The sequence below is a fragment of the Chenopodium album genome, chromosome 4, assembly GCF_948465745.1.
Source record: "Chenopodium album chromosome 4, dcCheAlbu1.1, whole genome shotgun sequence".
Classification (NCBI taxonomy): Eukaryota; Viridiplantae; Streptophyta; class Magnoliopsida; order Caryophyllales; family Amaranthaceae; genus Chenopodium; species Chenopodium album.
The window spans coordinates 33,598,449-33,670,537 of NC_137837.1; the positions used below are offsets into that span (position 1 = coordinate 33,598,449).

A 72,089-nucleotide genomic window follows, 5' to 3' on the forward strand; every position below is an offset into this window, starting at 1 on the left:
AGTGGGGTTCAAGCTAGTGGGATTTTAAAGGCTTGAAACTATTCCCTACAGTTTTTTCTGTAGACACCCATTTGTGTCTCCCCAAAACCAAACCCAGTGATGAGTGCCTTTCACGTCGAGTCATAATCGAATGAAACGAAAGTGTGGAAAAGTCTAGTGTTGCGGAAATTTTTATTTCTTTTCTCTTCTCCCTGATTTTGAAAACTTTATTTTAAGAAAACAGATAATCCAGTTTGGTTGGTCCATGATATGGGTCCAATAGTGGTGTAGTTGGATGGGGTTTGCAAAGACCTTTCTAACGATATATTATAAGCCCAATTCCGATGAATATTGAGGAAGTTATGGCCAATTTACTAAACTGGGCCCGGTTTGAGCTTTATGTACGGCCCAATGATCTAGGGGAGGGCCTAATATGATTTATCATTCCTAATGCAATTAGGAATGGTTTTAGTCTTCTAGAGTCTTCTAGAAGGTTCTTTTCATTCCTAATTCAATTAGGACTTTTCAGAGTTTTAATCAAGATCAAATAGCATTTTCGAAGAAATTATATTATTTTATCTTCCAGTACGGTAAACTTATCATATTTTCGAAAACACGTTGGAATTAAGACTGGCGTCCAACCCCAGGCCTTGGCGCCTGGAATCAGCCTTGGCGCCAGGCGCTAGCCATTGGCGCCTGGCGCTAACCACCGGTGCCTGGCGCCAGCTAGCCAGGGTTGGCGCCAATCCTGTTTTGCGATCTTCAGACTCTGTTTTGTTAAATTATCTTTTTTGGCTTATTTTTTCTCTATAAATATCGTATCAAAAACTCCGTTTTCATTCACCAACTCTCTTCATTCGCAATTTTTCATTCACCAATTCTCCTCATTCTTAAGTATTCATCTACAATCTTTCATTCACCAATTTTCACGAATTCTCATCAACAATAAGTTTTAATTAGTTTTCATTAACAATCAAGTATTCTTTAGCATTCTATTATTTCTTGCTTTTTCATACAAAATTCCGCATTCACAAGATCTAGAAACACCTAGCCATATTCGAAGTTGCCTTCGCCCTAGACGTGAAAAGTTTTAATTTCTGAGGGTTTGGTCTTAAATCTCTGTTTCAATTATTTAATTTGATTGCTTTGTTTATTATTTTCCATGAAGTTAATAACGTGTGTATTTTGTTATTAGAAAGAGGTACGAGGCATCCAAGTAAGTACTTTTGTTGATTTATTGTTATTTTGATGTAGAAATCATGTTTATATTGTTATTATGATATTCCTAGTATCATGTCTAGGGTAATTTTAATATTAAAAATGATTGTTGTGATGCCTTTTATGTTCTTCCTAATATTTATGATTGTTAGTATCATGTTAGGGTTAAAGATTTGATTTTTATTGTTTAGTGACATGCTAGGGTTTGTTATTAATCTTGTTAGTATCATGCCTAGGATCTTGCTATATTTATTATGCTTTAACATGATTATGAATATTATTATTGTTATGATTATAATTTTATTATTCATGATTTTGATTATTTATTATGTTGCTTGATTATATTATTTATTGCTTGATCACACCTTTTATGCATGTTTAAAGGGAATTTGGTGCTTGTAATTACGCTTAATAAGATAAATAATAATCTTGTTAGGGTTAATATGATTATAATTCAAGTGATCGCCAATAATAGATTTATTTGTGCATTATATTCAACCAACATAGATTAAACAGGTTTAGGGTTAATCTATTGATTATATGTTAGTTAGAAAGCGCACATGAATACGAGCAGAATAAAGTAGAAGCCTATTATTAGAGCAGGTTCAATCTCTTTTAGGTTGGATTTGTACCTTCATCCCCGAACCCTTATTTGGTTCATGACCTTATGGAGTTGACGATCTCTTAGATCGTTAAGCGGTGTAACCTTCATCCTATGAACGGTTTACAAGTTTCTTAAAATCTTATTGGCGACTCTTTTACTCTATCTTCTTCCCTTTTGGACGCCAGCGTACTTTAGTGTATGACCACAGTGGGGTTCAAGCTAGTGGAATGTTAAAGGCTTGAAACTATTCCCTACAGTTTTTTCTGTAGACACCCATTTGTGTCTCCCCAAAACCAAACCCGGTGATGAGTGCCTTTCACGTCGAGTCATAATCGAATGAAATAAAAGTGTGGAAAGGTCTAGTGTTGCAGAAAGTTTTATTTCTTTTCTCTTCTCCCTGATTTTGAAAACATTATCTTATGAAAACAGCTAATCCAGTTTGGTTGGTCCATGATATGGGTCCAATAGTGGTGTATTTGGATGGGGTTTGCAAAGATCTTTCCAACGATATATTATAAGCCCAATTCCGATGAATATTGAGGAAGTTATGGCCAATTTACTAAATTGGGCCCGGTTTGAGCTTTATGTACGGCCCAATGATCTAGGGGAGGGCCTAATATGATTTATCATTCCTAATGCAATTAGGAATGGTTTTAGTCTTCTAGAGTCTTCTAGGAGGTTCTTTTCATTCCTTATTCAATTAGGACTTTTCAGAGTTTTAATCAAGATCAAATAGCATTTTCGAAGAAATTATATTATTTTATCTTCCAGTACGGTAAACTTATCAGATTTTCGAAAACGCGTTGGAATTAAGACTGGCGTCCAACCCCAGGCCTTGGCGCCTGGAACCAGGCTTGGCGCCAGGCGCTAGCCATTGGCGCTTGGCGCTAACCACTGGTGCCTGGCGCCAGCTAGCCAGGGTTGGCGCCAATCCTGTTTTGCGATCTTCAGACTCTGTTTTGTTAAATTATCTTTTTTGGCTGATTTTTTCTCAATAAATATCGTATCAAAAACTCCGTTTTCATTCACCAACTCTCTTCATTCGCAATTTTTCATTCACCAATTCTCCTCATTCTTAAGTATTCATCTACAATCTTTCATTCACCAATTTTCACGAATTCTCATCAACAATAAGTTTTAATTAGTTTTCATTAACAATCATGTATTCTTTAGCATTCTATTCTTTCTTGCTTTTTCATACAAAATTCCGCATTCCCAAGATCTAGAAACACCTAGCCATATTCGAATTTGCCTTTGCCCTAGACGTGAAAAGTTTTAATTTCTGAGGGTTTGGTCCCAAATTTCTCTTTCAATTATTTAATTTGATTTCTTTGTTTATTATTTTCCTTGAAGTTACTAACGTGTGTATTTTGTTATTAGAAAGAGGTACGAGGCATCCAAGTAAGTACTTTTATTGATTTATTGTTATTTTGATGTAGAAATCATGTTTACATTGTTATTATGATATTCCTAGTATCATGTCTGGGGTAATTTTAATATTAAAAATGATTGTTGTGATGCCTTTTATGTTCTTCCTAATATTTATGATTGTTAGTATCATGTTAGGGTTAAAGATTTGATTTTTATTGTTTAGTGACATGCTAGGGTTTGTTATTAATCTTGTTAGTATCATGCCTAGGATCTTGCTATATTTATTATGCTTTAACATGATTATGAATATTATTATTGTTATGATTATAATTTTATTATTCATGATGTTGATTATTTATTATGTTGCTTGATTATATTATTTATTGCTTGATCATGCCTTTTATGCATGTTTAAAGGGAATTTGGTACTTGTAATCACGCTTAATAAGATAATTAATAATCTTGTTAGGGTTAATATGATTATAATTCAAGTGATCGCCAATAATAGATTTATTTGTGCATTATATTCAACCAACATAGATTAAACATGTTTAGGGTTAATTTATTGATTGTATGTTAGTTAGAAAGCGCACATGAATACGAGCAAAATAAAGTAGAGGCCTATTATTAGGGCAGGTTCAATCTCTTTTAGGTTGGAGTTGACGATCTCTTGGATCGTTAAGGGGTGTAACCTTCTTCCTATGAACGGTTTACAAGTTCCTTAAAAACTTGTTGGCGACTCTTTTGCTCTATCTTCTTCCCTTTTGGACGCCACAGTGGGGTTCAAGCTTGTGGGATTTATCAAAACTAGTAGATGGCAATGTAGTTAATTTGAAAGAATTTGCACGCTATTATTTTGATAAACCTCTTTCTGAATCTTTTCATATATATAGAAGAAGGGCGTTCTTATTTTGCATGCTCAATCAATATTGTCTTAGTAGTGGTAAAAGTAACGAGGGTCAATCAATTATAACCACTGTACTAGAACAAATTGAATCAGGGAGAAATCCAATGCCATTGATAGTTGGAGAGACTATGATTAGTCTAGATGAATTGAAAAGGGACCAAAAAGCGCCTCTTCGTGGCTCTCCAATTTTATTACAGGTAGAAAAATAATATTTTTAATTATAGAAATCAAAAAATATATTTTTGTATTGTAACAATAATTTATTTGCATTGCAAGTTTTTTTTTTACAGATGTGGCTAATGGAGAGGCTAGGGTTAATTAGCCCTCCGGACGACATTGAAAAATATACTCCCACTTGCTTCGTGAGAAGGAAGAAGCGCATCCCTAAAATTGGGCGCGATGGGTGGAGAAAAGTCTTTGAATCATGTGATTTTGCTATCAAGTGGGTCATCCCATGGAGGAAAATAGAAAGGATGGTTGGTGCTAACAAGCAACCTTTCTGTCGTCTCCCAAGCTTGTCTCGTGTAACATATTATTATCCCTGCAGGGTAAAGAGACAATATGGCTTACTTCAAAATATTCCTTCCGGGGATCTTTGTCCTCCCTATGAGTACCCCGTATCTCAAGAAATAGATAGATTTGACACTTACTGGAGCGCTAGACCTTTATGGGAAGTGATTACCCAAAAGATTCCCCCTTCTTTACCTAGTGATGTAAAGAAGTGGTTGCTGAAGAAGTCTTCAATTGATCAGGGTAGAACCGATGTGAAGAATCGTCTAGGTGACAGGGTGACATCAGCTAAAGAACGCTTAGGTGCAAGAATTGAATTCAAAACACCTACAATGCCTAGGAAGAAGAATACTATTTAAGACAAAGGTAAAAGAAAAGCTAACACCACGGACAAAAAGGCTTGGGTGGAAAAGAAGCATGGGGTGCTAGCTGAAGGGGAAACAATCTATTCCAAAATTGAATGTAGGTCCTCTAAAGGATGCCTACTAGCTAAAGTAATGGATGAAGAGGAGGAAACAGAAAAGAATTGGAAAAGAGCTAAAAAGGAGAAGAAAGATTAAAACATTGCTTAGCTTTAGATTTATTAGATTGTTAATTTGTATTTAAAGTTAATTTATTTCAGCCTTATTCAAATTCCATTAACAATGTAATTTTATTTTATTAATGAAATTTCAGCTTTCAATTAAATTGTTACTTTAAATTTATTTTATTAAAGCAATGAAAATCGAAAAAAGAATTAATTTTCCAGAAATTCTTTGAGTACGGAAGTCGAAAATTTTCCGAAAAACACCGAAATTCGCCCACATTTTATTTCCGAATTGGCGCCAGTAATTGTAGTTTGGCGCCAGCTATTGAGGTCTGGCGCCAGGCGCCAATACCATCAGCTGGCGCTAACGGCTTTTTGTTGACTTTTAGTTGATTCTGGAGCGCGGAGATGTCGAATAATAAAGTGGCCCCACCCATAAAGGGTTGCCTACGTATCCTTTCCTAAGGAATCAGGCCGAACGTAGCTCTCTTGAGCGTCCTACTCAAGTAATTATGGGTAGTATTTTTTAAGTTGGTCAAGATTGGTCATGTTTGAGAAATCATTGCCATCCATATCAGTTAATTTTGCTGCACCACCTGACAGGATTATTTTGACAATGTAGGGGTCAGACTAATCAGGTCTAAACTTTCCCCTTGGGTCTTAAACATTTTTCCTTAGTGCTTTTAATACCAAATCTCCTACTTTGATATTTCTTGTCTTGACCTTCTTATTAAAATGTCTAGCCATACGAGTTTGATAGCACTGAGTGTGATCTAGAGCTTCTAGTCGTTTTTCGTCGAGTAGGATCAATTTTTCATATCGTGCCCTAGTCCATTCAACTTCATCAAGTTTACTATCTAGCGCAATGCGTAGAGATGAAATTTCTAATTCGACAGGTTGTACGGCATCCATTCCGTATACCAAAGAAAATGTTGTATTTCCTGTTTACGTACGGATTGACGTGCGATAACCCCACAGTGCAAAGTGGAGCTTGTCAGGCCAATCCTTATAATTTTCTGTCATTTTCTCGATGATAGTCGTTAAATTCTTGTTGGCTGCCTCAACTGCTCCGTTTGCTTGAGGTTTATAAGGGGACGAATGATGATGTTGGATACCATATTTATGTAGCAATTCTTCACATTCGGCTTGAAAGTGAGTTCTATTGTCACTTGTCATTTCATGTGGGACTCCATATCGACAAATGATATTTCTCTCGATAAAGAGTGCTACATGTTTTGCAGTGAGTTTAGCGTATGATTGCGCTTCGACCCACTTTGTAAAGTAATCAATTGCTACTAGAATAAATTTGTTGCCTCCTTTCCCTGGAGGAGTGATTTTGCCAATTATGTCAATTCCCCATGTAGAGAATGGCCATGGTGATGTGTAGGTGTAGAGCAAAGATGGAGGAACATGTTGTAATTGGCGTAAATTTGACACTTAGGGCATCTTTTCACGTATTGATGACAGTCCCTATTCATGGTAGTCCAGTAATACCCTTCTCGCATTATTTTCTGGACTAACATTTTGCCATTTACATGAGTTCCACAGATTCCTTCGTGAACCATTCTCATTATTCTTTGTGCATCCACCTTTCCTACGCATAGGAGAGCTCGACCTTTAGGTACCCTTTTATGTAGCTCATTGTCTATGAGTACATATTGAGAAGCCAAAAGTCTCAATGCTCGCTTTGCTCTTTTATAAGCATGAGGAGGGTATTCTCCATTGGTGACATAGTTGAGTATGTCTGTGTACCATGGTTCTTCTTCTTGTTCTTCTTCTTCGTCTTGGACTGAGTCGTCATCTTCTATAGCCTGTATATATGCTGGTTTGTGCCTTTTCTCAATAGTTAGAGGCATTTGCTCGATTTCCGTGGGAATCCTGACCATTGAGGCCAATCTTGCCAAGGCATCTGCCAGAAAGTCTGACACCACAGATCCTTTAATAGCTTTTTGTGGCATAAACCGCACATCAAACTGGGCTAAGTTGACTATCCATCTTGAAATACGTCTATTGAGTGTTGATTTCTCGAACAAATATTTGAGTGGATCCAATCGGGATACTACAAAAATGGTATGCACCAACATGTAATGTCTCAACTTAGTTGTGGCCCACACCAAAGCGAGGCACAATTTCTCGAGTGGTGTATAGCGTGTTTCGTATTCGAGCATCTTCTTACTTAGGTAATAGATTGCATTCTCTTTGTTTTCTACCTCTTGTGCTAGCATGGCTCCCATCGTCTCTTTGGTAACAGTTAAATATAACCTAAGAGGTATTCCGGGAAGTGCTGGCGCTAATACGGGAGGATTTGCGAGATAGGCTTTGATCCTGTCAAAGGCTTTTTGACACTCATCATCCCATATCACTGGTACATTCTTTTTGAGCTTTTTGAAGATTGGTTCACATATTGTTGTCAGTTTTGATATGAACCTACTTATGTATTGTAACCGGCCAATAAATCCTCGAATCTGTTTCTCGGTCTTGGGCGGTGGCATCGACATGATTGCTTTAATCTTGGTTGGATCTATCTCTATTCCTCTAGAGCTTATGACATATCCCAAGAGTTTGCCTGAGGTGACTCCAAACGCACATTTTGATGGATTCAACCTCATATTATATTTTCTTAGCCTTTCGAAGAATTTCCTTAAGGCTACTTGATGGCCTGGATGGTCCTTTGATTTCACAATCATGTCGTCAACATATACTTCAACTTCTTTGTGCATCATGTCATGAAGTAAGGCAGTTGCTGCACGTTGGTAAGTAGCACCTGCGTTTTTCAACCCAAATGGCATTATCGTGTAGCAGTAAGTGCCCCATGGTGTGATAAAGGTCGTTTTCTCCATGTCTTCTTCTACCAGGAGAATCTGATTGTACCCTGCGTATCCGTCCATGAAGCGCGTGATTTGTCGTGTTGTCTACCAGAATATCGATGTGTGGCAAAGGGAAGTCGTCCTTTGGACTTGCCTTATTTAGATCTCGATAGTCAACACACATCCTTACCCTTCCGTCTTTCTTTGGAACTGGGACGACGTTGGCGACCCATTCGGGGTATTTGGATACCTTGATGAAACCTGCAGTTATTTGTTTTTGAACTTCTTCTTTTATTTTAAGTGCTACGTCGGGTTTCATTCGACGTAACTTTTGTTTTACAGGTTTCATTCCTGGGATTAATGGTATAGTGTGTTGGGCTATTTCTCTGTTAATGCCTGGCATATCTTCATATGACCAAGCGAATACATCGATAAATTCTTTAAGTAAGTTAATTAAATCGGTTCTTTCTTGCTTATTCAATGTTAGTCCGATTTTAACGTCTCTTTTATGAGTTGAATCATTTGAGATGTCAACTGTTTCAGTCTCTTCAATTACTGGTGTTTTCTTTTCAAGTGTTTCCATTGCTTTAATAATTTCTTTATCTTTTTCATCGTTAGATAAGCAATGTTCGTCATCTTGGGTTAGGGAAGAACACGAGAAATAAGGAGAATGAGAAGTATTATTATACTCTGAGATCATTACATCAAAGAGTGATATGTCCTCAGGGGCTGGATCACTTACTATCCTAGGAGAAGAAATAGGAAGGGGAGGAATCATTGCTAAAGACTTAGAAGATTCTAAAGGGAAAGACTCTGACTTAGACTCCGACTCAGACGAATCTTCGAACATCGGCCCTTGCCCTGTCGTGATCGATATCTTCCTTCCACTCGGAGTAGTCACTTTGATAGTCTTGCGCCACCCTTGCAGTGATCCTTCGGCTGGAGTAATTAGCTTCGAGGGGTCAAAGTTTTCGCTTTAAAGGACCGTTTGAATGAGTGAGGAATTATCTTCCTCACAAGCTGGCTCATTCTTTTCTCGCCCAAACAGTAATCCCATGACGTTAAAGTCGAAGCATGGGGGTGCTTTCTCCTTATGGACGGGAGTTGGGATTTCGTCAGTGAAGTAGCAATCCAAGAAAATCTCGAATCTTGGTTTTCGTAAGCCATTTACAATAAATGGTTCGGGAAATTCATAGCATGGATAGTCCTCTCCTTCTTTTAGAAACTGACCATTAAGCGTAAGAGGGTACTGATCCATTGGAATTGATTTCTTTTGAATGCGAGCGTCCCTTCGTGCTTTCAACTTGTCCTGGGCTCGCTTGAGATCTTTCCGAGTCGGTTCAAAACCAAGTCCGAAAGTATCTAGTTTAGGGAGGCCAGGTGACTCCATCGATTTTGCTATCCCCTTCTTCTTTCCTAAGGTCATCCCAGGGAAGTGTCCTTGTTTCTTCAGCATGGTATTGATAATCATGTTGGAATGGGGGTCATGGCAAAGAGATGTCCTTTCATCCTCTTGGATTAAGGAGACTTCTTCGTTAAAGCCCCATAGGTCTTCGTCATCTTCGTCGTGCTCCACATTGATAATTGGATTTTCTATGGATTTTATTCTCATCGGCGAAGCGTCAATAGTGATTGGAATTCCTCCAACTATGGCTTTCACTTGTTGGTGGAGAGATGAAGTGACGGCCTTTAGATCATGGAGCCAAGGGCGTCCTAACAACAGATTGAATGAGGCCTTGATGTCTAACACTTGAAAAGTAGTAGCATGTTCTATTGCTCCTGCCGTCACATTTAGGGTTATTTTGCCAAGAGCTTGACGACGAGTATTATCGTAAGCTCTTATACCTTGTGTGGATGGAGTTAAATCCTCATCTCTTATGCCGAGCATCCTCGCAGTCCTAAGGGGACATACATTGATAGCTGATCCATTGTCTACAAGAGTCATAGGAACATTCATCCTTTTGCAGACTACCGTGAGGTTTAACACCTTGTAGTGTTTGTCACCTTCTGGGGGTAAATCTTTATCAGAGAAGGTGATTAGATTAATCGGACTAGGGAGGTCACTTTTGAGGAAGTTAGCTAGTCCCTCAAGAGTGGTGTCAGAATCTATCCCGATTTTATCCAAGGCATTCATTGCAGCCAACCTATGTTCTCGAGATTTTGCCAGGAGTTTCCATACATTCATCTCAACTTTTGTCTTCTTAAACTGTTTAAGATGTCGTTGTCTTCGATGATAGGTATGGGAACTTGTTGTACAGTAGGCATAAGTTGTGTTGAAACGGGAGGTTGCATTCTCCCGGATCTTGTGAGGACGTCTATTGATGAATCTTCTTCAGCCCAAATGTCGTCTGTGGTGTATGATACAGGAGGTGAAGGTCCCACTATGTCCTTTAGGTAGATATCTTCTTCGTCATTGTCCCATACTCCATTAACAGTTATGTCCTCCTCTTGTTGAACTTGGATTAACTCCTTTTCATTAATCATTTTCTGCACCAAATCCTTGAATTTGAAGTAGTTTTCTATGGTGTGCCCCCCTGACTAATGGTACTGACAGTAATATCTATCCGTCCTTTTTAATGATTCAAATGGTCTCGGTTCGAGAGGTTTGACCTTGCCACTCTCGGAGAGCATTTCGAACATTTGTGCATATGGGATCCCAATTGGAGTGTAAACCCTATTGCTCTTCTTGGGTTTTTCGGTGACTTGTAAGGGAAAATACTTTGCCTCATAAGTTGTTTTCACTGGTGTGAATTCTCTCTTAGGTTCTTCCTTTGGACATGGAAGTTCATCATATTTCTTGTGAAGTTCGTTTACAACTTTGAGAGTTTCACTTAATAGTTGCGATGTCTCCCTCATAAACAGTGTGAGCAATTGTATGTCTTCCTTGTTTGCTGGTTCTGGAAGGTTATCTCCGACATTAAAAAAGATCTCTTCTTCTCCTTCTTCGAAATTGGTTGTTTTGACAGGCTTAATGAGATATGAGGGGTCAACTTTGCTTTCTCCATCGGAGATAGCCAAAGTATGAGCTAGAGGTGCATTGTCAATACTTGGCTTCTTACTGGCAGCGGGCAACGGCAGCTTGTTACTGTCAATTAGGTCTTGGATAGCTTCCTTGAGCTTCCAACAGCTTTCAGTAGAATGGCCCCTACCTTGGTGATATTTGCAATGTGCGTTGGGGTTCCAGCTAGCCGACCTCTTCTCAACTGGTGGATCCCCGAATGGTCCAATGGGAGTTATAAGACCTTTTGCATTTAATCGATCAAATGCGGTGTCATAAGTCATGCCAATAGGAGTGAAGTTCCTCCTGAATGGTTTCTTTTGTCCTTGGTTGTTCATGGCGAGGACTTCTCCTAGATTAAAGGTGCTGACATTATTTGAGTGGGCGGTTTTGGAAGAAGAAGGATTGTCGTTCTTCTTTCCTTTCCAGCCACTGTTGGAGTTATTGTTGGCAGCTTTAGATTTAACCAAGTCATCTTCAATATTGATCCCAATATCATAAACAGCCTTAAAGGTATGAAGGTTATTTTGATACTTAAGATGTTTTGAATATTTATCTTGGAGATTTTTAATGAACAGTCTTACGGACTCTTTTTCACTTGGTACCTCGATCATTTTAGCTGAGGTTTCTCTCCATTTGTTAAAGAAAGCAGTGAAGCCTTCATTCTGTTTCTGTTTGAGGATTTCAAGTTCTCTATGGTCAGTTTCGACTTGAATGTTGCATTTGTACCTATCAACGAAAGCGTTTGCTATGGATTCCCAGGTAGAGGTCTTTTCTTTTTCGAGAGAAAAGAACCATTGTTGGCAAACGGTCTCGAGAGATAGTGAGAACAGAGAAGGGAAGACCTTCTTATCGATACCCTTGATACTCATTATTGTTTCAAATGCTCTTAAATGGAAGTAAGGGTTGTCAATTGCCCTAAATTTTGGGATGTCGTTGGCGCTGAACTTCTGCGGAAGAAGATCTTTATCCACCGAAACCCCTTGGGATGTGAGTTCTTGAAACTTGTAGTCACTGGACAACTTGCTTAGGCTCTCTTGCATGAGGTCCATTTGTTGTTTTTTTACGGGATCATCGATCTTAAGTGCAAGAAGCTTCAGTGTCTCAGTTTATTAAGCTTTATGGTTTTTATTTTTTTATTTTTTTTTAAATAAAAAAATGTACATATTTTTAGGGAACTAACTATTATTATTTATTGGAGGATTAATATCCGACTTACCCCCCTTAAAAAAATGACGAAAAAAAAAACGCGCACACAAGACTCTCTTAATCATGGTCAAAACATGTGTATTGGTGTGTGCATTGAGTGTAAGTGACATGCTTGGACTATGGTGTAAGACCATGGGACTTAGTGCCTAAACTCGAACATTGATTCAATTAAGCATTATTGTCAGCAAAATTAACCGAATTAAACAGAAAACTGAATAATTAGACATTAGGTGATGACTCGACAAATAATCCGAACTGTCGGCCAAGCGACAGGACTGGCGTCGCATTATGGTGGTTGGCGCCAGACAATTTAGTAAATGTCTGGCGCTACACACTATAACGTGGCGCTACAGCTCAGACTTTGGCGCCAATATTGGAGCTTCGGTCTGGGACTGTTTTCGGTATTATTAGTCAACTAGGGTATGCCTAAAGTCGTACTAGGTCAATTTCGATTAAAAAAAAACTTTATTGACACAAATTAATTGATTAATTAGGAAAAGTTCTTTAAGTCATTAATTTTAGTCTCAGCACAAATCAACAAACGGTTAAGAGAAATATAGAATATATATGCACAACAAATAATGCACAATTAGTCAAGTAGGCACAATATGATGCAATGAGTTTGCAACCTAACTATGCTCTAGTTCTCTAAAGTTCGGGATATGGTTTAGTCAATAGAGGGTCCATGGTTAATTGTCCAGATGCACCGCGCGGAAGCCTAACCGTGAAGGGTAGGCGCGTGTGGATGGGACACCGCGAGTTTTAGAAAATACTCGCTTCCATGGTTTGGTGAATTCAACATCTCGGATGTACCCTTTGTTGCCAGGAGCGTTCAATCGGGTAGATTGAGCATGAATTCCCAGAGGGTTATGTCCATATGTAGAACACATATGGGTTTCAGAAAAGTGAGAAAAAATTCAATTAGGAAGTAGGATCGAGCAAACAATACGAAAAACCGGTCGAAATTAGAACGCATATTTCTAGCTCGGTATTGGGGGAAATTGGCGCCAGCAAACAGAGACTGGCGCTAACTTTTAACTGTAGCGTCTGGCGCCAATATTGGCGTCTGGCGCTACAGCTAAAAGTTTGGCGCCAAGCTCTGGCCCCTGACGCTACTTCCCACATGCCTCAGCAGCTTTCTGTGCTCTATAAAATCTTCCAGTTTCGCGCGGTGTTATTTCAGTCCTAGTTGTGAAAGACATTTCTCAAATTTCCTACGTGTAAAATCCTATGTTTTTGACTCATTACGGATGGTCTTTCCAATGAGAACCTTTTTATGCATATGACAATAATGTTAATCAAAATTACGCACATGAAATACTTAGAACTTTTCGAGTCTCATCCACTCATTCTAAACCATTGCCGAAACAAATTCAGGAATTAAAATAGAAATCCCCCCCCAGTGGAGTCGCCAAAAACTGTAGGGAATAGTTTCAAGCCTTTAAAATCCCACTAGCTTGAACCCCACTGTGATCATACACTAAAGTACGGTGGCGTCCAAAAGGGAAGAAGATAGAGCAAAAGAGTCGCCAACAAGTTTATAAGAAACTTGTAAACCGTTCATAGGATGAAGGTTACACCCCTTAACGATCCAAGAGATCGTCAACTCCATAAGGTCATGAACCAAATAAGGGTTCGGGGATGAAGGTACAAATCCAACCTAAAAGAGATAGAACCTGCCCTAATAATAGGCCTCTACTTTATTCTGCTCGTATTCATGTGCGCTTTCTGACTAACATACAATCAATAGAATTAACCCTAAACCTGTTTAATCTATGTTGGTTGAATATAATGCACAAATAAACTATTATTGGCGATCACTTGCATTATAATCATATTAACTCTAACAAGATTATTAATTATCTTATTAAGCGTGATTACAAGTACCAAATTCCCTTTAAACATACATAAAAGGCGTGATCAAGCAATAAATATAATATCAAGCAACAATAATAATAATCAACATCATGAATAATAAAAATCATAATCATCATAAAATAATAATAATAATTATAATCGTGATAACCATAAAAATAATCATAATAATAACAATATTCATGTTAAAGCATAATAATAATAGCAAGATCCTAGTCATGATACTAACAAGATTAATAACAAACCCTAGCATGTCACTAAACAATAAAAATCAAATCTTTAACCCTAACATGATACTAACAATCATAAATATTAGGAAGAAAATAAAAGGCATCACAACAATCATATTTAATATTAAAATTAACCTAGACATGATACTAGGAATTTATTGTTGTCACCCTAAACATCAAATTAAGGAAAACATCCTAACATGATACTAGGAATCAAAATAACAATCAAAGCATGATTTCTATATCATAATAACAATAAAACCATTAAAGTACTTACTTGGATGCCTCGTACCTCTTTCTAATAACAAAATACACACGTTAGTAACTTCAAGTAAAATAATAAACAAAGCAATCAAATTAAATAATTGAAAGAGAGATTTGAGACCAAACCCTCAGAAATTAAACCTTTCACGTCTAGGGCGAAGGCAACTTCGATTATGGCTAGGTGTTTCTAGATCTTGTGAATGCGGAATTTTGTATGAAAAAGCAAGAAATAGTACAATGCTAAAGAATACTTGATTGTTAATGAAAGCTAATTAAAACTAATTGTTCATGAGAATTCGTGAAAATTGGTTAATGAAAGATTGTAGATGAATACTTAAGAATGAGGAGAATTGGTGAATGAAAACTTGCGAATGAAGAGAGTTGGTCCATGAAAACGGGGTTTTTGATACGATATTTATAGAGAAAATCAGCCAAAAAAGATAATTTAATAAAATAGAGTCTGAAGATCGCAAAACAGGATTGGCGCCAATGGCTAGCGCCTGGTGTCAAGCCTGGTTCCAGGCGCCAAGGCCTGGGGTTGGACGCCAGTCTTAATTCCAACGCGTTTTCGAAAATCTGATAAGTTTACCGTACTAGAAGATAAAATAATATAATTTCTTCGAAAATGCTATTTGATCTTGATTAAAACTCTGAAAAGTCCTAATTGAATTAGGAATGAAAAGAACCTTCTAGAAGACTCTAGAAGACTAAAACCATTCCTAATTGCATTAGGAATGATAAATCATATTAGGCCCTCCCCTAGATCATTGGGCCGTACATAAAGCTCAAACCGGGCCCGGTTTAATAAATTGGCCATAACTTCCTCAATATTCATCGGAATCGGGCTTATAATATATCGTTGGAAAGGTCTTTGCAAACCCCATCCAACTACACCATTATTGGATCCATATCATGGACCAACCAAACTGGATTAGCTGTTTTCTTAAAATAAAGTTTTCAATTATGACTCGACGTGAAAGGCACTCATCACCGGGTTTGGTTTTGGTGAGACACAAATGGGTGTCTACACCAACCCTATCCCTTCTCAACGGAAAGGGACTCTCTGGCAGCCTTTAAGTTGGACTGCGCTTCCTCTGAGTCAAGTGGGACGCAGTTGGAAGACGATGACGTCGAATCATAAGAATTCTCATTAGAGCTAGGGGATTGCCGGCTTTTGCCAGCAGTGTCCTCCCCCATCTCATCATCTGGCACTGATCCACACGGCCCGGGGTTCTCAAACTCCTTGCCGCACTCCTAAAAAACGAGTCATTTGGATTGCTGACGGTGCTAGGCGGGTCTCTGCTAACCTCAGAGACAGGCACCCTAATGGAGCTATCGTAATTGACAGTCTCACTGTCCGAATGGTAAAAGTTACCATCCGCTCTATATCTCCTTGTCGTTTTCTTTGTTCTAGCCATCATGTCCTGCAGAGGCCTAGACATTGTCGGATTTGGAGATGTACTTAAAGGAAAGTTCTCGAACGAGCATTCGGCACTCCTAGTTCTAGAATCAGCCGTCCCCGGTGACCGGCTGATCGCTATCCTAGGCTGTGTCGTGTGCGTTAGGAAAATTATTTCGATAAAGAAAAATGCAAAAAATAAGTGAAAAGAGATCAGGCGGTTACCTTAGAAGAAGGTAACGAGAGACGTCGGTCTTGAAAGTCAAAGTCCTTGAAAGTCTTAAGATTCAAGATTCCTTGAAGATTCACACAAATGTGAATCTAAAAGGAAGTCAAACCCTTATATTTATAGAAAGGGTAAACCCTAATTTTTTCCCTGCAAAAGATGATTTGAAAATCTGGCCAGTCGGATGTAGACACCTGTCATAGGTGTCATGTGCAATGCACGTGACCCATGTGAGGGGCAAATAATTTGGGTATTTTTATACCCGGCGAAGTGGCCCAATCTGAAGCCGCCACGTATCATAGGTAGAGGTGCCACCTGGACCTTTAAGATGGTCACATGTGGTAGGCAGCTATCCCTTCGTTCTAGGATGATTGATGATCCAGAATAGACCATTAGGAGGGCGACACGTGTCACCCTACGAAGCGCCCAAAAGCCTTCTGGGATCAGTGACACGTGTAACCCAGATATTGCTTCTGGAATGGCGGCCTTTAAGGGCCCAAACCTTGAGGCGCCGTTTTGCGGCGTGACCTAATCCCTAGTTCACCAGATCCTATAGAGGGCACACTTTTCCATAAGACCCTATACATAGGGACAATTCCCTCATTTATGACAGGATATACACTGAAGACGAGACAATACGTCACTTTCACATTTATTAAAGAGATGTCGTTTTCAAGAAACAGACAGCACCTTACCTGAGCTTGGAATCCGAGCAGATAACTTTAGTTCCGCACGTTTTACTCTGAATACTTACTAACTTAATCTTCGGAAGCGGACCACCGACCATCCGGCGGTCCGCTTGCTTTGCAGGTACAGGCCCCCTTTGCTGAACCCAGTCTTAGTGTTGTAACTCTCCCGAGGGACAAAAACCCCCGAAACAGGAATGGAGCCGCGTAACGGCTACTTTTTAGGCTTTAAATTCGAGTTTCTGCTTTCCCATTTTGTTACTTCTTCTTCTCCATTTTCATTTTCTCCTTTTCCTTCTGCTTTTTCTTCTCCATTTTGTCATCGTGTCACGGTGTTTTTTACCGTGCCGCGGTGGTTGCGCTGCTGCATTCTACGGTTTTTTTGAGCTTTTTGGAGCTCAAATATTCATTAAATTTGCTCAAATCTCTTGCTAAATTCCTCAAATTTGAATCTTTATAAGGATCGATGTAAGTTTCCTTGTCTTATGTCTCAAATCATGTTGTAAATTCCATATTTTCTTGAAACCCTAAAAAATTAAATTAGGGGTTTTTTATTTTGAGCTTCCATGTATAATTATTGCTATGAATTAACTTATATATGAATGTATGTTTCTTTGTGAGCAATTTGAGACAAAGTTTGTGTGATTAGGTGAAGAATTGCGCAAATCACCATTTTACGGTAATACTTGTGTGAAATGGTGTTCTTGTTCTTCATGTTATTTCTTTGCACTTGAAATAGTAATATACTGGTTGTAGATCTTGTAAAATATGCCATGATGTACCGATCTATTATTTTTTTGCAATTTCAAAACATGCTCTGTTTTCTGTATGTACTATATTGTCATGGAGAACATAGTATCATGCAATTAGGAGAACTGTTGTATGAGTTCGTCATGGAGAAACTAAGTACTAGAAATAGTTCCATTATTTTGCTAATTTTTAGACTTGAGGTAAAAATTTTGCGTATAATAGAAAATGCAACTTGAGGTAGCTTTTAAGCCGCTTTTGAATAAATAACTAAATAACTTAGGAAATGATGCTAAGTATTTAGATTTTTGTTTTTGTTGAATGTAATAGCATGCCTAGACAATGGGATCGCGATCTTTCTGCTCGTGGCGCGTCAGGCTTTTTGATGCCTTAGAGACTGAGCCCTGCCCATCTTCGGGTAGGGGTAGGTGGATTCAACCTCCGTGGAAATCAGACGAGTTGGTTTTCTATCGTGAGAACCATATTTCACACCGTCGACTTACCGGTGTAGTCGATGGAACGCTTAGCCATCATGGATCCTGAGCTGGAGATTTGATTCCCCAGCTATACAGGATTATCACGAGGGATCCTTTCACTAATGCTGTGTGGGAGTCTTCTGGTTTAGGAGATTTCTATTCAGCGGTCGTAGGATTTCGCAGCCCCCGGGGTTGTGCTTCGGTAGTTGTTCGTGCGTTGTTGAAGTATTTTTGGGATACTACCAACAATTTTCATTTTTCTTGGGGGGAGATGACATTGACCCCTCTGGATTTTAGCATGATCAGCGACTTATGATTCATCGAGTGGGCAGTACGACAAAATCCTGACCTCACTTGGGGGCCGGCTGAGGTAACAGATTTGTTAGGTTCAGTCGTTCAGCATATCAGGACTCGGCACCTGAGCAGCAAGTTCGGATCTTTATCTTGATTCTCATTTCCAGAACTCTTTCTCATGATAGGAGTTCACGTGCGCTCATTTGCAACCTTCCTTCTCTAGTCAAGATAGGCGAGATAGGATCCTATAGTTAGTCTAGCATTGGATATAATGACATACTCTCGTCGTTGCGTCATGGCTGAAGGCAGATGAATGACCAGGCCCCTGTCACTGTCTACAGTTTATGGAGAGTCGTAGAGGTGACGATCTTTCTTATTCTTGTCTTGTTTGGCACGACAATACCTGGTGTGGCGCGACATTTATTTTTATTTTCCGTGCCACGGTGTATGTTCCCGCTCCGCGGTGGCTGCTGTCGTGGCTGATATGTCCAATTATATAGTGTTTTACCCCCATCCTGTGGTCATAATTAGTAGTGTTTTTGGCTCTTTAGAGCCACTTTTATTACTAATTTGTGTTTTCTAGTGTTTTTTTTTTAGCTTTTCTTGAGTTTTGTAGGAAAATGCCCATTTGGAGCGTTTTCCGGGTTTTTCACGAAGTAACTACGAGCATTAGGAGGACACGACTATCTTTGAAGCCCAGGACCAGTTGAGAGCCGGTGATTAAGGGCTCGGTATGTGATACCGGGGCATATGGATTGAGTATCCAAGATCTAATGAGGAAATCCGGATTGGGCGGAAGAACCGAGCCCAATCTAAGTCCAAGCCTCGAAGAAGAAGCCGGGCCCGATCGGGCAAGCTTGCGCCCGATCGGGCAGGCGCGCACAAAGCAACAACACCAAGAAGGCGCGCCTAATTGGGTGAGCATAGAATCGATCGGGCAAGGCGCGCTTGGAAGGGCGAAGAAAAAAGGCGGGCTCGATGGGGCGGCCCTGCCCAATCGAGCGTATGTTTTTTAGAGGACCTGATTTGTTTTCAATTATGATTTGTTTTAGGGATTTTTAAGTAAGGTTTTTGTACGTAATTTTTTATTACCTTCGCTTTTAGATTTTCTCTCTCTACTTAGAATATTTTCTCTCTCTTAAATTCTCTCAACTTTGTTCTGAACTCCATTCCTTAATCTAGATTTCTTTTGGTAACAATTTCTTCTTTTTCAATTTTAGTTATTTTATTTAATTCTTTCATTATGTCTTGCTTCATTGTTTTTATTAGTTTAGATTTAATTATGTAAGAGTAGTTTTATTTCTAGGGTTTATGGGGATCTAATAAATAATATGAAGGGGTAATTTGTGATTGTTGATTATCAATGCTTGATTAATTTCTTATTGATTGATTTAATGCTATACAATTAGGTTTGGCCAGATTTAATTGTATGAGTTTAGCAATATTAATTCGAGATTTGACAGATGAGAATTGATGTTTAGGCTTAGTTTCAATAGGCGGGCAAATTTACAAATGGTTAAGTCGAGATTCAAAAGATGAGATTTAATACCGGTAAATTAACTCTGTAATTATAATACGTAGCGAAAGCCCTTTGTAATCTGATTAATTGATTCTTGATGATTGCTTATTATGATTTTCCTTTGAATATTGTTTATTAGTGAACCTATGCCCCAGGTTTTCCCTTCATTAATTTATATCCTTTTTATTCCCTTCCTACTCTTACTTTTTAGTATTTAACTACCTTTTTACAACAATTTGTTACTTGGTAATTTAGATTGCATTTAACTAATTAGGAGTAAATTGACTTGTTTCCTTGGTGTCAAACATTCTTCCCTATCTACATAGTTAGTGGATTTAGGTTTTATTTTTGATTTGGTGAATACGACTTGAGCCTGTCAAATTTTGGCGTTGTTGCCGGGGAAACGGTTTTATTTTTATTTTCTGATTTTTTTTTGTAGTCTAGATTATCCCCTCTTGTCTCAGTGAACTTTAGTTCTTTGAGGCAATTCTCATATTTTTCTTTTAGTTCCTTGTTTATGCCCAGGTGCTCCAAATCAGGTTACATTCCATTCGATCCTGAGATCGAGCGCTCGTTTCATAGGCAAAGGAACCTTTATAGATAAATTCTGGCGGGTTCTGAGGAAGACAACAATCGAAGAGACCCTCCCTCTGATTCTAGCAACGCAGAAATTCCTTCAAATTCTGAATCAGAGATGAAGGCCCAAAAGAAGCTTAGTGATTACTCGCATCCAAAGCTCACAGATTTCCCGCACCTTACTCCCACTTTGGCTGTAGATGGAGTTTAATTTTAGATCAAGTCCCAATTTATCACTATGAAAGAGAGGAAGCAATTCAGTGGAGCTAAGGGTAAAGATGCCAATCTTCACATTGCAGATTTCTTCCAGTATTGTTACACCATTAGACAAGCCGGGGTTACGCAGGACCAAATCAGGGAGATTCTTTTTCCCTTTTCATTATGTGGCAAAGCTAAATTATGGTTTAATGGTTTGAATAGAACTACAGTTGGTATTACTGACTGGGAAACTCTTACCCTGAATTTCTATAATAAATATTACCCTGCAGAGAGAACAGCAGAACTATTGAGTGTTATTCATAACTTTGCTCAAGAGGCCGACGAAACTTTATACGAGGCTTGGGAGAGATTCAAGGATCTACAGAGAGAATGCCCCCACCAAAATCTAGCACAGTGGCAATTGATCCAAGCTTTCTACAATGGACTTGGAAATTCATCTAGATCAGTTCTAGATTCTGCAGTTAGTGGGAGATTCATGAATTTAAATGTGGACGATGCAGGACAGGTTATTGAAGATATGTCAATACACAATTCCTAATACAGGAATCCGAGAGGGTTTGTAAATAAAGGAAAACATAATGTCGATTCCGTATCCTTTTTGCAAGCTCAATTAACGTTTATTTGTCAAAAATAAGATAACCTTACTACTACTCCTAACTCTGTAGCTAATGTTTCTGCTGTTTCTAACAATGAATCTTTTTGTGAAAATTAAGGAATTGTAAGACATTGGGAGCAAGATTTTAGGAGTTCCATGGAACAAGTTAATGTCTTCCAAACCTATAGGCAGAATAACCCATATTCCAACTCTTATAATCCTTGTTACCGGAACCATCCATATCTTTCGTACCGGAGTACTAATGTACAAAACCCTCCACCTCCACAACAACCACAATAGCAATCCCCACCACAGCAGAAATATTACCATCCAAATTCTGGCAAGAAAAGCCAAGCACAACCCTCATCATCTTCTTACCCTGCCATGACAGAAATTAGAGCAATGCTTAATAATATGCAAAAGCATATGGAGAGTAGGGATGCGCAAATTGATTGTATTTTAGCCCACAATAAAATCATGGATAATCAAATTGCACAACTTTAATCTACCCTATGACGAGGGGAAAACTAGGTCGTTATCTAATCTTCCCTCGGTCAAAATAAATTTATAAACACTTAAAAAACCCTAATAAGAGTATAGAGGCAAGTCAAGGGTCGAACCCAAAGGAACGGTAATGTTCAAGCACTTTCAATTATGCGCCTAAGCTAGGTCGAAGACGAAGGTAAGAGAGAATACTAACAACTAACAAAACAAGTAAGCAAGGAAATAAAACACTAGGAACGGGGATCAACAAGTAATCATGTCAGTTGCAACAACATGGGAAGAGCATGCCAATCAAAGGTTGTGAGGACTAGTGATAAGAGCAATCAATAGGAATCAAAGAGCTATCTCCTAATTTTTGAGCTAGGGTTCACTATGAATAACAAACTAAGAGAATCACAATCAAAACCAATTGATAATTGCAATTCCTAAATCTATTGTTCATGTCATTAGCAATTACAATGCAATCTAGCATAATTCTCAAGGCCAAATTGAATTACACACATGCAAACCTTCACTAATCACTTTAATCTCAACAATCAATCAACACAATCCCCAAATTAATCACAATTAATCAATCATACAAGTTTCACCCAATTCCTAGCCAAACAACTATTCAAGAATCATCATCTATCAACTAACAACTATGGAAATCAAGAATCAACAAAATACCAAGAACAATTACACTAATCAAGCACCAAACATCAAAATTAAACCAAACAAACATGAAATTAAACAAATAAATAAGGTGAGATAGAGTTAAGAATGCTCATTGATAATAGAGAAGATCTAGAACACAATTGTAACACTTGCATCTTCAATCCCTCAATCACCATTGAAATTCCTCACTTTCTCTCTCTAAAACTACTCCTAATCTAGCCTAATCTAGAGAGAGAAGCTCTCAACCTAAGAGAGAGAAAACTATTCTAAAACTAAAGAATTACATGAATAAAGAATAAAGGAAACCAAAAACTATATAAACAAAAGGAGAAAAGAAGCTTAAAATCGTAAAAGACTCAGAAACCCGCGCCCGCCTCAGGGGAACGGACACCCCGATAGCCGCACCCGCGGCCCAAGCCTGCGCCCGCGGGGCCAAGGCTCGCGCCCTCGGGGAGCCCTCGGGACAACCGCGGGTGCTTACTGCCCAAATACGGCAGTTTTGGAGCTGTAGCAATCCCGCTCCCGCGGGTACTATAGCCCGCGCCCGCGGCAGTTTTCCAGGACCAACTTTAGAAGGCTGTAACTTCTGATCTAAGACTCGTATGAAGGCGTGCGACCTATCATTGGAAATCTCTTCAAGTCTAGTTTCCAACCCAACTTTAATAACCCTAATCCGATCTGTAGAACTTGAGATATGACTAAAACAATGCACAAAGGTCCTATTTGATACTTTGCAATCCTTCGTTTTCCTTTGTTTCAAACTCAAATTCAATTCCGAAAAGTGCATATTGATCCTAGTGGGTGCTATTTTCAATTCCCATGGATATAGACCGCGACGTACCTAAAAAACAAGACAAAGAAACGGAGAAGCAAGAGAAATAGCCGAGAAATGAATAAAATGATAAGAAAGCCATTAAAAGCATGCATTTCTCTAAACAAACACAAAAACACGCGAATCGAGCATTATTCTCTAAAAACACGACATAAACGACTACAAAGGAGCATAGAAATATAAAGAAAACATAGCCTAAAGGTGCCATAAATGGCACAGATCAAATTCCCCCAAGCTAAACTTTTGCTCTTCCTCGAGCAAAACAAAATCCAACCCAAGCTAAAAATGATGAAATTATTCAAGCAAAGAAAGAAACGAGAAAACTAGAGAAGATGGGAATATACACTAACTCACTTTCGTAGGAATCACGGTCAATTTTAGCAACTAAAGACAAGCCATTTAAACCCCTAGATCTCCCTAGAGGACGATTGATGCTCTCGTAAGGGTATCCTAAAAGTTTACCCATAACTCTCATAATAATACAAACAAGGCAAAGCATGAAAAAGAAAACAAAATACAAGAAAAGGAAACATATGTTCGTGAAAGGACTTTTGCAAATGTACAAGCACAATGAATGCAAATCTTTCTAAACAAGTAAGGGAGTGCACGCTATAAGATACCTAAGGTTGATTTAAACATAAAAATACTAAGCATAGGAACTAGTTATCACACTCCACTTTCATCCCAAACGGTCTTACCGCGTTCCCCCTACTAATTTCATATCTCCCCATAGTGAGCATCTCATAGATTCCGCGAAGGAACCAGAAAAAGATCAAATTTTTGGGCTACTCGACATCTTGACATCGCATCCCCTTTCCTTAGGCAATGACCCATGATTCCCTCCCCCGAATAGTGACTCAACTTTCTTGGTCGAAAGGTCTTTTCCCAAGGTTGTAACATAAGGCATAAAGGGTGAAGGTAGGCTAAAATTTAAAATTTGAAGGTTTTCCTAAAAAGTGAAGCAAAAGGGTGATCAATCCTTAACAACACGATCAAGAAATCACCAAGCAAAAGCAACACCCCCAAGCTTATTTGAAGCTATACTCACAAGAAATATATACAAAAAGCGTAAACGCTTCTCCCCCAAGCTTAAATGAAGCATTGTCCTCAATGCTTTGATGGAGAAAAGAATACATCAAAATATTTTTGAATTTTCACTTTTTTCATTTTTTTTTTTTTTTTTTTACTTAAACTTGCAATGTCCTCGCCTTTTGCTAAATTCGGACGGCTTTTTCTATAATGAAATTTATTAGTCCATGCCTTTTATGATTAAGGACGGCTTTTACTCAAACACTTGCCATTATTCACAAAGAAGACTTAATCACAAACTAGCACTCATAAAAACAAAATTTCCAACTTATCCACCACAAACTCCATCATACGTGATCAATTTGCTTCACAAAAAACCAAGAATAGAAAGAAAATGAAACAAAAGGCCAAAGAACTAAAGATGTGGCTTGAAAAGAAGGTATAAGGCTCAAATGGTTGCAAGAAGGCAAATGGAAACCCAAAAACAAATATGAATCAAACTAACCTAAAAATGAAAAATACCACCCCGAAAAAGGTGCCTTTGTCCTCCCTAGATAGCTCGGTCTCGGGTTTAAGAATCATACATCAAGGTTTATAGATTAGGCTTGCAAAGTCAAGGACCCCATGCCGCTCATGCAAGAATATGATGAAAGCTTGAACAAATATAAATCTCACATGGTTGTAGCAAAAAACTCACTAAGGTTGTCAAATCAAAGATAGGGAGAAACTACCAAACATGCCACAAACAAATAGAATCTGGCTTCATGATCCCCCTAGTTCTAGATAACTACCTTAGCATGCTTTATCCTTGAATCAACCAAACGTAATCTCAAACCGTGCACACCACTACCATTTAGGAAGAAAAGCATTCAATTATACAAGTCCAAATGTTATTATGTCCAAAGCAAGAACAAAGCAAAACACATTGCAAATTTGCCTTGATAGAAACAAAAATCTTTTTTGAGTTTTTCAAAATATAAGAACATGGAAAAGCATATACAAAGGTGCATAGCGTATATGAATCAACATCCCATCAAACATGATAGAATACCCTCCCCCAAGCTTGAATGAGACTATACACTCAAACATAAATCAAATAATCCATGGGAGGGGAAAACAAGGAGATCAATCCAACCAACCAACATATGTCCAACATGGCATCAACCATTAGAGAAAGAGCAAGGAAGGATATTATCGGATTTTAGGTGGGTGTAAATACCCGCAAATGACCCAATTAGACCTTTCAAAGCTAAATTCTCAAGAATTGAACCTTGTTTCCATATGCTAGCAAAAATAGGTGTCAAGCTTCCTTGATTCTTGATCCAAATCGAAACACCAAAGTATATCAAGTCATGTACCTAGCAAAAGGAATACAAATATTTCCATGAGAGAAAATCTATTCTAAAAAGAAAAGAAAATGAAAGCAATAAAACACGGGTTACTTCCCGAGAAAGGCTTGCTTAAGGTCCAAGCTTGACCGCTCTAGAAAATAATATTTCAACACGCGCAAGAGCTTGTCAAATGCACTACTACACATTTCATATGATAGAAGGTAGGCAAATGACGGGATAAGAACGTGCAACAAGATCGTTGCACACAAGTGAGAAGGGAGATGCCAAAAGAAAGAAGAAGAGGGATCAAAAGGAAAAACAAGAAAATAAGAAGAAGAAGGGGGAATAAAAGAATGGAAAGAAAAAGAAAAAGGCAAATCCTCCTCACTAAAATATTTTTGGGTGGCAACATCACCCTTTTCCTCAACAATAGACGAATGAGGGACATTATGATCATCATAGACAAGGGAGTCCCTAATAGGCTTATCAACAAAGGAAGGGAGAAAAATAGGGCAATAGGGGATGTGGTCAAACCTTTGAGAAAAAGAGGTATGAGAAATAGGCAAAGGGTTCGCGACTCCCTCAACACAAGGTCTCACATCGCCAATGAGGGCAAGAAAATCAATCATAGAGTCCTCAAATGAAGTCCTCTCACAATCGACATCTCCCTCAAGCTCAAAAAATCCAAAGGAATCAACCTCATCCTTCTTTGCACCATAATAAACAACCTTTCCTTCCACAAACTCAAAACCCAAGTCCTCAAAACCGTGCATGAATGGATGCAAATATAGCTCAAAATCATCTCTCTCCCATGAAGCATCATCAATGAACTCACTTAGAAGGCTATGGGTTTTCATTTGACTCTCAATAAACACATGGGACATAACCCCAAACAAGTCCAAACACTCATGGATAGAAAAGTCGCATTCATACACTTGAGACTCATCATAATCAACCAAGGAAGAGGAGTTTAGATTCAAAAAATCATCATAATCATCATCACTCTCAACTCCCTTTCCTTCACTCCTTTGCTCAACAATAGGATCCTCACACACTCTTGGTTGTTCAAAATGATCATCATCATCATCCTCAACACACACATCAAATGGAGATTTTTCACAAACAAGCATCAAGGATGACAATTGGCTTTCTAACTCATTTTTTCTTCTCTTTCCCTCCTCAAGACGCTCCTCATTCTTTTTCATTATCTCTAATTGACCTCTCATAGATTGAAGAATCATCTCCTTACTAGTCCCAAGATCATCATTAAGCTCAATGTGCCTAATTTGAGACTCAAATATATCAACAAAAGATTCAAAAGATGTAGAAGGTTGAGGCTCAACAAGAGGAGAAGAAATACAACCAAGATTGGAAGAATTAACATTAAGATCATGAGCATATTCATCACAATGGGGAGTAGTGGCACAATCAAGGGCATGAGATTCATCAAGGGAACGAAGCACATCACAAGAAGGCATGGTAAATAATGAAGAATATTGAAACACACCATTAGCATCAACTTGAGCATGTACTTCATCGTCATGAACAAAAGGGGAAATGGAGTTGAAATCATGTGTTCTAGGTTCACTAATGGGATCATGTGACAAATCATGGGAAATCATGCTAACATTAGAAGAATCAAGGCATTGCACATCAATATTATGAACATGATTATCCCTATTATAAACATCCCTAGCAAACCAAACATAGAAATCCCAAGCATCATCAATTGACAATGCTCTAAATTCACCATTATGCACGCATTCAACTTCATCCGTAGTTTGCTCATTCAAACCAAAATAACAAATCTCACAAGCCTCCCAAAGACTACAACAATTATAGTCAAGAAATCCCTCTAGTCTATTAAAATATTCACAAAAAGGCTCATTGTCAAATTGAGGAAATGAGAGACATGCCATTTTTTTACAATGCAAACAAAAAGAAATAAAAGAAAAGTATACACAAAGACCTAGACTCAAGCAATCAAAAACGCTCAAACATAGACACCGTTCCCAGGCAACGGCGCCATTTTGACAAGGGGAAAACTAGGTCGTTATCTAATCTTCCCTCGGTCAAAATAAATTTATAAACACTTAACAAACCCTAATACGAGTATAGAGGCAAGTCAAGGGTCGAACCCAAAGGAACGGTAATGTTCAAGCACTTTCAATTATGCGCCTAAGCTAGGTCGAAGACGAAGGTAAGAGAGAATACTAACAACTAACAAAACAAGTAAGCAAGGAAATAAAACACTAGGAACGGGGATCAACAAGTAATCATGTCAATTGCAACAACATGGGAAGAGCATGCCAATCAAAGGTTGTGAGGACTAATGATAAGAGCAATCAATAGGAATCAAAGCGCTATCTCCTAATTGTTAAGCTAGGGTTCACTATGAATAACAAACTAAGAGAATCACAATCAAAACCAATTGATACTTGCAATTCCTAAATCTATTTTTCATGTCATTAGCAATTACAATGCAATCTAGCATAATTCTCAAGACCAAATTGAATTACACACATGCAAACCTTCACTAATCACTTTAATCTCAACAATCAATCAACACAATCCCCAAATTAATCACAATCAATCAATCATACAAGTTTCACCCAATTCCTAGCCAAACAACTATTCAAGAATCATCATCTATCAACTAACAACTATGGAAATCAAGAATCAACAAAATACCAAGAACAATTACACTAATCAAGCACCAAACATCAAAATTAAACCAAACAAACATGAAATTAAACAAAGAAATAAGGTGAGATAGAGTTAAGAATGCTCATTGATAATAGAGAAGATCTAGAACACAATTGTCACACTTGCATCTTCAATCTCTCAATCACCATTGAAATTCCTCACTTTCTCTCTCTAAAACTACTCCTAATCTAGCCTAATCTAGAGAGAGAAGATGTCAACCTAAGAGAGAGAAAACTATTCTAAAACTAAAGAATTACATGAATAAAGAATAAAGAAAACCAAAAACTATATAAACAAAAGGAGAAAAAAAGCTTAAAATCGTAAAAGACCCAGAAACCCGCGCCCGCAGAGAAATCGGCCGCGCCCGCGGAGGGGATCAGACACCCCGATAGCCGCACCCGCGGCCCAAGCCCGTGCCCGCGGGGCCAAGGCTTGCGCCCTCGGGGAGCCCTCGGGACAACCGCGGGTGCTTACTGCCCAAATATGGCAGTTTTGGAGCTGTAGCAATCCCGCTCCCGCGGGTACTATAGCCCGCGCCCGCGGCAGTTTTCCAGGACCAACTTTAGAAGGCTGTAACTTCCGATCTAAGACTCGTATGAAGGCGTGCGACCTATCATTGGAAAGCTCTTCAAGTCTAGTTTCCAAACCAACTTTAATCACCCTAATCCGATCTGTAGAACTTGAGATATGACTAAAACAATGCACAAAGGTCCTATTTGATACTTTGCAATCCTTCGTTTTCCTTTGTTTCAAACTCAAATTCAATTCCGAAAAGTGCATATTGATCCTAGTGGGTGCTATTTTCAATTCCCATGGATATAGACCGCGACGTACCTACAAAACAAGACAAAGAAACGGAGAAGCAAGAGAAATAGCCGAGAAATGAATAAATTGATAAGAAAGCCATTAAAAGCATGCATTTCTCTAAACAAACACAAAAACACGCGAATCAAGCATTATTCTCTAAAAACACGACATAAACGACTTCAAAGGAGCATAGAAATATAAAGAAAACATAGCCTAAAGGTGCCATAAATGGCACGGATCACCCTGCAATCCCGTCAACAGGGAGCTCTACCATCACAACCTATCCATCCTACAGATCATGCCAATGCAATCACTTTAAGGAGTGGTTCACATTATGATGGACCTCCTATGCCAAAGGAAGATGGACAAGTTCCTAATCTAGATTCCTCTATACCAAACGCTAATCCTGCTAACCCTGCATGGCTACAAACATATACTAACCCTTCTAATGTTTCTTTACAGCGTAAATCTCAGGATAAGGGAGGAGATGTGCAGAGCCTGGTTATCAAACTACCGTTCCCTAATAGACAATTGAAGAGTAAGTTTGATAAACAATTTGGTAAGTTCTTAGAGGTTGTGAAAACCTGCAGGTAACAGTTCCTTTCACTTATTTAATCACTCAGGTTCCTGCATATGCTAAATTTATGAAAGACATTCTAACTAGGAAAAGGGCCTTTAATGTGGTAGAAACTGTAGCTTTTACAGTTGAGTGTAGCGCCTTATTGCAAAATAAATCCCCTCCTAAATAAAAGGATCCCGGTAGTTTTTCTATCCCTTGTCATATAGGGAATGTTTTTATTGATAAGGCTTTGTGGGATTTGGGTGCCACTGTCAATGTTAAGCCATCGTCTGTCTTCGCTAAACTTAATATGGGAGATTTAAAAGTTACTAATATCACTTTGCAAATGGCAGATTGATGTCCCTGTCAGAGTTGGTAAATTTTTTATTCCTGTTGATTTTGTTGTTTTAGACATGGCAGAGGATACACAAATACCCATTATATTAGGTAGGCCTTTTCTCCATACTGCAGGAGCCATTATTGATGTGAAAAATGTTAAACTAACCCTTTCTGTTGGTGATGACAATGTTACTTTTAATTTACGGAAAGTTTTGAAAGGGCCTATGCTAGAGGAAAATTGTTGTTATATTGATGTAATTGATATAATGGACTATATTTTTTATGATAGCTTGCCATAGGTTCTTGCAAGGGATCCCTTCGAGGAAATTCTTTGTGGGAATTTATCTACAGATAATGCAAGCGTCTGGGGTAATGAACACTACTACAAATTGACCCTTCTGCCACAAAATTATGTGTGGCACAAGTTTGAAATTCCCGTGGCAATGATATTTAGCCACGGGAATCGTATCGAACAACTCCCGTGGCACAAGTGGTCGTGGCTAGGTTATGGCCACGGGAAAAACAATGTTGTGGCAAAACCAATTTTTTTGCCACGTTTTTTTACGTGGCTAATATTAGTACTTTGCTACAAGTACAAATGTGGCAATTAGGATATACCTATGGCTAAGGATCTCAGTGCCTCAACCATTAATGTGGCAAAGCTTTATCATTTAGAGTAGTTCGTGTTCTATATATAGTAATTTATATTTGTCATATAGAGTAATTCATGCTTCTTATGTCAAAATAAATAAATAAATCAATACAATTAAAACAATAAAATTTCATTAATAAATAAAGTAATGTCAACATGAGTACTTGCTTACAAAAAAATGTCTGCGAAGTAAAAGCTAAATTCAATCCTCCTTTGGTACATTAATTAATTTGAAAAAAAAAAAAAAACCAAAACTTCATGTTTATCTCTAGCTTCATGATCAGTAGTAAGATTCAATAGAGTTCATAACTTCTTTCTACCTACAACAATAACAGAAAAAAAGGTATTAATAGATAAGCATTAACAAACATAAATCATGTGCAGTATCATTAACATATTTTTAGAGCACAACAAACCACATTTTTGTCCGTAACTAGAGATGTAATAATACTCCATATATATAAACACACACTAGGCATTACTATAAATTGTGTGTTCTAAATAATAAATAAATAAATTGTTATATACACTAGACATATAATTGTACAGTAAAGCGAAATTGTGATAGAAGAAACGGTGTACTACATAATTATTCATTACCTCCTATCAAAATTCTTTCTATTTACTAAGAAACACTAATAAAAAATTTTAAGAGAGAAAAATACGAAAACAGAAATTTAATGCCAAAAAAAAGAAGTGATCAAGATAAACTAGAATATTAAACAATAAATCACTAGAGTTGGTCTATATGATTATTATTTGTCTACTTAAGAAGATTTTCCATCAGGTACTAGTCTAATTCCTAAATAGTATGACGACAAAAAACTAATTTGAAGTAATTATCAAGTTATCTAAATGGAATCATATTAATCATAATAAAGATTATGATAATTAATTATCTGATATATATATATATATATATATATATATATATATATATATATATATATATATATATATATATATATATATATAAATGTAAAGGATATATATAAAGGTTCATACTTACTTACCTCAACTTGATGAACCAGTAGAACTATTGGAATCATTACTTTTAGAATCATCTAAACCATAACCTTGAAGTATATTTCTGAGTCTGTTCTCCCATAATTTGTTATTAGCAGAAATTTTTTGATCCACCTCATTCCTTGTTGCTTCGACTTCCTTTTTGGCAACCTCCACATACATTCTTGCCTTTTCTACTTCTTTTCTAGCATCTTCAGCTTCCTTTCGAGCTTCTTGGACTGCTTGCTCAGATGTTTTTCTTACTTCGATCACCTCGTGAGCAAGATTTATTTTTTATGGCTTAACACCAATATGATTTGTAATACTTCTACCTCGCCCATATGCACGCAAATATCCATAAGTATCTTTACCAAGTACTTTCTCAATAATTTGTTCATCAGTGTGGTTATTATGCCCTTGGTCTCTATCCTCTGTTAACTTTTTCATCTCAGTCTAAAAACAAGTACAAAATTATTAGAACAAGAATGTTATGAATTTATTTATTAGATGATAACAAATGAGCTTCACTACCATACCTTCACTCGTTTCAACTTCATTATTGCCATTCAACTAATCTGCATTTCTCTCAATCCCTTGTATATCTAGTTTGTAATCATAAAAAAAAATAAATAAATAAAGAATTAAGTTTGTTTTTCTCAATTACCATAATGTGAAAAAAAGGCTTCAACCTTCATCTAAACCAATGATTTCATGATTCACATTCAATTGGTCCTGATTACTGATGACTGCATTGAATAACATATCATCTTTGATATAAATGAAATATTAAGCCATAAGATTATTCAAGCAATTCATATAATCTAGTACCTTGTTCAACAACTTTCATGGCTTTTGAAAGTGATTTGAATTTTTCATCTCCTACCATTGCTTGTTGTTGTTTTTTATTCATATTCAAAAACTTAGCCTCAGACATTGGTGGAATAAATTTTCCTTTTCTTGACATTTCTTTTGTTGTGCAATGCTTACCCTGAAACATGAGTTAAAGAAGATAATAAACTATTGACTATGTTAGTATAAAATTGGTAACTATGAGTAACTAATATAGCACCTTTACTGGTATTGCAAAGTGATCCTCTTTTTCATATTCATCCTCTTCTATATTCATGTTTTCTTCTTCATCGCCAGAGGAAGGAATATAATATTGATCTTCCTTGTTCACAGACTTACCCTTCCTTGGTTTTTTCTTATTTTTTTTGCTGTCTACTAAACTTGTCATGGAAGCAACAATTCTCTTTATACCCAAGGATTGCATTCTACACTTGTTAGCCTGAATCCTTAATAGCCTGTGTTGTTCATATTCATTTTCTTGATTTGTTTTTTTTGAAGTATTCCTACTAACTTTTTCCATCATAATACCTGCTCTAAAAAAATGTTAGCTATAAATAGATTCACTGATAATAACATAAATATTACCGTATAACAAAGTATATAAATAAAAAAAAAAAAACATAATAAAATATGATAGAGTGCAAAATTTCCAAAACAAGAATAAAAAAGTATCAGAAACTCATAAAGCATAAAATAGTTGGTGAAAACATACTATTGTAGAAGAGTATTTCACAAGCCCAAGAGTATTTCAAAAACTAATTCGTATTAGTCAGTGATGAAAACCAATATAATTATGTCAAGGACCTTAAATTATAAGTACTTTATTGTTGAAGGTAAGGTTACTTGCACTAATCAAATTATCCTACACAATTGAAACAATTTTACATAAAATTTATACACTAAATTTAAACCTCATATCAGAACCTCAACATATATTTATATATATAAGAAGACATTGATAAGAAAAATGCTCATACATAGCATATGATATAGGTTTAAATAAGAATTGCAACATGGTTTATAGTATAAATGCCTGACCATACATGTCAAATTTACTAAGATTATTTAAATCAAATTCGGAGAAAAGTGGTCTAGTAGTAAGACAACAAATAAGATAAAACAACTTGTTTATATGATTTTTGGGATAGAACACTCTGTTTGGTATCTAGTTTAAAACCCTCTGTTTGTATATAGTGTTACCGCCTAACTTGTAATATAAAGATTCATGATTAGCTTCAAATACAAGCTATGGGTGATTGTTCATTCTTATTCTAATGAGTAGCAACTCCTTATTCAGTACAAGTTTATGAACACACAACAAGGGAACGAAATTTAAAAGTTGTATTATGAGGCTAACTTTATAATACTAAGCTCTAAACCATTTAAGAATTCTACCTCCAATTAAAAACCAGAGACCAGCCAAGATTAATAATGGGCTTCTCTAAAAATTTTATCAGCTAAGATATATACATTCAATAGACATCAAAGGGAGTGAAAAGCAACCTAGAGTGCAGTACATATTGAAAAAAAAAATAATACGAAATCATAGCCAACATAATAGACGATGCCAAAATTATTCAACACAAAAATTTCCACAATTCTAATAATGTAGCCAGATTTTGTTACTAACATAATTGAAAAATAAAAAATAATAATTAAAAAGAAAACCATCATCTAATTCGTATGACCCAAAGCAATCCCATGTAAGCATTAGAAGTTAGAAACATAATATATCCATTATGTGAAGGTAGGAAGGAGATGTGACTAATCATATGCTTATCGGAAACATAATTACTGGCTTCTAATCTAAGATTATCAAAATTTAAAAATCTCATCATGCCAAATAAATATAACCCCAATTACAAGCACTTAAACCTCATCATGTCACACAAAAACCTCAGGCTTATATATAAAATACAAACCACAAATTCAAATATATACAAGTACTAAAAGCATATAAAACAAACAAATCAGATTGATAATCGAATAGTTCAATAGCATTCAAAGATTAGGGAACTATAAATTATATTGGGATAACCTAAAATCAAAAATTTAAAATATAAAATCCAGAATAAACTTACCTCGAATATGCTTTCCAGAGATCTACAGACCAAAGATTTATCAAAACTCAAAAAACACTACAGCAATTCAAACCTAAAAGCATAATTGGGAGAATTATGAGTACAATTGCAATTAAATTTTAAACCAATGTCAAAATTATCTGAAAAATTGGAAAATATATCTTTTGTGCATACCGAAAGTAATGATGATTGAATAAGCATTGAACATTAGACGGACTGATTGCCAATAATCACCATTGAGGGATTGAGAAATAGTGTAATTTTTTTAGAAGAGAGAGAAAGATAGAAAGTAAGAAAGATTTTTATATCTTTTAATTTTTTATAATATGACCAAATTGAAGACGTGTAGTGGTGTACTGGTGTGGCGGACTTTTTTTTAATCAAGCGGGAGATTTTTATTTTGACACATTTTAATAAGCGGTTTTTTCTTAAAGTAAAATTTTAGGTGATTCAATTTTCCACATAACAAGGTTTATTGTGGCTATGTTTGTAGCAGAAAGTACATGTTTGCCACAAAATTTTTGTCATGTGGCAGAAATCCTATACTGCAAACTAATTATTGTGATTAAAGGAGTTTTCCTGTGGCAATGTAATATTTTTCCACGAATAAAAATAAAATGTGGCAAAATTTGTGGCACAAAAGATAAATGTAGTAGTGGAAGTAAAGGATATTGAAAGAGCTCTTTCCCTAAAAGAGTTAGACCCCAAAGAGACATTGAAGGTAGTAAATTTAGTTCAGGAATCGAAACCTGCAGAGGTGAAGAAACCTGAACTAAAACCTCTCCCTTCTCATTTAAAATATATTTTTCTGGATGAACAAGAACTATACCCCGTGATCATCAGTACTGCACTTAATGACCTACAAACTTCCCAACTTCTAGGGGTGCTTCAAACCCATAAGAAAGGAATTGGGTACAATATTGATGATCTGAAGGGTATTAGCCCTGATTTTTGTATGCACATGATACATTTAGAGGATAACTATAAGCCCTGCATTCAACCCCAAAAAAGATTGAATCCTAACATGCAGGAAGTAGTTAAGAAAGAGATTATGAAACTACTTGATGCAGGTATTATCTATCCGATTTCTGACTCCAAGTGGGTAAGTCCTGTGCAGATAGTGCCTAAAAAAGGTGGGATGATTGTGATCACTAATGAAAAAAATGAATTAAGTCCCACTAGACCTGTAATAGGGTGGCGTATGTGTATTGATTACCGTAGACTGAATATCGCCAATAAAAAGGACCACTTCCCCCTCCCCTTTATAGATCAAATGCTTAAGAGGTTAGCTAACTATAAGTTCTTTAGCTATTTGGGTGGGTATTCGGGATTTTTCTAAATTCCGATTCACCCTAAAGATCGGGAAAAGACGACCTTTTCATGCCCTTATGGCACTTTTGCATATCGCAGAATGCGCTTTTGTTTATGTAATGCTCCCGCTACCTTTCAACGTTGTATGATGGGCATCTTTTCTGATTTCATAGAGTCTATTATGGAAGTCCTTATGGATGATTTTAGCGTGTATGGTTCTTGATTTGATTCATGTCTAATTGATCTCGCTAAAATTTAAAAACGATGTTAAGAATGCAACTTAGTTCAAAACTGGGAGAAATGTCACTTTATGGTGACAGAGGGAGTAGTTCTAGGTCACAATGTATCTGACAAGGGCATACAAGTAGACAAGGATAAGATTTCAGTGATTGAGCAATTACCTCCCCCAATTAATGTTAAGGGAGTTAGAAGTTTCTTGGGTCATGCGGGGTTTTATCATCGCTTTATCAAAGACTTTTCTAAAATTGCTAAACCACTGACTCAACTTTTGCTCAAGGATGCCCCTTTTATTTTTACTGACGAGTGTCTTGAGGCTTTTAACAGGATTAATCAGGCTTTGATATCGGCACCCATCATATGTTCTCCCGCTTGGAATCTCCCTTTCGAGATCATGTGTGATGCTAGTGACTTTGCACTAGGAGCCGTGCTCGGACAAAGAAAGCACAAAGTTTTGCATGCTATTTATTATTCAAGCAAAACTTTGGATGAAGCCAAAATCAATTACGCCACTAAGGAGAAGGAGTTTCTTGCTGTTATATATGATTTAGAAAAATTTAGATCATATCTTGTTGGTTCTTAAGTCATTGTTTTTATTGTTTTTATTGACCATGCAGCGTTGAAGTACTCGAGTTATGGAGTAGGCTACGAGAGGATGGATGATGATGAGGAGTAGCTTCTCCTAGCTACCCTCCCAAGTCAATGAGGGCATTGCTTGATTTGGCTTGGGGGGAGATTTTTTGTATATATGGTAACTCTTTCTCTCTTTTCTCTATTTATTGCTTTTCTAGTATAGTTTTTATTGCTTCCTAGTGTAGTTTTTATTTCTTTCCTTTATGAAAAAAATACAAAAAAATTGAAAAATATAAAAATTCAAAAATACGTTCCAATGAATTGTAAATCATGCTTCCCTGTGTCCCATACTTGGAAAATATTGTTTTGGTTCTTGGTATATGATAATGAGCTTTGTGAATTTGTTGATCATGATTTGAAGATTAATTGTTTGGATTCCTAAACATGCGTCAATTTTGCCAACTATTTGTGAATATAGTGCTGGACTAGTTGATTTGGTTAGGAATGTTGGAACGACATAAGTGAGACAGTTACACTCGAGCTAGAGATGATCGAAGAGACGGTGAAACAAGTAAAGATGATTCAAGAGAAAATTAAAGCCGCACAAGATCGTCAAAAGAGTTATGCAGATTTAAAGAGGAGGGATGAGGAATACGAAATAGGTGAGAAAGTTGTATTGAAAATATCTCCGATGAAGGGAGTGATGAGGTTCGGGAAAAGAGGAAAGTTAATCCCAAAGTACATTGGACCATACGAGATCATCCTGAAGGTGGGAAAAGTCGCATACAAGTTGGATTTACCTAACGAGCGAGAGAGAGTTCACAATGTGTTCCATGTGAGCCAAATTCGGAAGTACATACTAGACGTTTCTCATATCTTACAGCCTGAGACCATCGAGATGGATGAAGATTTGACTTATGAGGAAAGACCTGTGAAGATTTTGTATAGTAAAGTGAGAAGCACTAGGAAGAAGGATGTTAAGATAGTTAAGGTTTTATGGTCAAACCATAAAACCGAGGAAGCTACATGGGAAGCTGAAGCAGATATGAGGAAAAGATATCCAGAGTTTTTTTCTGAGGTTAGTAGTCGAGTTACGGGGGCGTAACTCCTTTAAAGGGGGGTAGAATGCGATAGAGTTTCGCGCTTTTGACCTTTTTTGGTTAGTTTTGAGTCATTTTGAATTGTTATGCGTTATACCTAAGTCATAGTTTGAGTTGTTCAAAGTCATTGTAGGTTTTGCACGAGTCAATTTGAACAATTTAAACAATTTTACTTATTTTTAACTTAAGTTTTGAGGTCGAAACTTCTTTTAAGGGGGGTAGACTGTAATACCCCGTATTTTTAAGTCATTAAATAAGGATTTTCCGAAATATTTTATCATACAAAATATTTATATGATAATTTAAACCTATATTTTATAATGATTTTAATTATACGAATTCAAAGTTTGTCGTATCCAAATCAAATTTTCAACCATTAATACCCTGTACCTGATTTAGACGACAAAGTACCAAATTCGCTACTTATACACGAGTCCAATTCATATGTGTAGTACATTAGTACTACACAAAAATAGTACATCAATTTACGTAGCTTAACATTCTACTTCTATTTATTAAAAAAAAAATGTTTGTTTTGATGTCGGCAAGGTGGGAGTTAATTACCCACTTGCCTCCTTCATTAATACTAAGGTTGAAGCATTCCCCAATTTTCCTATAAATAGCCATGAATCCATCTCCTTTCAAACCATCTCCTCCTTCTTTCCTCTTCATTTCTTTCTATCATTCTAGCTTCTTTCTTTCATCAAGAGTTGGCCAGAATTCAACCATTACCGCCGCCTACCGTCGACGGCCACCGACCACCACAAGAGCAACCCCCTCCTTCCTTGTATTGCACCGTAAGCCATATACTTCTTTCTCTAGTACTACTACTACAGCTTCTTCTTCTTATTATTATTACTATTATTATTATTATTATTATTATTATTATTATTATTATTATTATTATTATTATTATTATTATTATTATTATTATTATTATTATTATTATTATTATTATTATTATTATTATTATTATTATTATTATTATTATTATTATTATTATTATTATTATTATTATCATTGTTGTTGTTGTAACTATTGTAGTTGTTGCTGTTGATATTTTTGCCACTACTACTACTACCTACAAACTACCTTATTATTATTATTATTATTATTATTATTATTATTATTATTATTATTATTATTATTATTATTATTATTATTATTATTATTATTATTATTATTATTATTATGATTATTATTATTATTATTATGATTATTATTATTATTATTATTATTATTATTATTATTATTATTATTATTATTATTATTATTATTATTATTATAAGCATGACTAATACTCCTATTTTATACTACTAGACTACTACTACTCACTACTACTTACGAAAGTAGTACTACTACCTAATTATTATTATTATTATTATTATTATTATTATTATTATGGATCATTAAAGATTATTTCATAAATACAAGTGTTAATTTTATAAAAAGGTTATGATAATAAATTGTTCATGCACAATTAGTTAAAGTTGATAGTCTAAGTCCTTGTGTCTATGGGTTGAAAAGTATTTGATTAGGATTATTGGTTTGTTATAGGAGGAATTTCGGGTTCAAAATTAGGAGTTCCGTAATTGTGTGCAAGGATCAAGGTACGTTGACGAGTGGAAAACTAGGTCGTTATCTAATCTTCCCTCGGTCAAACTAAATTTATAAACACTTAGCAAACCTAAATACGAGTATAGAGGCAAGTCAAGGGTCGAACCCAAAGGAACGGTAATGTTCAAGCACTTTCAATTATGCGCCTAAGCTAGGTCGAAGACGAAGGTAAGAGAGAATACTAACAACTAACAAAACAAGTAAGCAAGGAAATAAAACACTAGGAACGGGGATCAACAAGTAATCATGTCAATTGCAACAACATGGGAAGAGCATGCCAATCAAAGGTTGTGAGGACTAATGATAAGAGCAATCAATAGGAATCAAAGAGCTATCTCCTAATTGTTAAGCTAGGGTTCACTATGAATAACAAACTAAGAGAATCACAATCAAAACCAATTGATAATTGCAATTCCTAAATCAATTGTTCATGTCATTAGCAATTACAATGCAATCTAGCATAATTCTCAAGACCAAATTGAATTACACACACGCAAACCTTCACTAATCACTTTAATCTCAACAATCAATCAACACAATCCCCAAATTAATCACAATTAATCAATCATAAAAGTTTCACCCAATTCCTAGCCAAACAACTATTCAAGAATCAGCATCTATCAACTAACAACTATGGAAATCAAGAATCAACAAAATACCAAGAACAATTACACTAATCAAGCATCAAACATCAAAATTAAACCAAACAAATATGAAATTAAACAAATAAATAAGGTGAGATAGAGTTAAGAATGCTCATTGATAATAGAGAAGATCTTGAACACAATTGTCACACTTGCATCTTCAATCTCTCAATCACCGTTGAAATTCCTCACTTTCTCTCTCTAAAACTACTCCTAATCTAGCCTAATCTAGAGAGAGAAGCTCTCAACCTAAGAGAGAGAAAACTATTATAAAACTAAAGAAAATACATGAATGAAGAATAAAGGAAACCAAAAACTATATAAACAAAAGGAGAAAAGAAGCTTAAAATCGTAAAAGACCCAGAAACCCGCGCCCGCGGAGAAATCGGCCGCGCCCGCAGCCCAAGCCCGCACCTGCGGGGCCAAGGCCCGTGCCTCGGGGAGCCCTCGGGACAACCGCAGGTGCTTACTACCCAAATACGGCAGTTTTGAAGCTGCAGCAACCCCGCGCCCGCGGGTACTGTAGCCCGCGCCCGCGGCAGTTTTCTAGGGAAAACTTCAGAAGGCTGTAACATCTGATATAATAATTGTATGAAGGCGTGCGACCTATCATCGGAAAGCTCTTCAAGTCTCGTTTCCAACCCAACTTGAATCACCCTAATCCGATCTGTAGAACTTGAGATATGACTAAAACAATGCACAAAGGTCTTATTTGATACTTTGCAATCCTTCGTTTTCCTTTGTTTCAAACTCAAATTCAATTTTGAAAAGTGCATATTGATCCTAGTGGGTGCTCTTTTCAATTCCCATTGATATAGACCGCGGCGTACCTACAAAACAAGATAAAGAAACAAAGAAGCAAGAGAAATAGCCGAGAAATGAATAAAATGATAAGAAAGCCATTAAAAGAATGCATTTCTCTAAACTAACACAAAACACGCGAATCGAGCATTATTCTCTAAAAACACGACATAAACGACTACAAAGGAGCATAGAAATATAAAGAAAACATATCCTAAAGGTGCCATAAATGGCACGGATCATACGTACACGTGGCTAGATCTTTTAAAAAGTGACTTTTATATGCAGCGTGATTTACATGTTAATTGATTTCGAACCATGTTTAAATGTTTGTGAAATATATTTCGGTGAAACATGTTTTAAGTGTTTGATCTCAAATGTTTAAATATTTCATACGGTTTATTATAAACTTGTACTGATATTTAAGATGTTTTAAAAAAAAGTTTTATTGTTTAAATTATCCCGAGTATGGGATATTGGAAGGTTTATTTAACATGATTTACTCCTTGGATCTTTGGATTTTTAACTCCCACTATGCGGAGTAAGTTGAATACTATGGACTTTGTATGACCTAGTCTTTCCCCTTGATAGCACTATGTAAAGGAGTTACTAGCTTGGGGGGTATGCACACTTAGATGGGAAAATGATTTATGAAAATATGGACTGATCCATCCTATTCGGAAGTTGGTTTTTTCGGAAATTGGTTCTTTTGACAAGTTTTTATACATGAATTTCTATTTAGGAATGGTTTGGATAATTTATGATTTATTAAAGTTAAATCTTTTCGAAAGCATGTTTAATTAATTAAATTGATTGTACATGTCTAGCATTTGTATGTACTTACCATTTTGGCTAATACGTATTTGTTTTATTTTTGCTTGGCCCTACTTATCATTTTGATAAGTAGATAGGTGATGGCGATCGGATAACGTGAACTATATGCTGCATTGGGAATGATGGGCAGTGATCACCTATTTTAATTTAGTAAACATAGTATTAGTGGTGTAGCTAATTTTAAAGTGTATCAAACAATTATTATTACTATTATTAATAAAAGATAAGTACTATTTTCCGCTGCAAAACTCTGTTAAGCCTTACGTAATCACGTGGCGGTAATACTCCCATGTTACTCCTTAAAGTTGAATTATTATTGTTAATATTAGAGGGTAATATGGGGGTGTTACAATTCTCCTTCTATCTGAGAATAGAGAGTTCACGTTCAGAAGTCTTGGCTTGGATGTTACACTTGTAAAGGTTTATAAAGCTTTCAGTAACATCTTTCCAAGTCGTAACATGTTTGGATTCTAGAGAGTAGAACCACTATTGACAGGCATGGTCACGTCTAATCCCTTAAAAGCCATCGTCGCAGAAAAAAGCCATCAAGTGAAACAGCGAATTATTAGTAGGCTTGAACTTGGGAATGTCAGCAGTGGAAAACTTTTCGAGAAGCTTATCCCTTATGGACGAAGAGGTGACAGGTTGCTCCACATAAGTGAACTCTTCAAAGATCTTACTCATATGTTCTTTGATCTTGTCCATTGCAGCCCAAGTGACATTGCTTTGATTGTCTTGCTCTACCGTGTTAACCCTGGTAGTGAGCGCTTGCATCATGGTAGGCAACCTCTCGATTGACCTATTAATGTTCTCAATATCCTCCTTAGAAGCCATTGGTTTAAAGTAGCCATCATGGTGGTTTCCTTGTACGCCTATTTGGTATTAGAGGTTGTTGAGGTATTGACTCGAACCGTAACAGCCTACCCCTGCTTCTTGACTAAGTGTTGTGACATCGAAACAAACACACCTTTAATGACTAGACTTAATCTTAACTCATCCGCAAAAGAAAAAGCAAGAAAAAAAATTTTTGAAATTTTTTTATTTCCAAAAATAAAGTATGTATGGGAGGATACCATCCGACTTACTCCGAAAAAAAAACGAAACAAAAAAGAAAAAAAAAACGACACAAGACCATCCTAAAGTACGGTCATAAAATGGTGCACGACTAAAGGAAAAGTGTGTGAACTTGACACGACATGTCAGTGATTAAGTGAGGTTATAGACACGTGTTATGACCGTACAACAAGATATGACATCAAACCAGACATACGAACCACATAATCACGCCCAAAGACCCAAAAAAAGACTGACTGGACAAATTTCCTGGGCATTGTGTCACGGTGCTGATTGTCGTGACACGGTAGAGTGTACCGTCAGACAACACATTGCACCGTGTCATGGCATTGCACACCGTAGCGCTGTAGGTCTCCCGTGACACGGTGCACAATTCCAAGCCTAAATTTGCGCAATTTCCAGGTTTTAATCAATTTTAAGTCTGTACTAATTACTATATGGAAATAAAAACCCTCGGTCATAGGTTAAACAAAATAAGCAAACAAATGTGGGTTAGCACCAAATAAAACCTAGTAGCATTTAGTCACGATGATGTAAAAAGAGTTCGCAACCTGAGGTCAAGATCTATGTTCAGCTATTGGTCAACCTTTGGGTGTCAAAAGCGTACCATAGTTAAGAGTTTGGATGTGTTAGCAAGGCAGCCTCTCTTGAGGGTGTATGCCAATGGGTAGCTCCGCGAGTTCGTGATGAAATTGAACTCAACTCCATGGTTTAGGTAGATTTAATAATTCGGATGAACCCTTATTGCCATGAGCGTTTTTTGGGTTGATAGAGCTTAAATCCCCCGGGGCTAAGACGTATGTAGAACACACACATTTTTTAAGAAAAACCGAACGAAGTTGACTATGGGAAGAGTAAATAAGCCGCTGGACGGATTTAAAGACTGCCGTGACACGGTAGAGTGTACCATGTCACTGGTGCCCTTTTTTTTCCTTCGTTCGCAGTCAAGTTATTCAATTCTTACTACGGGACAAACCTAAATGCGACGTTTAAACGTCTATGCTTATGCAAAAATGCCAAATTAATCACAGGAATATTTTTCAAGAATCTTTCAAGTCTCATCCACTCATCTTAATTAAATACCGATCACTCAAATCGATAAATAACCAAAAATCCTCCCCATTTATAATCCATGAGATTAATAACTCCATATGGTTTGGAACCACGAAAGGAGGATCATGGGTGATGGTATGAAGTGAGTCATGGAGTCACATTCGCCCGTATTGTCCTCTTCTCGATTCTTATAGTGAAAGGTGATTCCTACAATCTCAAAGGCATGCAAACAAAATGTTCAATTTGCTCCAAAATATTATTAAGCTAAATTGGTTGAATATATATTAATGCAACATATAATTCTAAAATATCGTAATCATTTGATTTAATAACAAGATTAAAAAGGAACCTAAACCGGTCGTCCAAATTATCTTATTAGGCGTAACTTTCAATTACATATTCCCTTTAAACATGCAATATGGTGATCATAATAAATAATAGAACAACATTAATATTGGAAGCAATTTAAAAATAAATCCAACAATATAAAATCGTTAGAAAATTAATAGAAATAAAGGGAACATAATTCTTACTTTGATTTTGTTTGCTTGCAACTATAAAATAATAAACAAGTTAGTAAATTCAAGGAAAATTAATAAAACAATATTTAAATTAAATTAAATTATATTGAGTTGAGTTGGGGCCAAACCCTCAAACAGTTCTGCCTTTCATGCTTTGGTTTGAGGATAGAACCTCGAGTAAAGTACGGACTCCTTGGAGTGCTTAAGGAAGGAATTTCGAAAGAAGAAGGGTAGGCTAGTGTTTAGGCTAGATCATAGAAGACAGAAAAGGAGAGTTAATTGATGCCCTGTACATCAGAAATGAGGGGGTATTTATAGGGAAAATGAGTAGTGGGAACACTTGGAACCCTAAAATGGATAATAACCCTAAAAACACTACCGCGACACGACAAAATATGCCGCGGGATATTTTTTTGTGTGACACGGGAAATATCTTACATACGGGAGGTAAAACGCGTGAAGGGATTATGCGGAAAAGACACGGGAGTGTCCTATACCACAGCACTAGCATCGTGTCACGGAAAATCACACAATGACTCGGCAGTGAGTCCCGTGACGCGGCAGATTCTGCGTCCATTTTTCAGTCAAAATACATTTTTTCCCTAATTTAATTAAGCTTTTTAAGTGCTGATTGATAATTTCGGGCAATTTTTGATTTATTATTTATTAATTAGACCAAAATAATAATAATGGAAAATAAATAAAAAGGTTTGGTCTAAAATTAAAAATTAAATTATGCTTTGACTAAACATCAACACTGGTCCATGGATTATTAAAAACTGAATTTAAATACGATATTTTAAGCACTCTGAGGATTAAATACTGAACCCGACCAATAATGGCGGTGAAAGATTGTTTATCATCAGGTTTAGTTTCTGGGAGACATTTTTAGGTGTCTACAACAATGGGAATTAGGCTCGTTGGAGATTTGCTTTGATTTCCCTATTTAGCATTTTAATTAATTTTTGAACATTTTAATGTATGACACTAAGATGGACCATTCAGGTTTTGGAGTAATTTAATTTCATGCAATTTTATTATTCCGTTTCTATTTACTTGTGGTTTAGAATTAAATATTGAGTCCATTCGATTATGAGAATATTCAACAAAGGTATCAAAACTAGTCTTGGATAAAGAAACACCTATTAAGTAAACATCGAATATTGTAATTGAAAATTATCCCTAATCGAGGTCGTTTAAATGATGGACGATTAATGATCTCTTGAGATTAGTGTGTAGTTTGATTTATAGTACCGTTTCTTGTGATACACGGACATGATTGTCATAAATCATTTGCACAAGTATTGGTTTGGAACCATACTGGATCGACCTATGAGAATAATTTAAGAGATTTGAAAATCGTCATAAGTATACTTCTCATTATGGATATTGGAACCTCCTCCCTTAACCATGAGTATTGTGAGTTCTCTTGTTTGAGTACTAGTCCGTTTTGATGTTAGTCAAACGTTTTCCGTACACAGAGATTATAATGGAAACACTCGGACGGCTAGGTCTTCTTAGTAGGAGAAGCTGACATTACAAAATTGGGAATATCCCCCTACTAACAACAGGGAACATGTCTTTGTTGTTTACAAGGCCTCTCAAAGAGTGAGACTGTGAAAATTCATGACCGTGCTCAGATAGATTTTAGAAATCATCTGTTTATTGATAGTCAAACTCGAATTTTGAGAAACACTTCTAGCGTAATAAAGATGACGAATAATCTTACCTTATAGTTCATTAAGAGACATTAAGTGACATAGGAAAAAGGTTGTACACTAAAAGCACACATTTCAAGAAGGACAAGTGGAAGATTGAAAGAAATGGTGCCCTTTGAACAAGTTTATTATTCCAATAGAGGGTTCGGACCTATTAGAAAGCTAATTATTCCAGTAAGGTCAAGTGAACGGAATGCCTAGGTGGAGGCCACTTCCGATTAATGAATGATTAATATTATCAAGTTACCAAAATAACCCTAGCATCGGAATGCCCAGAGCAAACCAAGTGCTAGGGGCACTTGGTATAATAAGGTGGCTATCATGCGCAACAAACCAAGCCTAGCCTAGCTAGGTGGTTATGCGCCATGCTAGCGCACCACTATTAGCAATGCTGCTAGCATATGGCTAGCAAGCCGTCCTAGCATGTGCATGGCAGCAATGACATCAATCTAGTAATGCAAGCTAGCTAGCAGTGCCACTTAGTGTGGCATGCACTGCCCTCGGCCAGTAGCCCATAAGCAATGCGTGGCGCGCTGGGCCGAGGCAGCAACACTGCCACTCAAAGTGTGCGCCCAATAGAAGGCCTAGCCATGCACACCAATCGCTAACAAGGCTGCTTGGGTGCCAAGGCTTGGTGTGCGAAGTGGCAGGCGCTCATTGGAGCTAATAGTGATGAGTGGTGGTTTTTGGGAGCCTTGGGGATCAAGTATTTGTCCCCTCTTCCCCTTGTTGTCCTTACATAAACTCTTCTCTTTGAATGCCACTTGTTAATTAATTAGTTATTTGCTATTTTCTTTTATTTTTGATTAAAAAAAAGGGAAAATCTATTTTACAACCTCTCCCACATTGATGGGAGAGTGGAATACTCTCATGGAATACTCTCATGGCATTCTCTATAAGAACCCACCGTTGGATTTGGAGACAGTCACTTGAGTAAGAACTGACATCTCCATTTGAGAGAAAACCTTTAAGTTCATTTATTACTCGAGTAGTGTTTTGGTTCGACTTGGCTAACCTCCAAGTAAGACACCGGTCGGGGTCGTGTTGTGGGTGGATATCGTCAAAGGCCGTTGCGCTTGTGAGGCTTAGCTTTCTCAAGTAAAAGCTCAATTGGTCGAGCGAAGGACGCTACGAGGGTAATTAAATCTTTTCTCTAATCTTGTTACTTATGTCTTTTGGTTATATTATTTGTATGTTTTTCCTTGGGCTCGAGTTTTATTTCTGCAGTGAGTTAGACTCATCGAAACCCAACAATATAAGCTCAACTTTATGTTCACACCATATTGCTCTTGAGTAGGGTGCCTCACCTAGCATTGAAAGAAAACGAAAGCTACACCCTTAAATAGGGGAGGTAGTTAAGAAGGAAATCACTAAGCTATTGGATGAGGGAATCATATTCCCCATCTCTATCTCTAGATTGGTTTCCCCGGTCCATGTTGTCCCAAAGAAAGGAGGTATGACCGTTGTTGAGGATGAGAGAGGTGAGCTCATTCCTATAAGGATGGTCATGGGATGGATAATGTGTATAGACTATCGACGTCTAAACACATCCACCAAAAAAGATCATTTTCCCCTTACCTTCATTAATAAAATGCTTGAAAGACCAACAAGGCACAAGTATTATTGTTTTCTTGATGGATATTCCGGGTTTTTACAAATTTTTATGCACCCGGATGACCAAGAGAAAACAAATTTTACCTGTCCATATGGATCTTTTGCCTATAGGAGAATGGCATTTGGGATTTGCAATGCCACCACTATTTTCCAACGATGTATGATGAACATATTTGGAGATATGTTGGAAGAGGAAATGTAGGTGTTCAAGGATGATTTTTCGGTAGGTGGAGTTTCATTTGAAGCTTGCCTTGAGAATCTTGAGAAATGTTTGGCTCGATGTGAGAATGTGAATTTGGTTTTGAATTGGGAGAAATGGTGGAGGAAGGCATTTTCCTTGGTCACAAGATCTCTCACAAAGGCATAGAGGTGGACAAGGAAAAGATTGAAGTGATTGAAAAGCTTCCACCTCGGGTTAATGTGAATGGAGTGAGATCTTTCTTAGGGCATGTCAAGTTCTATAGAAGATTTATCAAGGATTTCTCTCTTATTGCAAATCCTTTCAATGATCTTCTTCAAAAAGTTGTCGTATTTGTATTTGATGATATATGCTTGAAGGCTTTTAACAAGCTGAAAAAGCTATGATCTCTACTCCCTTTGTCCAAGCCTCGAGATGGGATTTGCCTATTGAATTGATGTGCAATGCTAGTGACATGGGCCATTGGGGGAATTCTAGGTCAAAGGGTGGATAAAAAGCTCCATGTAATTTAGTACATGTCAACAACCCTTAATGGAGCTCAAAGGAACTACACAACAACTGAAAAGGAATTCTTTGCAATTGTGCATGCTTTTGTAAAGTTTCGTTGTTACTTGTTGGGTTTTAAGACCATTGTATTTACGAATAATGCAGCTCTCAATACCTCTGTGCTAAAAAGGAATCTAAGCCTAGGTTGATCTCGAGCATTAAACTTTTGATATAGATATTAGAGATAAAAAAGGAGTGGAAAATGTTGTGGTGGACCATCTTTCTCGCCTTGAAGATTCCCAAATCCAAGATGATGGTTCTCCAACTGAGGATAGGATGCTTGATGAATTCTTATATGCCATTGACGTGAAGGCGCTCCCATGGTTTACTGATTTGGTAAATTACCTTGTATGTGGGGAGTTTCCACCTTCATTTTCCAAGAATCAAAGAAAGAAGCTCAAGAGAGAGGCTAGATTTGTGGGATGATCCCATATTGTACAAATGAGGTTTTGATGGCTTGCTAAGGCGTTGTCTACCAAATGAGGTGGTGCCCAGTGTTTTGAAGATGTGCTATTCGGATCCTAGTGGTGGTCATATGGGTGTTTCTAAAAACGCTACTAAGATTCTTCAAAGTTGTTTCTAGTAGCATCATCTCGTCAAGGACACATGGTATTTGGTCAACTCATTTGATCAATGTCATCGTACCGGAAACATCTTTAAGCGCAATGAAATGCCTCAACAACCTATCCATGAGATAGAAGTATTTGATGTGTGAGGAATTGATTTCATGGGACCGTTTCCTTCTTCTTATGGTAACCAATACATTCTTGTGGCGGCGGATTATGTGTCGAAATGGTTTGAGGCCATTCCCTCCCAACAAATGACCACAAGGTTGTGATGAAATTGTTCAAAAATATCATTTTCCCAAGATTTGGTGTTCCCAAGGAGGTGATTAGTGACAATGGCTCACATTTTGTGCACAATGCCTTTCGAAAGATGTGGAAAAAGCATCGGGTTCATCTACGTTTTTGCCTTCCTTATCATCCTTAAACAAGTGGACAAGTTGAGGTGTTAAATCGTCAAATCAAGTTCATTCTTGAGAAGACGTTGCTAGAAATAAGAAAGATTGGGCGGACAAGGTTGATGATGCCTTGTAGGCATATCAAACGACTTTTAAGACTCCTATCAGCACCACTCCATATCATCTTGTCTATGGAAAATCTTGCCATCTTCCGGTGGAATTTGAGTACCATGCTATTTGGGCGATCAAGAAGATTGATTTTGATTTAGCAAGTGCAAAAGAGCAAAGTTGGCTAGATCTTAATGAGTTAAAGGAGCTTTGACTTGATGCATATGATTGTGCTAGAACTTACAAGGCGCGTTCTAGGAAAGCTCATGACAAGATTATCGCAAAAAAGGAGTTTTATGTTGGTGACAATTTCTTCCTCTACAATTTTCCAAGATAAAATTGTTCTCTTGGAAACTAATGTCTAGATGGAGTGGTCCTTTCTTGGTGCAAGATGTTTTTCCTAATGGAGTTGTGGAAATTTCTTCGATTGATACATCATCTCCTTTCAAAGTCAATGGTCATCGGCTCAAGAAGTATTTTGATGGTTTTTTTGTTGGCCTTATTCATAAAATGACTAGTTATGATCCCCCTTGAAAAAGGGTGGAGAACGTCAATCTAATGAAGTTCACCAAGCGCTTCTCGGGAGGCAACCCGACTCTCAAACCTTCTTCCATTTTTCTTTAAATTTTATCTTTCTTCTTGATGCTTATGGACCAACCATTTTTCTTTGTTTGTTATGATTTTAGGTAGTTTTGTTATGATAGAGGTTAGTTTGTCAAAAATCTTAGTAAGAAATTTTGAAGATGAAGTGTTCTTGTGTTATTAGGAGTTTTGATTAAGAATTGAACTTTCCTGGGTGCAATATGGTAAGTTCATGAATTATGGATGTGGAACCCATTTTCAAGGTGTAGACACCGCAAATGTTTCTCCCCAAACACCAAACCCAGTGATGAGTACTTTTCATGTCGCTTGATTATCAAATGATGTGAAAGTGTGAAAAGTCTTGTGATGCGGTTGTTTTATTAAAAATCTATCTTTCTATTTTCGAAAATTTAATCTATTTATGAAAATAGATGTTCCACTTTAGCTTGGACCATGGTAAAGTTCTAATAATAGTATAGTTGGATTGAGCTCGCAAAAAGCTTTCCAATGATATATTATAAGACCAATTCCGATGAATAATGAGAAAAGTTATGGCCAAAATACTAAATGGTCATATGGTCCAATGATATAGTGGAGGGCCCATTAATTATTATTCCTAAAATTAATAGGATTGATTATAATTTTCTAGAATAGTTTGGAAGGTTATTTTGATTTCTAATAGAGTTAGGATTGATAATTATCTTTTTAGAAAAATAATAATTCTGATTTTAAAATTAATATAAATTGAGTTTAATAGCTTAATTATATTAAGAAGAGGATTCCGTAAAAAAGCGCGTTTTATCTTTTAATTAGCGCCAAACGACAAAACTGTCACCAAACGACAAAGCCTATCACCATGCGTGATGCTTGTCGTTTCGCGCTAGGCTCTGTCGCTGGCGACAGGGGTTAATTTTATTTCGATTCAAATTATGATTCTTTTCTATTGTTTCCGAACTATTTTCTTATAAATAGGGTCGTATTTCCCCATTTTCATTCACTCAGAATCATTAAGATTCAATCATCCTTAACTTTCTCAAGCAATAACTTATTCTTCTCTCTTTTTCTAAACCTTTCCGAAATACAAAATTCTGCATTCACATGTCCTAGACACACCTAGCCAAGTTCAAAGTTGCCTTCGCCCTAGACCTGAATTGTTGATAATTTTTTAGTATTTGGTCCCAAATCTTTATTTCAATTATTTAAATTAATTATTTGATTTAATATTTTTCTTGAAGTTATTAATGCGTGTATTTTGTTTTCAGAAAGAGATACGAGGCATCGGAGTAAATAATTACTCTAATTATTCTTTAGATAGAGAAAGCATTCTTATGTTATCTTAATTCCTAGTATCATGTTAGGATGTTATTTCTTGCTTTCTAGTATCATGTTTAGGATGTCTCCTATTTCTACTATTATGTTAGTATTATGTTAGGGATAAAGCCTTGATCTATAATGTTTTGTGACATGCTAGGATTTGTTATTAATCTTGTGCGTACCCTTCCTAGGATCTTGTTAATATTATTATGCTTTAAGAAGATTATTATAATGTGATTGGTTATTATTATGTTTCATAATATTATTATTTCTTGATCACGCCCTCTCTTATAGGATTAAAGGGATTTTGTACTTGTAATCATGCTTAATAAGATAATTAATAATCTTGTTTAGGTTAATATGATTATAATTCAAGTGATCGCCAATAATAGATTTTTTGTGCATTAATATTCAACTAGCATAGATTAAATAGGTTTAGGGTTAACCTACTGAATTTATGTTAGTTAGAAAGCGCACATGAATATGAGAAGAATAAAGTAGAGGCCTATTTCAGGGCAAGTTCAATCTCTTTTAGGTTGGATTTGTACCTTCATCCCCGAATATCCAGTCATGGTTCCAGACCACTATGGAGTTAGCGATCTCATAGATCGTGAAGTGGTGTAACCTTCACCCTTTGAATGGTTAAAAGTTCCTAATACTTGTTGAAGACTCTTTTACTCTAGCGACCTTCCCTTTGGACGCCACCATTCTTAAGTGTATGAACACAGTGTGGCTCAAGTGTGGGATGCTTGAAATATTGCCTACACTTTTTTGGCGACTCCACTCGGGAGGATATCTATTTTAATTCCTAAAATTTATTTTGGCAATAATTTAGAATGAGTGGATGAGACTAAAAAAGTTCTAAGTATTCATGTGCTTAATTTTGATTGACATTATTGACATATGCATAAAAAAGGTCCGCATTGGAAAGACCATCCGTAATGCGTAAAAACCATAGGATTTTTAAACGTAAGAAATTAGGGAAATATTTTTCACAACTAGGATCGAAAAAATGCAACGAAAAATCGGAAAATTCAAAGAACAAAAAGCTATTGAGCCATGTAGGATTCGGTGCTGAGAAAACATAGCTAGCGCCATGCAACGACTCTTTCGCTACGTGATAGCAATGTCGTTTGGCGATAAAGCTATCTTTTGGGGACATGCCCTATTGTCTTGCGCCATGTTCTTCCAATACCAAGCCAGAAATCTACCTTCTTTGTTTCAACCGATTCTAGTACTATTCGCTCGGTTCTACTTCCTAATTAAGTTTTTCTCACTTTTTAGGACCCATATGTGTTCTACATATGGCCATAATCCTTTCGGAATTAACGCTCCATCTACCCAATCAAACGCTAATGGCAATGAAGGGTACATCCGAGTTTGTTGAATTTACCAAACCGTGGAAGCGCGTTTAACTCGCGGCGTCCCATCCACACGCACCAACCCTTCCAAAGGTAAGGCTTTCTTGCGGTGCATCCGAACTCATAACTATAGACCCTTTTTAGACTAACCCTTATCCTTGAACTTTAAAGAACTAGAGCCATGAAAACTCATTGCATCATATTATGCTTACTTGACTACTTATGCATCTTTACTTGTGCATAACTTATGTGTGCTTACACTAACCATTTGTTTGACTTTTGAATGAGTCTAAATAAACTAATTAATGATTAAAGGACTTTGCTTAATTAATTACTTAATATGAGTCTAAATAAACTAATTAATGATTAAAGGACTTTGCTTAATTAATTACTTAATATGAGTCTAAATATATCGATTAAACCTGACTTAGTACGACTATAGGCTTGTCCTTTTAGAGTAAAATACTCGAATCAGACCCAGACTAATGTTCTAGTAATGGCGCAAGAGTTTGGCTTGTGGCGCGACACGCTAGTGTCTAGCGTTATGCGACAGCACTATCGCATCGCGCTGGGTCTTGACATACTGCGACAGTCCTGTTGCTTCAGCGTCAGTCCAGTTTCTTGCTCAAGTCCTCATGATGAGTCAAATTAATTTATTTATTAAACGAGATAATATCTATTTAGTCTTTAATTGAGTCTAAGCACATAGTCCCATGGTCTTAATTAAGTGTCAAAAAATGTCACTTACACTCACTATTAAAGCACACATTTCATGTATGTTTCACCTTGACCTTGTCAAGAGAGTCTTGTGTGCGCGAGTTTTCCGTCATTTTTAAGGGGGTAAGTCGAATATTAATCCTCCAATTAAACCATATTTGTTTAAACCTTGTACATGATTCCCAAAAAAATACACCCTATTTTTTTTTTAAAAAAAAACCAATAAAATGAAAGTCAATTTAAGTCAATTAATTATAATAAATGGTTTAATTCACAATACTTGGTCAAGAAGAGAAGGTCGGCTAATAAAGGACAACGCTTTTTTTCAAGTCTCACTTTTTGATAAACCGATCAGTCAAAAGAGAAAAGCTAAGAGGATAATGGCAACTCAAGTAGAAGTCAATTAACTTTGGAGGAACTTGGCCTACGTAACTGAATAGTTGAAGGCTATGGCTCTTCAAGTTAATGACCATGCGAAATAGTAACAGAAGCAACGAACAGATGAAATTTTGAACAAGCTATCCAATGACTAAAAGTTTTTGGGCATCAGCTCACAAGGGGTGTCGGTGGACAAGGAGCAGATGTTCAATGCCAATGACATCCCTAGGTTCAAACCTACTTAAGAGCTTTCGAAACTATAATGAACATTAAGGGGATTGATAGGAAAGTCTTTCACACTTTATTCTCTTTATCTCTTGAAATTGTTTGCCAACAATGGTTCTTTTCTCTTGACAAAGAAAGGATCTCTACTTGGAATGGGATAGTAAACACATTCATTGATAGGAATAAATGTAACATTCAAGTTGAAACTGATCATAGGGAACTTGAAATGTTGAAACAAAAAAGAGAATGAACTCATCTTTTATTCTCTTTCCCTCCTCAAGACGCTCCTCATTCTTTTTCATTATCTCTAATTAACCTCTCATAGATTGAAAAATCATCTCCTTACTAGTCCCAAGATCATCATCAAGCTCAATGTGCCTAATTTAAGACTCAAATATATCAACAAGAGATTCAAAATATGTAGAAGGTTGAGGCTCAACAAGGGAAGAAGAAGTACAACCAATATTGGAAAAATCAACATTAAGATCATGAGCATATACATCACATTGGGGAGTGGGGGCACAATTTATAACATGAGATTCATCATTAAGGGAATGAAGCATATCACAAGAAGGCATGGTAAATAATGAAGAATATTGAAACAGACCATTAGCATCAACTTGAGCTTGCACTTCATTATCATGAACAAAAGGAGAAATAAATTTGAAATCATGTGTTCTAGGTTCACTTAAGGGATCATGTGACAAATCATGGGAATTTATGCTAATATTAGAAGAATCAAGACATTGCACATCAATATTAGACTCATGATTACCCATATCATAAACATCCCTAGCAAACCAAACATAAAAATCCCAAGCATCGTCAATTGACAATGCTCTAAATTCACCATTATGCATACATTCAACATCATCCCTAGTATGCTCATTCTAACCAAAATAACAAATCTCACAAGCCTCCCAAATATTACAACAATTATAGTCAAAAAATCCATCACGTCTAATGAAATATTCACAAAAAGGCTCATTGCTATATTGAGGAAATGATAAACATGCCATTTTTTTATTTTTTTTCACAAAACAAACAAAAATCAAATAAAAGTAAAAATATACACAAAGACCTAGACTCAAGCAATCAAAAACACTCAAACAAAGACACCGTTCCCCGGTAGCGGCGCCATTTTGACAAGGGGAAAACTAGGTCGTTATCTAATATTCCCTCGGTCAAACTAAATATATAAACACTTAAAAAACCTAAATACGGGTATAGAGGCAAGTCAAGGGTCGAACCCAAAGGAACGGTAATGTTCAAGCACTTTCAATTATGCGCCAAAGCTAGGTCGAAGACGAACGTAAGAGAGAATACTAACAACTAACAAAACAAGTAACCAAGGAAATAAAACACTAGGAACGGGGATCAACAAGTAATCATGTCAATTCCAACAACTTGGGAAAAGCATGCCAATCAAAGGTTGTGAGGACTAAGTGAAAAGAGCAATCAATAGGAATCAAAGAGCTATCTCCTAATTGTTGAGCTAGGGTTCACTATGAATAACAAACTAAGAGAATCACAATCAAAACCAATCGATAATTGCAATTCCTAAATCAATTGTTCATGTCATTAGCAATTACAATGCAATCTAGCATAATTCTCAAGGCCAAATTGAATTACACACATGCAAACCTTCAGTAATCACTTTAATCTCAACAATTAATCAACACAATTCCAAAATTAATCACAATTAATCAATCATACAAGTTTCACCCAATTCGTAGCCAACAACTACTCAAACAACATCATCAAATCAACTATCAACTATAGAGAACAAGAATCAACAAAATATCAAGAACAATTACTCTAGTCAAACATCAAATATCAAAATCAAACCAAACAAACATCAAATTAAACAAAACAATTAAATGAGATAGAGTTTAGAAATGCTCATGGATAAATAAGAAGATCTCCAACACAATTGTCACACTTGCATCTTTAGATCTCTCAATAACCATTGAAGTTCCTCACTTTTTCTCTCTAAAACTACTCCTAATCTAGCCTAATATAGAGAGAGAATCTCTCAACCTAAAAGAGAGAAAACTATTCTAAAACTAAAGAATTACATGAATGAAGAATAAAGGAAACCAAAAACTATATAAACAAAAGGAGAAAAGAAGCTTAAAATCGTAAAAGACCCAAAAACCCGCGCCCGCGGAGAAATCGGCCGCGCCCGCAGAGGGGAACGGACACCCCAATAGCCGCGCCCGCGGCCTAAGCCCGCACCCTCGGGGAGCCCTTGGGACAACGGTGGGTGCTTACTGCCCAAATACGGCAGTTTTGGAGCTGCAGCAACCCCGCGCCCGCGGCAGTTTTCCAGGGCCAACTTCAGAAGGCTGTAACTTCCGACCTAAGAATCTTATGAAGGCATGCGACCTATCATTGGAAAGCTCTTTAAGTCTAGTTTCCAACCCAACTTGAATCACCCTAATCCGATCTGTAGAACTTGAGATATGACTAAAACAATGCACAAAGGTCCTATTTGATCCTTTGCAATACTTCGTTTTCCTTTGTTTCAAACTCAAATTCAATTCCGAAAAGTGCATATTGATCCTAGTGGGTGCTATTTTCAATTCCCATGCATATAGCCCGCGACGTACCTACAAAACAAGATAAAGAAACGGAGAAGCAAGTGAAATAGCCGAGAAATGAATAAAATGATAAGAAAGCCATTAAAAGCATGCATTTCTCTAAACTAACACAAAAACACGCGAATCGAGCATTATTCTCTAAAAACACGACATAAACGACTACAAAGGAGCATAGAAATATAAAGAAAACATAGCCTAAAGGTGCCATAAATGGTACGGATCACTAGGATCTTGCTATTATTATGCTTTAGCGTTGATATGATTATGATTATTTTTATATTTATTATGATGATTATAATTTTGGTTATTATTTATGATGATAATTATGTTGCTTGATTATATTTATTGTTATTGCTTAATCATGCCTTTTATGCATGTTTAAAGGAAATTGGTACTTGTAATCACGCTTAATAAGAAATTAATAATCTTGTTTAGGGTTTATTTGATTATAATTAAAGTGATCGCCAATAATAGTTTTATATGTGCATTAATATTCAACCAACATAGATTAAACAGGTTTAGAGTTAATCCTAATAATGATTGCATGTTAGTTAGAAAGCGCACATGAATACGATCAGAATAAAGTAGAGGCCTATTATTAGGGCAGGTTCAATCTCGTTTAGGTTGGATTTGTACCTTCATCCACAAACTACCAGTCATGGTTCTAGTCCTATTGGAGTTGCAACCTCTTGGATCGTTAAGGAGTGTAACCTTCACCTCGTGAACGATTTACAAGTTCCCAAAACTTGTTGGCAACTCTTTTGCTCTATCTTCTTTCCCTTTAAACGCCAACGTACTTTAGTGTGTGATCACAGTGGGGTTCAAGCTAGGGATAATGCTTAAAACATTCCCTCCAGTTTTTTGGCGACTCCACTGGGGAGGATTTCTATTTTAATTCCTGAAATTTATTTCGGCAGTGATTTAGAATGAGTGGATGAGACTCAAAAAGTTTTAAAAATTTCATGTGCGTAATTTTGATTAACATTATTGTAACACCCCGTCCTTTTGGAACTGGAAGCGTTAGCGGAATTACGCTTGAACGGGAGGCTACTTAATTTCGATTAGAAAAGTCAAGCTTAACCTAGGTCTAAAAGTCAAATTTAACTTATTCACACATCCAAATTAAGTTGTTTAAGCGAAGCGTAAACTATGTGAACAAAAGAAAATAAAAAAAATAACTTTAACATGGACAAATCAATTACATTCAAAATCCAAGGGCAGAACAACTCTTATCGGCCAAACTAGACTAAATTCAAAATAATTAAACAGTCAACTAACCACAAAGGCACACAAGCCTAAAATTTAGGTTCTAAAATCTCAATCCCCAACCCAGTGTCACAGATATCAAATAAACAAATGAAACATGCAAATTATATCAACGTTCCACAATCAGTGGGGAGCAACTAGCAGTTCTCCCTCAAATCAAAAATAGAAGATCTTAGACTTAAATTAACAGAAAGAAACCATAACCACAATCAACTTGAAAACTCAAATGAAATCACTTAAAACCATCAAACCATACAAACAATGAAATATTTCAAAATAAACTTAAAACAGAAATATCAATAATAAATCACTCAATTTCAATCATAATAATATATAGACTTCAAATAAGTTATAATTTATTAGTTTAAACATTTCAAAACCAAAACCTTCAAAACAGTAGAACTGGCATGGAGGGAACGCTAGTGGCCTCGCAATCCACTTCCTAAGGTTTGTCAGGACGAACCCCCGGTCATCTCGCAAAGACCGTGTCTAAGATTGGCTAACTCCCGGTTATGGGTAGATGCCTATAAGGTCTTACACACCCCCGGACGACAACAATTAACCCAGGTTGAGCTACCTAAGACTCGCAATCCACGTAGTTAGCATGTCCATTAACCATCGGGAAGCAACTCGGCCTCACACCCGACTATGGCCCCACACACAATTCAAAAATCACTTAAAATAGATAATACAATATATTTCACTCAGAAATCTGCAGAGAAGCCAAAAATGGTCTTACACTCAATTCAAACTGCATAAGAAAATCATATTTCTTAAATTCAATTGAAACTCCCTTTCAAAACACACTACAACTTAATAAAACACAAAAGGTATCGTCAGAGTTTGGGAATATAATTAATTATCGAAATTCAACAATTAAGTGCATTCACAAATCTTGGCGAAGTGATGCTAAAGACAGTGTTATCCTTCTCTAAAGCATTACGACGTCAACAATACAATTACAACCCACACATATTCAAACACACATAGAAATATTTCACTTTAGGGGTTTATAATACCCAAAAATTTACACATCACTTATTAACATATAAATTCAACTAACATATAATAGTTATAATAAAAATCCCATAAATTCATTTTATTAAACAACAAATCCAAACTAGAATTTCATAAAACAACCAAAACAGGACAGCAACAAGTCACTCCGAAAATCATCATAAAAACCCAACCAAACATGCTTAAAATGCAAAATAAAAATTAAGGCATATACATACACTCATTAGGCATCATATAAAACCATCCCGGACTTAAAATTCAAAAGAGAACATGCCAAATTAAAGTCATATTTACAGCAGCCCCTACACTAATGTACAGCAGTACCAATTATACCAAATCACCCAAAAACCCACCTTTAACATGAAACTAAGCTTAGCCAATTTTAGTACACACTCTAAAAACACAATAGACCATATTAAACATGCATTTGCGCTTAGAAATCAAGGAATACACAATTGAAAATCACCATCCTTCACACGCCTAGCAGATTAGGGGAAGCAACTATGTTGCACTAATTTAGGAATTTTAAACAATCTTAAATTATATAAAATCATGCTATATCAATTTAGGGAATATCCTAATATGATGCTAATTCAAATTAGGTAATAAAATCAATCAAGATAATTAATTTAAGACCTAAGAAGATATACTAAACATGCTGTCAGCAATCCAAGAGTTTAGAATATACATGCTCATAAAAAGATAGAATTTTGCATATAAACATGGAATTTCGCTATGGTATAAAATCCAAAATAATCCTAACATGAAAACCTGGAAGATATATTCAATTGGTCACAAATATAAGATATATACATGCTCATAAACTCAATCTAACATCACGTTCTTAATTCACATTGGCAGCACAACTTGTCTCACAAAATCAGTCATTTGGAGGCCTTAAACACCTCCGAATTTTACCCATAATATATCAAATCGATCGTAAAACAATCCTCTACAATAATATGAAATATAGTCATTGAAAATAAGGCTTAACTACGAACAGAAAGAACTACAGAAACAGCAGTCTCACACACACACACATCAGTAACGTACATCATACTTGTAAGCCCCAAAATCATGTTATAACTTGATTAAAACACATCAAAAACATCATAAAACAATTAGGGATTGATAGTAAATAAAACTAGGCATGAAATTCATGTGTTAAACACATAAAATAAGGCCAAATCCATTCCAAAACCAGACATACTCACTACATACGAAAATTGAAACCATTCCTAACCCTAACATGATTTCTACCAATCAATTCAACCCTAAAACCTAGCATTTCTAATCTAAGGGAAGAAAGGATAGTTACCTCTTAAATGAAGGCGATAAAAATCAGATGAAAGCAAGGGTTGCTCACCAAAACGCCCCAAACGAAGCTCCATTCACCCCTTTGTCTTGATGTTCTTGAGTACAATTGAGTGCTCAAATTTGAGAGGAAAAGAAACAACAAATTAAACACGAAAATCCCCATGTTTGAGCCTTGAGATCACAAAAAAAATTTGAGGGAAAGAAGGAGAGAAACAGATGAGATGCAAGCAGCGAAAAGAACGCTCAATCATCTTGTTTTGTACGCTTAAAAGAGAGGAAGAAGAAGGGTCTTGGACAGCCACTTAAAGAGGAGTAAAGGGGGTTTTATTACATAAGTAACTAGGGAGTTTAGGCTTTAAAAACTGATTAATAATCAGCCTTAAGGCTGCCGTGAGAGAGGAGAGAAATTGGGCTTCAAATGAGCTTCATATAAACCCTAACTTAAGCTACACTTATGGGCTTGAAAGAATGATTAATTTAGGCTTAAGAATGAGATTAGGAAAGCTACTTATCTTAATCTATTTATTCATGAAAGTTTTAAGGGAACAACCCGACCCATAGATAAATGCTAGTTGGCTCGAAACTAGACTAGAAAAGGAATGTAACGGAAGGCATTTTAAAACGCGTTCAAAAACGATAACATAGATTTTATTACTGATATCTCAATAATAATAATGAAAATAATTATTTAAATCACAATATTGAAAATGTATATAAAGTTCATAAGTACCGAAAAGCGACATAAAAGACGAAATGTGAAATCAGTAATATTATTCATTTATAATGACCTAATTAATAAACGGACATTATAATGAGTTTTATAAATAAAAGAATTAAAGAATACTTTATAAACAATACAGTACCAATTTGATGAACGAGTTGACGGAATCACCCAATACAACTTTATTTATCGATATTGATATGATTGCATGTAAAACGTTTTTTTTTTAACTCCAAAAATCATTTTATACCTATTAGATTGGTACTTTAGTCAAGGAATCACCCATGATGACCTGTATCAATCGCAATAGATTAGATATTAAAATTACATATAATTTAGTAGCACATACTAAATTGATGCTTAAGCTTAAGGAATCACCCTGTAAGGCTAATATCAGTTTAGACAAGTCAAATACATTTGAAATGATAAAAACTCAAATATAGAACCTTTTTAAATAATAACTTTCAAACGTTATGTCAAAATACTATAATTAGAGTCTAAAAAGGTTGGGATGACCTTTAAAACAAAGAACGGTCTTAATAATTAAATTAGCATTTTAATTTAGAAATTGAGATTTAAATTAAAAATTAGGCTTTATAGGATGAAACACACACAAAGTAATGGTTCGAAAATACGGGGTGTTACAATTATCGGCATATGCATAAAAAAGATCTCATTGGAAAGACCATCCGTAATGAGTGAAAACATAGGATTTTTACACGTAGGAAATTTGAGGAATATCTTTCACAACTAGGATCGAAATAATGCTGCGCGAAACTGGAAAATTTTATCGAGCACAGCAAGCTGCTGAGGCATGTAAGAACTAGTGTCAGGGAACAAATTCTAGCGCCAACAATTTGATGTTAGCGCCTGGCGACATCTTTTATTGCCAGCCGCTAAAGCCAAAAGGTGGCGCTGGACTCTGTTTGCTGGCGCCAAGTTCTTCCAATATCGAGCCAGAAATATGCGTTCTGATTTCGACTAGTTTTTAGCACTGTTTGCTCGATCCTATTTCTTGATTGAGTTTTACTCACTTTTCTGAAACCCATATGTTTTCTTCATATGGACATAACCCTTTGGGAATTCATTTTCCATCTACCAGATTGAACGCTCTAAGAAACAAAGTGTACATCCAAGAATGTTGAATTCACCAAACCATGGAAGCGAGTTTTTTTTAACTCGCGATGTCCCATCCACTCGCGCCAACCCTTCACGGTTAGGCTTCCGCACGTTGCATTCGGATAGTTAACCATGGACCCTCTATTTACTAACCCATATCCCGAACTTTAGAGATCTAGGGCAATGGTGAGGTTGCAAACTCATTGCATCATGTTGTGCCTACTTGACTAATTGTGCATTATTGGTTGTGCATACTCTATGTGTTTTCCCTAAGCGTTTGTTTGACTTGTGCTAAGATTAAATAAACTAATTTATGGCTATAACAACTTTGCCTAATTAATTAATTGATTAATTAATTTGAGTAATTAAAGTTTAATAATTTAATCAGAGTTAACTTAGTACGACTTTAGGCATACCTTGTAGAGTAATAATACCGAAAGTAGTTCTAGATCGACGTTCCAGCAATGGTGCCAACATTTAAACTGCAGTGCCACTCTGTGGAGTGTATCGCCTCGCGACAATCCTGTCGTCTGGCGCTACACTGCAAAGAAAGGCGCCAGTCCTGTCGTTTTGGCGACAGTTCGGTTTATTGCTCGAGTCATCACCTTATGTCTAATTAAACAGTTTTTTAGTCGATTCAGTTAATTTTTACTAGTAATAATACCTTGTCAAGTCATTAATTGAGTCTAAGCACTAAGTCCCATGGTCTTGCACAAGAGTCAAAGCATGTCACTTACACTGACCACATAAAGCACACTAATGTACACTTTGACTATGTCTAAGGGAGTCTTGTATGCGCGTATATTCTGTCTTTTTTTTAGGGGGGTAAGTAGGATAGTAATCCTCCAATTAAATCAACTTGTTTGAACCCTATACTTAACTCCCAAAAATATATACCTTATTTTTGCCAAAAATATACACCTATTTTTGGTTTTTTTTTTCTCTTTCAAACCGTAAAGTCAAGGTCAATTTGAGTCAAGTAATAAAACAAATATGGTTTAATGTACAGCGCGTGGTAAAGAAAGGAAGGGCGTTTGATCAAAGACAACCTTTTTATTCAAGTCCAACTTTTCGACAAACCAATCGCTCGTAAAAGGAAAGCTAAGACAATAATGGAAACTCAAGAGGAAGTCAATGAACTCAGGAACCAATTGATTAATGTGACTGAGGCGTTAAAGGTTTTAACCCTCAAAATTGATGATCCTGTGAAACAACAACAAATGGAACTCATCTAAGAGAGTCTGAGCAAACTGTCTAGTGACTATAAGTTTCAAGGAAATTAGCTCACAAGGGGTCTCGGTGGACAAGGATGTTCTTCCGGAGAAGTTCAATTCCAACGACATCACGAAATTCAAAGCAACTGACAACCCTTACTTTCATTTAAGAGCCTTCGAAACAAAAATGAGTATTAAGAGTATTGACAAGAAGGGTTTTCCCTCTTTGTTCTCACTATCTCTCGGAACCGTTTGCCAACAATGGTTCTTTTCTCTTGAGAAAGAAAGAACCTCTACCTAGGAGTCCATAGTAAACACTTTCATTGATAGATACAAATGCAATATTCAAGTTGAGACTGACTATAGGGAACTTGAAATCCTCAAACAGAAGGAGAATGAAGGTTTTATCTCTTTCTTTAACAAATGGAGAGAAACCTTAGCTAAAATGATTGAGGTGCCAAGCGAAAAAGAATATGTGAGGTTATTCATCAAAAACCTTCAAGAGAAGTATTCCAAGCATCTCAAATACCAGAATAATCTCCATATATACCTTCAAGGTCGTCTATGACATTGGAATTAATATTGAAGACGACCTGGCTAAGCTGAAAGCTTCTAACAATAACTCCAACAATGGCTGGAAAGGCAAGAAGAACGACAATCCTTCTTCTTCCAAAACCACCCACTCAAACAATGTTAGTACCTTTAACTTAAGTGAAGTCCATGCTATGAATAATCAAGGACAAAAGAAACCATTTAGGAGGAACTTTACTCCTATAGGTATGAGTTATGACACCTCATTTGACCGATTAAATGCAAAAGGTCTTATAACTCTTATTGGACCATTCAGGGACCCACCGGTCGATAAGAGGATGGCTAACTAGAACCCCAATTAACATTGCAAGTACTACCAAGGTAGGGGCCATCTTACAAAAAATTGATGGAAGCTTAAGGAAGCTATCCAAGACTTAATTCAAAACAACAAATTACCATTGCCTCCTTCCAGTAAGAAGCGGAGCATTAATAGTGCACCTCTCACTCACTCCTTAGCCATCTCTGATGAGGAAAACGAGGTTGATCCCTCATCTCTCATCAAGCCTATTGAAGAAATCCAGGCCATGCTATCGAAGAAGAGGAGGAGATCTTTTTCGATGCCATGGATAACTTTCAAGAATTAGCAAGTAAAGAGGACGTACGGTTGCTTACACTGTCTATGTTGGAGGGATAAAACTTGTTGCGTGAAGCTCACGAAGTTGCTAAGAAGCAATTAGAGGAGCTTCAAAAAAAGGATGACAAGATTCCATCCACAAAGAAGAAACCCTTTTCCCTGCAAGTAATTAATAAACCCAAGAAGAGTAATAGACTCTGTTTAGGGTATTTTTACCCTAGACACGTTGACCAATGAGAGATCGCCACGTGTCGAGCTCATGATGGCCCATGTGGCTCAACGTCCTTTTGACACGTGGACCAATGAGAGTTTGCCACGTGTCGAGCTCAGGATGGCCCATGTGGCTCAACGTCCTCTTGACGCTTGGCGCCCTCAGATATGTTTCTGAAATGGCGGCTTTCAAAGGCCCAAACTCCTAGAAGCGCTGTAAAACGGCGCAGCCCACTAAAATCTAGGTCAAGTGACCTAGGTAGGGGCACTTTTCCCAACGACCCTATAAATAGGGAGATATTTTCCCATTTTGGGGACACATTGAATCATTTATTACACTCTTATTCTCTCACATCAGAGAAAGACCTGAGCTTGGAATCCGAGCAGATCCCCACTTAAATTTCCGTTCTCTTTATTCCTTTTCAAGTTACTGACTTGATCGTCAGAGGCGGAGCTCCGACCACCCGGAGTCTCCGTTGTTTTGCAGGTACAGCTCAGCCGAATAAGACGAAGACGGCTCTCCCAGAATCAAGCGCATCCGGCCCAGAGAGACTCTGGAGCGGGGCGCCTCCCAGGCGAGTCCGAGCAGACCCACTGGGCAGCCGGAAGGGGAAACCCAAACGGCACCTAGATCAGCCCTTGTCACCCGTGACGAACTCATGAGGTTCATGACTAGTTTCAAGGGTGAAATTAAAGAGCTGATCACCAAAAGCCGGGCTGGCCTAAATAAGGGTCCGTCGGCGAAGAAGACTCCTCCTGAGAAGGGGAAGTCAGTCAGAAACCGGCAGCCCACTCCTCATCTAAAGGAGAAGGCAGCCGGGACCATTAATTGGTCAAGAATTCTCCTTCCTGGGAAGAATACCAATAACACTCGGCTGTCTGAGTCAGCAGCCGGTGAGAAGTAAAAAATCAACTCTTTATTCCCGGGAGATCATCAACCGGAAGAGAAACCAATTGCTGTCTAAGTCGGCTTCAACGTCAAAATTTCCAGACAGCTTCAACAACATTTCTGCAGGGAGTGCACTTTCCCTGCATCAGAGTCAAACAGGCGGTAATACCGTCCATTCTGGCCCTCATATGATTGGAGTTTTCCCGTATGTGCCTACTCAGGCTTACGGGCAGTATTCCCCTCACTTCATGCAGCCGGCCTTCTTTGGGGGTCAGGCGGCATATCAAAATGTCCAGCCACTGGACTGGCAGCTTCGTCTGCTATGCCTGGGTGAACAGCCTTCTGCGTTCACCCGGGAGATAACCGAGGCGGCCCAGCTGGCCAAGGTTAAGAATGTATTGGTTGGTACCTATGATGGTACCACCAATCCGGAAGACCACCTCATGGCATACACCAACCTCATGTATCTGCAGGGGTTGGATGATGCCACTTGGTGTCGATGCTTCCCGGCTACATTGAAGGGCATTGCCCAACATTGGTTTGGCAATCTGCCAGCCGGGTCCATCGATAGCTTCAGGAAGCTTGCCTTCCTGTTTGCTTCCAACTTCTCAATGAACATCCCTGCTAAGAAAACAAGCCTTGATTTGAGCACTGTAAAGCAGGGAGAGAGAGAAGGGCTGCGCTCATATGTCAGGCGGTTTAACCTGATCAGAATTCAGATTCAGGGGCTGCCTGATGAGGTAGCTTTTACAGACTTTTTCAAAGGTCTGAGAGACGGGTCGACCTTTAAGTTCGACCTAGTCAGAAAAGGGGATTTCACCCTGCAGGCGGCCCTGAGAGAGGCAAAAAGCTACATTCAAGCTACCGACCTCTGCTCGCCTGGAAGCCTGTCGGACTCTAAGAAGTCTGACAAGCAGAAAGACAACCGGCCTGCTCAGCCGGCTAAAAAGAAAGAGGAGAGCAAGAAGAGAAAAGAAGTCTTGTCGGTTAGTGACTCTGACCAGCCGTCCCAGAAGAAGAAGAAAGAATTTAAACCGTACGTCTCAAAGTACGAGTTTAACAAGGACTGCAACTCCATCCTCATAGAAATAAAGGACCGGCTGTCCCTAGAGAAGCCGAATCCAATGAAAAGTTCCATTCAATCCAGGAACAAAAATAAATTTTGTCAATACCATGAGGAAGTTGGCCATGACACCAACGACTGTTTCAGCCTTCAACGGACGTTGGACCGTCTGGCTGACAAGGGGATGCTGAAGTCCTATATTTCTAAGTCCCCAGCTGGGGCAAAAAAGAAAAACAAGGGTCAGTCCTCCAAGACTACCCCCCAGCCTGCTAGTAGTTCGGATACCGACAAGGAGCCGGTCTACACTATAGCAGGCGGGTTCTCATGTGGTGGCCCCACCATCCGGGGCACCAAGAACCATCTTCGAAAGATGGACAAAGATGATGATGAGCAGGCGTTTGCCAGCTCTTCCTTCCCAGACGTCTTGATCACTGAGAAGGATAGGGGCAGCGTCCGCCGCCCTCATGATGACCCGGTGGTCATTGAATGTAAGGTTGCCAACCAGCTGGTTGGACGGATCCTTATAGACACCGGCAGCTCATCAGACATCATCAGCCTCCGGTGCCTGCAAAAGTTGAAATACAATGTCAGCAGCATGCACCCGGTCACCCACCCCTTGGTTGGTTTTGGGGGTGGGATGGTCTACCCAGCCGGTAGAATTGACTTACCCATCCGGCTGGGGGAGAAAGGCTAGGGATGATATATTGTCGTCAGATTCTTGGTCGTTGAAGAGTTTACTGCCTACAACATCATCCTTGGCCTGCCAACTCTCAACATAGCCAAGGCAGTAATCATCCCATCTCTCATGCTCATCAAGTATGAGAGGGATGACGGCACTGTGGGTTCCTTGAATGGGGATCAGAAGACGGCCCAAGAGTGTTATCTCTCAGCCGTCCGAGATACCGTGGCCCCAGGCGGTCAAGTACCCATAGACCTTGACAATGTCAAGGATGCCGACCCAGCTCCTGCCCCACCAGCAGCCGGAAAGAAAAGAAAAGCACCTCTGATGGTGGAGGTGAAGAAAGAGAAAAAATAGAAATCACTGGCCGGTGAACGGTCAGATGAGCTCCGTCCCCAACCGGCTGGCGAAAGTATTGATCTCGTTCTGGATGATAGTCGTCCAGAACATACTGTTAAGGTTGGGACGGTTGCTCATGCTACCTTGGGTGCAAGCTTGCACCTTCTGCTGAAGGAATTCAAAGACATTTTTGCCTTTGAAGTGGAAGAGATTCCAGGCGTCAGCCCGGATCTCGCTGTCCACAAACTCGCCGTGGACCCCAAAAAGAAGCCCATCCGGCAAAAGAAAAGAAATCACGGCGAGGAAAGAAGTCAGGTGGCAGCTGCCGAAGTCAAAAAGCTGCTAGACGCCAGGTTCATTCGGCCTTGTAATTTTCCCGACTGGGTGGCCAATGTGGTCCTTGTTAAGAAACCGAATGGGACCTGGCGCATGTGTGTTGATTACACAGACCTCAACAAGGCGTGTCCAAAGGACAGTTATCCGCTTCCAAAGATCGACAGTCTGGTCGACTCTACAGCCGGTCAAGCCTTGATGAGTTTTATGGATGCCTACTCCGGCTTCCATCAGATACCCCTGTGGAAGAAAGATCAAGAGAAGACGGCCTTAGTCACTGATCAGGGGCTATTCTGTTACACGGTGATGCCGTTTGGCTTGAAAAATGCGCCGGCTACGTTCCAACGGATGATTAATACTGTCTTTGTTAATCAAATTGGGAGGAATGTAGAGGCATACATTGATGACATGATAGTCAAATCCAAACAGCAGGCGGATCACCTTGCTGATCTTCGAGAAACCTTCACCACACTCAGGCGGCATAAGGTCATATTAAATCCTAAGAAATGCGTCTTTGGTGTTGAGTCTGGGAAGTTTCTCGGATTCCTGATTGATCAAAAGGGGATAGAGGCTAACTCTGAGAAGATACAGGCGGTGATTGACATGAAGTCACCCCGCACTGTCAAGGAAGCGCAGAGATTAACCGGTTGCCTGGCTGCTCTGGGGAGATTCCTCAGCCGGTCAGGCTACAAATGCCTTTATTTCGAATGGGGAGATGAGGCTGAGGCGACCTTTCAACGGCTGAAAGAACACCTCCACTCTTTGCCAAGACTTGTTAGTCCATTTCCTAGGGAGGTGTTATACATTTACTTAGCCGTCTCAGATCATGCTCTCAGTGCCGTTCTCCTTGCTGAGAGAGACGGTGTTCAGCTTCCGGTCTATTTCATTAGCCATGTCTTAAAAAATGCTGAGCTCCGGTACCCCATGGTAGAAAAATTTGGCCTTGCTCTGTATATGGCTTTTAAGAAATTGAAGCCATACTTCCTGGCTCATCCGGTGGTAATCTACACCGACCAGCCCCTCAAGCGGCCAATGTCTACTTTGGAGTCATCCGGAAGAATGTTGAAATGGGCTATTGAAATGCAAAGTCTTGAAATCACTTTTGAACCTAGAAAAGCAGTGAAAGGTCAGGCGTTTGCCGACTTCATTGTTGAAATGACCCGACCGGTACAACCGGATAATTTTGAACAGGTTTGGAAAGTGCATGTAGACGGAAGCTCAACAAAGAACGGCTGTGGTGCAGGAATTATATATGAGTCCCCAGAAGGGGAAAAATTTGAATATGCACTGCGGTTTAAGTTTCAAGCCTCAAATAATGAGGCGGAATATGAAGCATTGCTAGCCGGAATCCGCATATGTAAGGATACAGGGGCAACAAAGATTGACGCCTATTCTAATTCACAGTTGGTCGTTAGCCAATATGAAGGAGCATATGAGGCAACTCATCTGGCTATGATCAAATATCTTAAGGCAGTCAAGGAAGAGACTGGAGCACTTGAGGAATTCCGTCTGAATCAAGTGCCCAGGTCAGATAACAACCAAGCGGATGCCTTGTCCAAATTGGCTTCATCCGCCTGCTGTGATACTCCTCGGTCGGTCTTTTGGGAAGTTCTTGAAAAGAGAAGAATACATGAAGAGCCCATTGGAACCTTAGACCGAAGCTCCACCTGGATGGATGCCATCCGGGCTTATCTTTCAAACGGCACACTTCCTGATTCACCACAGGAAGCAGCCGTCCTGAAGAAGCGAGATGCAAGCTTCGAGTTGAAAAATGGAGAACTCTTCAAAGCAGGATTTCTTAAGCCCCTGTTGAAGTGTGTCACCCCAGAAAAGGGGAAGGAAGTTCTCGAAGAATTGCACTCGGGATTCTGCGCCTCTCATATAGGCGGCAGGTCCCTAGCCGTCAGAGCCAGACGACATTATTTTTAGCCCACTCTTGAGGCAGACGCCAAGGAGTTGGTGAATAAATGTGACAAGGGCCAAAAATTTGGCAAACTCATTCACCGTCCGGCTACTGATCTGACGGCCATCCACAGCCCAATCCCGTTTGCAAAATGGGGCATGGACATTCTAGGTCCTTACACGCCTGCTCCAGGCGGAAAGCGCTACATCTTGGTGGCTGTTGATTATTTCAACAAGTGGGTGGAGGCTGAGGCGGTTAAAAACATCAAGACCTCAGACGTAATTTTCTTAATTTGGAAGAACATTATCACCCGGTATGGGGTACCTATGTCTATGGTGTTTGATAATGGTCCTCAGTTTGAGACGCTTCAGCTAAAAACTTTGTTGGGAGATCAGGGGATCTCAAGCTATTTTGCATCTGTTGGCCGGCCCCAAGCAAACGGCCAAGTTGAAGCCTTCAAAAAACTCATCTCAGACGGCATTAAAAAGAAAATAGAAAGAGCCGGTGGCTTATGGGCAGAAGAATTAATCCATGTCCTATGGGCCATCCGGACAACAGCGAAAGGGGCAACCGGTGAAACCCCATTTCTCATGGTTTACGGTGCTGAAGCCGTCTTGCCCATCGAACATTATGAGCCGACTCTCAGAGTCATGCTGTATGATTAAGAGGCAAATTGGGAAGCAATGCGCCTGGCGTTGGATTCACTCCCAGAACGCAGGGGCATTGCCGCCTTGCGTCATGAGATTTACCGTCTGAGAATGACTAGAGCCTACAACAAAAAAGTACACAAGCGTCCTTTGAAAGTTGACAACTTAGTGTTACGGAAAATGGAGTCAACCGGTAGGGCCAATGAGCTGGGAAAGCTAACTCCAAATTGGGAAGGCCCCTACCGGATCTATGAAGAAGTAAGGGATGTCACCTACCGCCTGGAAACCCCAGACGGAAGGGGTCTGCCTAGAACTTGGAATGTAGACAACCTAAAAAAGTACTACTTCTGAGATTGTAAACTTTTTGTAAACAGTGAGTCAATTAATGAAGATTCGGACTGTGTTTGCAAAATCGAGTTATTGTTTAATTATCCATCCGGGTGATACCCAGGCGGATTCTTCTTTACCTAACTGAGTTTGACACTTAGTAAAGGTAATATTTGTTGGACCGCCTGGGTACTACTCGGATCCCTTGTTTATTTAAGTTTGATACTGTGTTTATTCAACTGCTTGATTATCTGCCTGGGTAATACTCTAACTAACCCGCTTGTATAAAAAATTAAGTTTGATACTTAGTGTAAATTCAATACTGACTAAAAACTAAGCACAAAAACGTTTAGTGGCTATACAACCGGTCCCAAACAAGACCAGAGGCTAAAATAGCCGGATGGTTGCTCATTTTATAAACTCGCCTGTCCCAGCATGGACAAAGGCGTCCGGCGACACCCCTCCGGGTGCAATCGTCGCAGAGAACAGACTATTTGTCGGTTCTACGTACCCATGCAGACGGCAAAAATTGAACGACCAAGTTGGCCAACTCATAGCCGTCTGACCAAAATAACCTATGAAGAACGAATAAGTTTCCAGATACCGCATCAGTCGGTCATTGATAGAAATTCTTACCTGGGTTATTTATTCCAAAGTTGCACTCACTTCCCCTATTGGGGCAAAGGATTGTGTAATGGCTACGCGTTAACCCCAGACGGAATATAACCGCCTGGGTAAGAAGCTCAAAGCACCCGCTTTTATGGCCAGCTGTGCACTTGGTTTGGGGCAATCACCATTGTGATTGATTGGCCTAAAAACACTCCATACTTCTCCAAGTATCAAGTATTTTCAAGCCAATCAATCAGCCTGGCATAAAACCAACCACACAGCCGCCCAGGGGCAAGAGCACCCGGATTGCAAATTGCCGCATGCTTTTTTTTAAGTGAGGCAAAATACTAAAGAATTGCATACACATAAAAAATTCAAATTGAAAAAACTCAAAACAGACAGACATATATAAAATCCGACTGAGTCGGAATACTTCATTTATATTTAAAATGGCGCAAAAGCCAGAATAATTATTAACCTGACACATCCGGTAAAGAAAGAAAGTGGAAATGTTAACCCAACCCCATGGTTGGTAAAAAGATACAACAAAACACGACATGCAAGCCGGTAAATAACATGGATTGGTATACTGCCG

The 72,089-nt window shown here is 37.7% G+C and overlaps 1 protein-coding gene, 2 long non-coding RNA genes and 1 other non-coding gene across 4 annotated transcripts; 1 reads left to right on the forward strand and 3 right to left on the reverse strand.

The window, feature by feature from the left end:
* Positions 1-20,919: 20,919 nt before the first annotated feature.
* On the reverse strand, positions 20,920-21,026 carry LOC145629727 (small nucleolar RNA R71). The gene has a single exon (XR_014111878.1). It is a non-coding gene; the product is annotated as a small nucleolar RNA R71 (small nucleolar RNA).
* Positions 21,027-32,042: 11,016 nt separating this feature from the next.
* Positions 32,043-32,597, reverse strand: LOC145626916 (uncharacterized). Its single transcript, XR_014111176.1, has 3 exons — positions 32,484-32,597; positions 32,192-32,257; positions 32,043-32,108 (listed from the first exon to the last, which is right to left on the reverse strand). It is a non-coding gene; the product is annotated as an uncharacterized LOC145626916 (long non-coding RNA).
* A 146-nt stretch (positions 32,598-32,743) lies between these two features.
* LOC145626917 (uncharacterized) lies at positions 32,744-34,900 on the reverse strand. The gene is made up of 3 exons (XR_014111177.1): positions 34,760-34,900; positions 34,586-34,658; positions 32,744-33,032 (listed from the first exon to the last, which is right to left on the reverse strand). It is a non-coding gene; the product is annotated as an uncharacterized LOC145626917 (long non-coding RNA).
* A 2,383-nt stretch (positions 34,901-37,283) lies between these two features.
* Positions 37,284-37,811, forward strand: LOC145627845 (uncharacterized). The gene has a single exon (XM_081680189.1). The coding sequence runs from the start codon at positions 37,284-37,286 to the stop codon at positions 37,809-37,811; it is 528 nt and encodes a 175-aa protein (XP_081536315.1).
* The last annotated feature ends 34,278 nt before the right edge of the window (positions 37,812-72,089 follow it).

What these genes read in the sequence shown, in the direction of transcription:
- LOC145627845 (XM_081680189.1), top strand. Translation starts at nt 37,284, where the DNA reads ATGATTCAAGAGAAAATTAAAGCCGCACAAGATCGTCAAAAGAGTTAT.